Source organism: Oncorhynchus gorbuscha, linkage group LG02 (assembly GCF_021184085.1).
Source record: "Oncorhynchus gorbuscha isolate QuinsamMale2020 ecotype Even-year linkage group LG02, OgorEven_v1.0, whole genome shotgun sequence".
NCBI lineage: Eukaryota > Metazoa > Chordata > Actinopteri > Salmoniformes > Salmonidae > Oncorhynchus > Oncorhynchus gorbuscha.
Window position 1 is genome coordinate 63,260,258 of NC_060174.1, and position 61,615 is coordinate 63,321,872.

The window sequence follows — 61,615 nt, forward strand, 5'->3', positions numbered from 1 at the left end:
ATACACCTGCTGGAGCGCGTGCTACGGGTGGGTGTTGCCATCGTGACCAGTGAACTGAGATAACGCGGAGCTTTACCTGGCATGGACTTGTAGATGACCTGGAGCCAGTGGGTCTGGCGACGAATATGTAGTGAGGGCCAGCCGACTAGAGCATACAGGTCGCAGTGATGGGTGGTATAAGGTGCTTTGGTAACAAAACGGATGGCACTGTGATAAACTGCATCCAGTTTCCTGAGTAGAGTATTGGAAGCTATTTTGTAGATGACATCGACGAAGTCGAGGATCGGTAGGATAGTCAGTTTTACTAGGGTAAGTTTGGTGGGCTGAGTGAAGGACGCTTTGTTGCGGAATGGAAAGCCGACTCTAGATTGGATTTTAGATTGGAGATTTTTGATATGAGTCTGGAAGGAGAGTTTACAGTCTAGCCAGACACCTAGGTACTTATACAGTGCCTTGCGAAAGTATTCGGCCCCCTTGAACTTTGCGACCTTTTGCCACATTTCAGGCTTCAAACATAAAGATATAAAACTGTATTTTTTTGTGAAGAATCAACAACAAGTGGGACACAATCATGAAGTGGAACGACATTTATTGGATATTTCAAACTTTTTAAACAAATCAAAAACTGAAAAATTGGGCATGCAAAATTATTCAGCCCCCTTAAGTTAATACTTTGTAGCGCCACCTTTTGCTGCGATTACAGCTGTAAGTCGCTTGGGGTATGTCTCTATCAGTTTTGCACATCGAGAGACTGAAATTATTTCCCATTCCTCCTTGCAAAACAGCTCGAGCTCAGTGAGGTTGGATGGAGAGCATTTGTGAACAGCAGTTTTCAGTTCTTTCCACAGATTCTCGATTTGATTCAGGTCTGGACTTTGACTTGGCCATTCTAACACCTGGATATGTTTATTTTTTAACCATTCCATTGTAGATTTTGCTTTATGTTTTGGATCATTGTCTTGTTGGAAGACAAATCTCCGTCCCAGTCTCAGGTCTTTTGCAGACTCCATCAGGTTTTCTTCCAGAATGGTCCTGTATTTGGCTCCATCCATCTTCCCATCAATTTTAACCATCTTCCCTGTCCCTGCTGAAGCAGGTTCAAACCATGATGCTACCACCACCATGTTTGACAGTGGGGATGGGATATTCAGGGTGATGAGCTGTGTTGCTTTTACGCCAAACATAACGTTTTGCATTGTTGCCAAAAAGTTCCATTTTGGTTTCATCTGACCAGAGCACCTTCTTCCACATGTTTGGTGTGTCTCCCAGGTGGCTTGTGACAAACTTTAAACGACACTTTTTATGGATATCTTTAAGAAATGGCTTTCTTCTTGCCACTCTTCCATAAAGGCCAGATTTGTGCAATATACGACTGATTGTTGTCCTATGGACAGCGTCTCCCACCTCAGCTGTAGATCTCTGCAGTTCATCCAGAGTGATCATGGGCCTCTTTGCTGCATCTCTGATCAGTCTTCTCCTTGTATGAGCTGAAAGTTTAGAGGGACGACCAGGTCTTGGTAGATTTGCAGTGGTCTGATACTCATTCCATTTCAATATTATCTCTTGCACAGTGCTCCTTGGGATGTTTAAAGCTTGGGAAATCTTTTTGTATCCAAATCCGGCTTTAAACTTCTTCACAACAGTATCTCGGACCTGCCTGGTGTGTTCCTTGTTCTTCATGATGCTCTCTGCGCTTTTAACAGACCTCTGAGACTATCACAGTGCAGGTGCATTTATACGGAGACTTGATTACACACAGGTGGATTGTATTTATCATCATTAGTCATTTAGGTCAACATTGGATCATTCAGAGATCCTCACTAAACTTCTGGAGAGAGTTTGCTGCACTGAAAGTAAAGGGGCTGAATAATTTTGCACCCCCAATTTTTCAGTTTTGAATTTGTTAAAAAAGTTTGAAATATCCAATAAATGTCGTTCCACTTCATGATTGTGTCCCACTTGTTGTTGATTCTTCACAAAAAAATACAGTTTTATATCTTTATGTTTGAAGCCTGAAATGTGGCAAAAGGTCGCAAAGTTCAAGGGGGCCGAATACTTTCGCAAGGCACTGTAGATGTCCACATATTCTAGGTCGGAACCATCCAGGGTGGTGATGCTAGTCGGACGTGCGGTTGCAGGCAGCGAACGGTTGAAAAGCACACTCTTCTCAAATCAAAGTTTATTTGTCACATGCGCTGAATACAACAGTGAAATGCTTACTTACAGGCTCTAACCAATAGTGCAAAAAATGCATTAGGTGAACAATAGGTAGGTAAAGACATAAAACAACAATAAAAAGGCAGGTTATATACAGTAGCGAGGTTATAAAAGTAGCGAGGCTACATACAGACACCAGTTAGTCAGGCTGATTGAGGTAGTATGTACATGTAGATATGGTTAAAGTGACTAAGCATATATAATGAACAGAGAGTAGTAGTAGTGTAAAAGAGGGGTTGGCGGGTGGTGGGGGACACACAATGCAGATAGCCCGGGTTAGCCACTGTGCAGGAGCACTGGTTGGTCGGCCCAATTGAGGTAGTATGTACATGAATGTATAGTTAAAGTGACTGCAAATAAAATAAACAGAGAGTAGCAGCAGCGTAAAAAGAGGGGTTGGGGGGGCATACAATGCAAATAGTCCGGGTAGCCATTTGATTACCTGTTCAGGAGTCTTATGGCTTGGGGGTAAAAGCTGTTGAAAATACTTTTTGTCCTAGACTTGGCACTCCGGTACTGCTTGCCATGCGGTAGTAAGGAGAACAGTCTATGACTGGGGTGGCTGGGGTCTTTGACAATTCTTAGGGCCTTCCTCTGACACCGCCTGGTGTAGAGGTCCTGGATGGCAGGCAGCTTGGCCCCAGTGATGTACTGGGCTGTACGCACTACCCTCTGTAGTGCCTTGCGGTCAGGATGCTCTCGATGTTGCAGATGTAGAACCTTTTGAGGATCTCAGGACCCATCCCAAATCTTTTTCGTTTCCTGAGGGGGAATAGGCTTTGTCGTGCCCTCTTCACGACTGTCTTAGTGTGTTTGGACCATTCTAGTTTGTTGTTGATGTGAACACCAAGGAACTTGAAGCTCTCAACCTGCTCCCCTACAGTCCCGTTGATGAGAATTGGGGTGTGCTCGCCCCTTTTTCTGTAGTCCACAATAATCTCCTTAGTCTTGGTTACATTGAGGGAGAGGTTGTTGGTCTGGCACCACCTGGGGTGAAAGACATGTCCCTTTAGATCCCCTGAGGTAAAAATCAACTCTCAATTTGCCCTCTATCCCTCTTAGTAGTCAATCAACCCATTGCAAGTTGTTATTTTAATGACATTCAAAATCTTGCCCCGACAACGTCAGAGACATCTGATCTTCACGTGTTGCACCCCAACGATAATCTGGCAACCCTAAAGGTTTGAGGGGACTTCTTAGACTAAATAAGGATACATAACCCTACCTAGATGGAATTGTGAAGGATTCCCAAAAAAGTGCTAAAAACGCTCAGAAACACCTGGTTTCAACATATGTTCCTATTTTCATCTGTGCAGACAAGTATGTGAAGGAAAAAGTGGGAAATGTCCTGCCCACTCAATGGGTGTTAAGCTTATTCAATAAGGATGTCTAGATCTCAATAATATTTTGGATAAATTCCCTAATAACTCTACCCCTAGATGTGATTTGGATTTGATTTCATAGATCTTGATCACATTTGGATGAATTTCCTTTATAACGCTAGCCCCAGATCAGATGTGCATGTCATATTTTGATGTCCTAAATCAGATGTGGATGTCATATTTGGATGTCTTAAATCAGATTTGGATGTCATATTTGGATGTCTTAAATCAGATTTGGATGTCGTATTTTGATGTCCTAAATCAGATTTGGATGTCATATTTTGATGTCCTAAATCAGATTTGGATGTCATATTTGGATGTCATAGATCATATTGGGACCGATTTCCTTATAACCCTAAAACTAGATCAGATGTGGATTCAGGGAATCGTGCCTTTTCCAATCTCTTGCTTCCTAAGTTCCCAACACTCAAGTATGATGTTTGCTCTGCCATGCTGAGCCACCTATTCAATTAGCAGTTTCCTGAAATGAAATGTGTTTTTATGTGAAAACTGAAGTGGTCTATTCATTCCTGTTCAGTAGACGCTCTTATCCAGAGCAACTTACAGTAGTGAGTTCATACCCCCCCCCGCTCTACCAACTGAGCCACATCACATAATCACAAACCACTTGATGTCTCAATGTACTCAGTTACTGTATTGGTCATTGTTTTTCTTCCTGGTGATAGAAAGTCTGCAGGTACAAACCTAGATGCCCAGCCAATGTACAATACAGTAATGTACATTGACAGTATACCACTGTCAGATAGGGTTGAAATCTAACTCACCATTCATCTGAAACACCCCTTTACCTTTCCTGTCTCTCCAAGAACAATTCCACGATAACAGAACGAGGCTGAGAGAGACTCAGATCTTTCAATTTAATATGTCAAACAAGAACCAATGATTGCAAAGTTAAACAAACCATAAAACTCTATGCACAAGGACTACTTTAACAATTTCCACTGAACTCTTTACAAAAACACATTTACTTGAAGAACAGTGCAGATGCAAAATTTGGTAACAGAATGACGGTCTGTTACCTACTCATTTAAGGGAATTCATTCCAGGTGACCACCTCATGAAGCTAGTGTAATAATAGTGAAGACATCAAAACTATGAAATAGCACATATGGAATCATGTCGTAACCAAAAAAAGTGTTTAACAAATCTAAATATATTTTATATTTGAGATTTTTCAAAGTAGCCACCCTTTGCCTTGATGACAGCTTTGTGCACACTCTTCCCATTCTCTCAAACAGCTTCATGAGGTAGTCACCTGGAATGCATTTCAATTAACAGGTGTGCCTTATTTAAAGTGAATTTGTGTAATTTCTTTCCTTAATGCATTTGAGCCAATCGGTTGTGTTGTGACAAGGTAGGGAAGTTACAAAAGATAGCCCTATTTGGTAAAGGCCAAGTCCATATTATGGCAAAAACAGCTCAAATAAGGAAAGAGAAACAACAGTCCATCATTACTTTAAGACATGAAGGTCAGGCAATGAGGAAAATTTCAAGAACTTTGAACGTTTCTTAAAGTCCAGTTGAAAAAACCATCAAGCGCTATGATGAATTTTGCGCTCATGAGGACCACCACAGGAAAGGAAGATTTACCAGCCTCTGAAATTGCCATCAGAGTTCAAGTAACAGACACATCTCAACATCAACTGTAAAGAGGAGACTGCGTGAGTCAGGCCTTCATGGTCAAATTGCTGCAAAGAAACCACTGCTAAAGGACACCAATAATAAGAAGAGACATGTTTGGGCCAAAAAAAAGAGCAATGGACACCGGTGGAAATATGTCCTTTGGTCTGATGAGTACAAATTTGAGATTTTTGTTTCCAACCGCTGTCTTTGTGAGACGCAGAGTAGGTGAACGGATAATCTCCGCTTGTGTAGTTCACACCGTGAAGCATGGAGGAGGAGGTGTGGGGGTGGTGCTTTGCTGCTGACACTTTCAGTGATTTATTTAGAATTCAAGGCACACTTAACCAGCATGGACACCACAGTGTTCTGCAGCATCCCATCTAGTTTGTACTTAGTTGGATTATGATTTGTTATTTGCTATTTCAAATCAAATCCAAATCCAATTTTATTGGTCAGATACACACAGTTAGCAGATGTTATTGTGAGTGTAGTGAAATGCTTGTGCTTCTCAATCCGACAGTGCAGCAGCATTTAACAGGTAATATCTAACAATTCCACAACAAAACCTAATATCTAACACATTTCACAACAAAACCTAATACACACAATCTAGTAAAGGAATGGGATAAGAATATATAAATAAAAAATATATGGATGAGCAGTGACAGAGCGGCTAAGATGCAATAGATAGTGTAGGATACAATATACAGTGTATACACAACCGTTCAAAAGTTTGGGGTCACATAGAAATGTCCTTATTTTTGAAAGAAAAGCCATTTTTTTGTCCATTAAATGACATAAAATTGATTAGAAATACAGTGTAGACATGTAAATGACATGTAAATGACTATTGTAGCTAGAAACGGCAGATTTGTTATGGAATATCTATATAGGCGTACAGAGGCCCATTATCAGCAACCATCACTCGTGTGTTCCAATGACACGTTGTGTTAACTAATCCAAGTTTATGACTTTAAAAGACTAATTGATCATTAGAAAACCATTTTGCAATTATGTTAGCACAGCTGAAAACTGTTGTTCTGATTAAAGAAGCAATAAAACTGGCCTTCTGTAGACTAGTTGAGTATATGGAGCATCAGCATTTGTGGGTTCGATTACAGGCTCAAATTTGCCAGAAACAAAGTGCTTTCTTCTGAAACTCGTCAGTCTATGAGAAAATGGAGGCTATTCCATGCAAAAAAAATCCAATAAACTGAAAATCTCATACAACGCTGTGTACTACTCCCTTCACAGAACAGTGCAAACTGTCTCTAACCAGAATAGAAAGAGGAGTGGGGAGGCCCTGGTGCACGACCGAGCAAGAGGACAAGGACATTAGAGTGTCTAGTTTGAGAAACAGACGCCTCACAAGTCCTCAACTGGCAGCTTCATTAAATAGTACCCCCAAAACACCATTCTCTATGTCAACAATGAAGAGGCGACTCCGGGATGCTGGCCTTCTAGGCAGAGTTGCAAAGAAAAAGCCATATCTCAGACAGGCCAATAAAAATAAAATATTAAGATTGGCAAAAGAACACAGACACTGGACAGAGGAACTCTGCCTAGAAGGCCAGCATCCCAGGGTCGACGAAATCAGGGCAGGAGTTACTTGCCAAAGCGATATCTGGGATTGTAATATACTCTGCTTCACGGAAACATGGCCAGCTTGGGACATGCTGTTGGAGTCAGTACAACCAACGGGATTTTCAGTGCATCGCGCCAACAGGAATAAACTTCTCTCCGGTTACAAGAAGGGCGGGGGTGTATGTTTCATGATTAACGACTCATGGTGTAATTGTAACAACATTCAGGTACTCAAGTCCTTTTGTTCACCTGACCTAGAATTCCTCAAAATCAAATTCCGACCGTATTATCTCCCAAGAGAACTCTCCTCGGTTATTGTCACACCCGTGTATATCCCCCCGCAAGCGGATACCAAGACGGCCATCAAGGACCTTCACTGGACTTTTTGCAAACTGGAAACCATATGTCCTGAGGCTGCATTTATTGTAGCTGCGGATTTTAACAAAGTTAATCAGAAAACAAGGCGAGCTAAATTCTAATCAGCATATCGATTGCAGTACACGAGCGATATAACATTCTATTGGATGCAAGACTTTTGTATAATTGAAATATAAAAATTATATGTTTTTAATCCTGCGTCGTTTAGCGTATCAGTTCATAAATCTTGTGCCATGGAATCGGTACATCGAAAATCTCTTCCCAACTATTTTGCAATTTATATGGTACAGCTGTCAATGTTTTAGTTCTTAAATTAAATTGGTATGTTTTTTTTTATTTATCACAATTTTCTTTAACAAATGTTGGTCTTTAATGCAGGGCCGACAGACAGCTTCCTTACTTTTTCAACATGCAATGTTTTTCCAATTCTTCAGTGTTTTCGTTACTTAGCCCACAAGAGACTGCAACCACAGTTTGTTTTTTGCTGAAAGGAGTGGAAGTCTGTAAGGTCATCGGCTGCCATATCCCATTTGTGTCAAGTACGATGAGTTGTGCATTATTTTATGGGTCTTTGGGCGCAAATGTTGTACTGAACTGTCAGATGACTAACTGTAGCCCGTCTGTTGCTCTGCACAATTCGTGTAAGCCTTTGTCCTCTTTTACCAATGATCCATTTTTGACCACTGGCCTTCCGTTGGCTAGATGTCCTTTGGGCGGTGGACCATTCTTGAGACACACAGGCAACTGTTTAGCGTGAAAACCCCAGCAGTGTTGCAGTTCTTGACAAACATAAACCTATGTGTCTGGCACCTACTACTATACCCCGTTGAAAGGCACCTAAATCTATTGTCTTAGCCTTTCACCATTTGAATGGCACACATACACAATCCATGTCTAAATTGACTTGCTTAATAATTATTTAACTGGAACATCTAGCATGCTAAATGTTCCTGTAGACTTCCAGTCATTGTGCTTGTGCTAGTTAGCATTGGCTCATTAAACTACCTCTATCTTCCTTCATACTGGACACAGAGACATATAAATGGTATTCACAATGGTATTCTCTTGTAGCTAGCGATATTCATATATTGTTGTGTCATATTAGAAAATCCCCCAAAATATTCCACACTCCCCCAAAAATACGCGACCCCTTGCAGTACCTCCAGCACCTCCAGGGAACGCTGAAAACCCCATGAGCCAGACGCAGATAGAACAAGGCATTAGTATCACAGCAGCAGCATTAGCAACCCACCAGCAATATTAAGACTTCCGGTTTTCCGATTTTTCCTTCAAAATAAAAGTTTTTTCCCCCCAGCTTTGGATAGGGCAAATGTTAAAATTATGTTACAAGGGGGGACAAAATGGCGCCGTAGCGAGCTCTCGTGGCATTCGTAAATGTATATTCTTACATTAATCTCCTAGCTTGAAAAAGTGGTAGAATTGGCTAAATAAGTTACCATATAATGAGTCTTGACGACTATTTCGCAAAAATCTCCGACAATATACCCAATAGAACTACAAAGAAGTCGACCAAAACCACCACCCCTGTGGATGTGAATGAGGAGCTAGCTAACGTTAGCGAAGCTAACACCATTGCGGACCCAGGCACAATGGACCTGATGATTCAAAAGATGACTGATAACATTACTAAAGTGATCGATGCTAAGATAAGAACGGTCTTGGAAGCAATAGCAGGCCATTCAGCTGAAATACAGAGGGTTGTGAAACGTGTTGGTGAGGCGGAAGGAAGAATTGCTGCAGTGGAAACTTCAACTACATCTATGGACGCTAAGATAAAAGCACTTGAGAAACAGGTGCGCGTAATGGCGGAGCACATTGACGACTTGGATAATCGAGGACGCAGATGCAATATTCGTGTTGTGGGACTCCCGGAAAATTCTGAAGGGACACGTTCAGTAAAATTATTTGAGGAATGGATCCCTGGCTACCTACAAATGGACACTAAGGCTGGTCGTGTGAAGCTGGACAGAGCCCATCGCTCTCAAGCACCGATACCCGGTCCCAATCAGCGCCCACAGCTGGTGGTTATAAAGTTCCGCAACTTCACCGACAAGCAGCGCGTCATGGATGCGGCTAGAAACATTGGCTCTGATGGTAATCAACATAAAGGTCCAAAATGTCTCATTCTTCAATGATTATTCCACAGCGGTTGTACGAAGACGCAAAGCGGTTCATGAGGGGAAGGCTCGACTCAGGAGAATGAAGATGGACTACGCACTGTTGTACCCGGAGGCTGCTGTGTTTATTGACTCTCTAGGGCAGGGGTGTCAAACATACGGCCCGCGGGCCGGAACCGGCCCCCAAGGAGGTTCGATCAGGCCCGCAGGATAATTTGAAAGTGGAAAAAATGCATAAAAGACATGGAATTAATATTTTTAATTCGCTGCAATTCATGTATTATCCGCTAAGGGGCGCACTCTTTCCATCAGAGTAGAAGACAAGCCGCATCACTGAGACAGACTGAAAACAGCAGACGGTATCAATGCGCCATCTGCTGCTTGTTACGACGTTGTTAATACCTTGGTCTCTACCTCTCCGCTACACCTTCATTAGCCAAAATGTCGTTATCCAAACGGAGAAAAGTAGATAAGGAGTGTAGAATTTTCAAAGAAAAATGGACCACGTCCTATTTATTTACAGAGATGCACGGAAAACCTTTGTGCTTGGTGTGTTTGCAACAAGTTTCGGTATTGAAGGAATATAATATTCGACTCCAATACGAGACTCATCACAGCGAAAAATATGACGGCTTGCAAGGACAACTGAGAAGAGATAAGATTAACGAATTGCTGGCGGGTCTGAGGAAACAGCAGTCAACTTTCATCCAGAGCCGAGAAGTCAGTGAAGCAGCGGTAAAAGCCAGCTACCTAATTGCTAGCGAAATAGCATTAGCATCGAAGCCGTATTCCGACGGTGACTTTGTTAAACGATGCATGATGAAGGCGGCTGAACTTGTATGTCCCGAGAAGCGACAAGCTTTTGCCAATATTAGCCTGACGAGGAATACATGGTCGGAAAGAAAGCAGGTGTCGCGACAAAGTTCAAAGACAAAGTACAAGCCCTTAATGGAGGAGATCGTTTCTGGACATTTCACTGTATTTTGCACCAGGAGGCATTGTGTTGCAAGTGTAAATTTCATCCGGTCCAGAGGTCTGAACCATCGTCAGTTTGACAAACTTCTCAGCGACAGCAACATTACCCACAGCCTGCCATACCACACTGAAGTGAGATGGTTAAGCCGAGGCGCTGTGCTGAGGCATTTCTTTGATCTACGAGAGGAAATCGGACAGTTCATGGAGAAAAAAGGAAAACCGGTGTTGGAATTACAATCTCAGGAATGGCTACGGGACCTTGCATTCTTGGTTGATATTACTGAACACTTGAACAATCTGAACAAAATGTTGCAAGGCTGCAAAAAAGTTGTCACACAGTTTTCTGACAACATACATGCATTTAAGTTGAAGCTGACTTTGTGGGAGATGCAACTGGCAAATGGCAACCCTGCTCATTTCCCCTGTCTGAGAGATGTGTGTGTGACCAGACCTGATGCGGACATGAAACGGTACAAAGACAAAATTGCAGGACTACTGCGGGAGTTTGAGAAACGTTTTCAGGTATTTGGTGAATTTGAGACAGAATTTTCAGTTTTTCGCTCACCTTTCACAGTTAAAGCTTCTGATCTGCCGGTCGAAATTCAGCTAGAGATAATTGATTTGCAGTGTGATGCAGATTTGAAGGGCAAATTTGCCTCTGTAGGTCTGGACAGATTTTATCAGTATCTACTACCAGGGTACCCCAAATTAACAGCCCTGGCTGCTAAAATTTTGTGCATGTTTGGGACAACCTACCTTTGTGACCAAATTTTCTCAGTGATGAATATCAATAAAACAAAAATGCGTTCAAGGCTCACAAACAAGCACTTAAATGACATTCTGAAAGTGACAGCTAGTCAGGACATGACACCTGGTGTTGATGCACTTGTACAGGCCAAAAGATGCCAAGTTTCAGGTACAAATACAAGTCCAGACTAGACTAACACCTTTAAAATGCTGCCTTAGATACTGTTTGCATTGAAAGAATACAGCTCTGTGAAGATGAATCCTTACTGTGGTGATTTAAAAAATGTGCACTTTAATGTTAGTCAGCAGCTTCAAAACAAAAGTTGTGTGATGGAATTCTACTGTTCATACAACTCCATAAATTTTCAGTATGTATTGTATGTGTATGTATGTTTCATGTATGAAGTTTACAGATTTACAGGACAGGCAACACTTTCTTCATTACACATTTAAAATCACTCTCCTTAGTTTGTAAGGTGTACGCAGGGATTACATTTAGATTTTATATGCGTATGTGTAAGTGGTTTAAAAATTCCTTTCTTTAAAAGTCTAATTTAATCTTAAAGTGCATTACTATATTTTTCAGTACCAATTAAAGTTTTGTGCCTTTGTACAATCAGTGGGATCAGTTGCAATGCATATTTGTGAATGATAAAAGTAAATTGCACATTTGTCTAAGGAAATATGAGGTGTTTCATGAAATGTTTTGTAAAAGGATAGTTCATTAAATTTCAATATTTTCCTAATGTTCTTGTGCTTCTTTACACCAAAACAAAGGAAAGACATGATATTTTGGTTATTTATAGCAGAGTATGGTATAATTTTAATGGTCCGGCCCACTTGACATCTCCCTAGGCCGTATGTGGCCCACGATGCGAAATGAGTTTGACACCCCTGCTCTAGGGTAAATAACTTTAAGCTGCACCTCCACAGCATTGGCTGCACCTGCATTGCATGCTGTTTGGGGTTTTAGACTGGGTTTCTGTACAGCACTTTGAGATATCAGCTGATGTACGAAGGGCTATATAAATTTGATTTGATTTGATTGGATAACTTTGTTTATTTTTGGTTGAATCTGATCATGAAACAGTGGTGTGAGTCCTCACGTACTCCAGCTCAGTAATATTCATATCTTTATTATTTTTTTTGCTAAAGTAATAGCCACTATAGCTCAGGCTGGGTTGGTGCCCAGGCTTGGTTTTAGGTGGAAGAGCCTCAATCTTCTTCTATTGATTTTCTTTTCCATACATATAAAGGATGAGGATATTGAGCGGCAATGCGGACTTAAGAGTCTACATTGGAGAGTTGAAATCCCCTGCATGTTAGCTAGTGGAAAAAACCCCTTTTGGATCTTTACATGTTTAATTTTGGGGTTTAGTATAGTTCGAGTTCAGGGTTCATATCGTTTGTTTATGCTCAGTGAGATAGAGGAGAGTTCAACACATGGAAAAAGGTACCACCCCACTTTTACAGTAGGATCCAGTCTGGATATTGAATGGTCAAGATACAATGGCAGGTAACAGACTGCGTGTATGTACATGGAACATTAGAGGAAGCCATAACCCCATTAAAAAATATATATATATTGATATTGCCCTGTTGCAAGAAACTCATTTGGATGATAAGGAGCATCTGAAACTACAACAGGGGGGTTTGGTCAAGTGTTTTTCTCATCATTTACATCCAGAAGTAGAGGTGTAGCAATTCTGGTGAAAAAGAACTTACCACTTAAGGTCTTGAATTGTGTGAAAGATACATTTGGTCGCTTTGTTATAATTAATGGTACTTTACAAGGGAAGAACGTTTCCATAATGAATATTTACTTCCCCCCTGCTCACCCCGCTGATTTCCTCACTAAGGTATTTCTAGACTTTTCAGAATTAAACTCGGACACTGCAGTGGTTGGAGGAAATTTTAACTGCTTGTTGAACCCCCTTTATTGATAAGTTCCCCAGCGGTATAGCTTCACTCTCTCCTCAAGCTAAGTCACTTAAAGCTATTTGTGATGATCTGAGGTATGCAGATGTCTGGAGAGCTTTTCATCCCTCCAACAGAGAGTTCACTTTTTTCTCTGCACCTCATGGATGTCAGACTAGAATAGATTATTTTTTTATGCCCAGGACGTCTTTGCAGTCTGTTTTATCCGCTAGGATAGGAAGCATAGTCATATCTGACCATGCTGAGGTGATCCTGGACATAAAACTCAACGGGGCATTCAATCGGTCAAGACATTGGAGGTTGAACACAACCATTCTTAAAGACCATACATTCACATCATATTTTATTACGGAGTTTAAAGCATTTTTCTCTATTAACTCTCAATCAACAGATAACCCCTCGCTCCTTTGGGAGACCTGTAAAGCGTATGCCAGGGGTCTGATTATGTCATACACAGCTACTAAGAGACGGAAAAAGCGTGAAAAGCAAAAAATGTTAGAGGGTGAATTAGGAACTAAATAGAATGACTACATTAAAACGCCCACTCCTGCCCTATTAAAGGAAATATCAGTCATTAGATCAACGTTAGACTCTCTCCTAACACAGGACGCTGAAAAGAAAATGAGATTTGTCAGGGAAAAGCTATATGAACATGGCGATAAGCCAGGAAAGTACTTGGCATACCTAGTTAAAAAGAAGGCTGACTCTCAGTCAATTGCTACTATTACTGATTCTGATGGTAATCATTTATATGAAAATACATTGATAAGTGACTAATTTAAGAAATTTCATACAAACCTTTATGCCTCAGAACTGCCAAAGGATACACCCAAATTAATGGAGAACTTATTTTGTAAGATTGAGCTCCCTACTATCTCCGAAGAGCAGAGGTCCCTCCTTAATGCCCCTATTACCAAGGAAGAGATAATGTTCGCAATTAAGAATCTGCAAAATGGTAAGGCCCCAGGACCAGACGGGTTTTGTAGTGAGTTTTATAAAGAGTTCCATGGCCTGATCCTTGAGCCATTGCGTGATATGTTTAACCACTCATTTTCAAATGACCAACTCTCTCAAATGCTGAGAAGCCAACATTTCACTTATTCTCAAAAAGGGAAAATGTCCAGAGTCTTGTTCCTCGTACAGACCAATTTCCCTTCTGAATGTGGATAGAAAATTGCTTTCTAAAATTCTAGCCGCAAGATTAGAGGACTCACTGCCACTAATTGTGAAAGGAGACCAAACTGGCTTCATTTGGGGCCGTAAGTCATGCAACAATGTCAGGCGGCTTCTTAATGTAATTCAAGTCTACCAACAAAGTGCTGTGGATGGTCTTTTGCTCTCCCTAGATGCTGAGAAAGCATTTGATCGTGTGGAGTGGTCTTACCTATTATTTGCTCTAAATACATTTGGTCTGGGGGACAACTTGATAGTGGAAAATATAGTTTAGATGATCAATTATGTATTCGTTAATGATTAGAAACCATTTATTCTAATACTATTATGTTATGATATGAAAAGTAAAGGTTATTGGTTAAGCTGTTACTGAAAATGTAAGCAGAACTAATTTGATTGTCTGTGCCTCTTGGGAAGGTCAAGGGGGAGAAAAAGCTTTTCAGACAAGATAAGAATGTTTGGGTTTTATTCCATTGTTGAGAGAAATCTGTATCTTTTAGACAGGTTGTAGTGTGTGGTTTATGAGGGGAGTAGCATCTCCGGACCTAAACAAAAAAACAACGGGGCTATCGTGGGAAACTGATGATGTCATTTTGAGTTTATAACCTGTGGAAATCTGTGTATGGGTTAGTACTCTCTGGAATTAAAACGCTCTTTAACCTGGCTTTTAAGACTGGTCTCAATCTACTTCATGCATAATTAATGAACTTACAACTCATTAAATGAATTAGAAATGAGTGCTAATTGGTATTGGCAATTAAAACTGTCATGTTTTGTCTTATATTGTCTTGTCATTATGCTTTCCCTTCTGTTCGTTTCCCCCTGCTGGTCTTATTAGGTTCGTTCCCTTTTTCTCTCTCCCTCCCTCTCTCTCCTCTCTCTATCGTTCCGTTCCTGCTCCCAGCTGTTCCTCATTCTCCTACTCAATCATTTGGTCTTTTCACACCTGTTCCCTATCTTGTCCTCTGATTAGAGTCCCTATTTCTCCCCTTGTTTTCCGTTTCTGTCCTGTCGGATCCTTGTATGATGTTCGCTGTGCTGTGTCTTTGTCTCGCCCTGTCGTGTCTTGTCTCCTTCAGATGCTGCGTGTGAGCAGGTGTCTGAGTCTGCTACGGTCGGTGCCCTCCCGAGGCAACCAGCAGTTAATGGTCGAGTCTCCAGTCTGTCCTCGTCACTACGAGTGGATTTAAGTTTTTTCATGTTTTGTTTTCTGCTCTGATTGTCCAGGAGTATTGCTTTTATCCTTTACTGGAATAAAGACTGTTTTCGCCAAGTTGCTTTTGGGTCCTCATTCACCGGCATAACAGAAGGATCCGACCAAGAATGGACCCAGCGACTATGGATTCTCTCTACTCTACTCTCGAGTTCCAGGGAGCGATGCTCGGCAGACACGAGCAGGAATTGTCTGCTGCTCGGCATGCCGTTGAGACCCTGGCCGCTCAGGTCTCCGACCTCTCAGGACAGTATCAGAGTCTTCGTCTCGTGCCACCAGCTACTTCCGGGTCTTCCGAGCCTCCGGAACCTAGGGTTAATAACCCACCATGTTATTCTGGGCAGCCCACTGAGTGCCGCTCCTTTCTCACCCAGTGTGATATAGTGTTCTCTCTCCAACCCAACACATACTCAAGAGAGAGAGCTCGGATTGCCTACGTCATATCACTCCTTACTGGTCGGGCTCGGCAGTGGGGCACAGCTATCTGGGAGGCAAGCGCTGAGTGTACTAACGATTATCTGAACTTTAAAGAGGAGATGATAAGGGTTTTTGATCGTTCAGTTTTTGGGAAAGAAGCTTCCTGGTCCCTGTCTTCCCTATGTCAAGGTAATCGATCCATAACGGATTACTCTATAGAGTTTCGCACTCTTGCTGCCTCCAGTAACTGGAACGAGCAGGCGTTGCTCGCTCGTTTTCTGGAGGGACTCCACGCTAAGGTTAAGGATGAGATTCTCTCTCGGGAGGTTCCATCCAGCGTGGATTCTTTGATTGAACTCGCTATTCGCATTGAACGACGGGTAGATCTTCGTCACCGAGCTCATAGAAGAGAGCTCGCGTTAACTGTGTCTCCCCTCTCTCCGACACTACCATCTTTCCCCACTGACTCTGGTGTTGAGCCCATGCAGCTGGGGGGTATTCGCATTTCGACTAAGGAGAGGGAACGGAGAATCACCAACCGCCTCTGTCTCTATTGCGGTTCCGCTGGTCATTTTGTCATTTCATGTCCAGTTAAAGGCCAGAGCTCATCAGTAAGCGGAGGGCGACTGATAAGCGCTACTAGACGGTCCTCTCCGTCAAGTACCTGTACTACCTTACCGGTCCATCTACGCTGGACCGGATCGGCAGCTTCCTGCAGTGCATTGAGGCTGTTTTATGGACGAAGCCTGGGCTCGGGAACATGACATTCCTCTCAGACAGTTAGGGGAGCCCACGGTCATGTTCGCCTTGGATGGTAGTCCTCTCCCCAGTATATTATGTGAAACACTACCTTTATCCCTCACTGTATCTGGTAACCATAGTGAGACCATTTCTTTTTTGATTTTTTGTTCACCTTTTACACCTGTTGTTTTGGGTCATCCCTGGCTAGTGTGTCATAATCCTTCTTTTGATTGGTCTAGTAATTCTATCCTTTCCTGGAACGTTTCTTGTCATGTGAAGTGTTTAATGTCTGATATTCCTCCTGTTTCTTCTGCTCTCTCTTCACAGGAGGAACCTGGTGATTTGACAGGAGTGCCGGAGGAATATCATGGTCTGCGCACGGTCTTCAGTCGGTCCAGAACCAACTCCCTTCCTCCTCACCGGTCGTATGATTGTTGTTCTGATCTTCTCAAGAAGCGTTTTGCATCCGCTCCTATCCTTGTTGCACCTGACGTCACTAAACAGTTTATTGTTGAGGTTGACGCGTCGGGGGTGGGCGTGGGAGCCATTCTGTCCCAGCGCTCCGATACTGACGATGGGGTCCACCCTTGCGCGTATTTTTCTCATCGCCTGTCACCGTCGGAACGTAACTATGATGTGGCTAACCGCGAACTGCTCGCCATCCGTTTAGCCCTAGGCAAATGGCGACAGTGGTTGGAGGGGGCGACCGTTCCTTTTGTCGTTTGGACTGACCAAAGGAACCTTGAGTACATCCGTTCTGCCAAACGACTGAATGCGCGTCATGCTCGTTGGGCGTTGTTTTTCGCTCGTTTCGAGTTCGTTATTTCTTATTGCCCGGGTACTAAGAACACCAAGCCTCATGCTTTATCCCGTCTCTTTAGTTCTTCTGTGGCTTCTACCGATCCCGAGGGGGATCCTTCCTGTTGGGCGTGTTGTCGGGTTGACTGTCTGGGGAATTGAGAGACAGGTTAAGCAAGCACTCACTCACACTCCATCGCCGCACGCTTGTCCTAGTAACCTTCTTTTCGTTCCTGTTTCTACTCGTCTGGCTGTTCTTCAGTAGGCGCACTCTGCCAAGTTAGCTGGCCACCCCGGCGTTCGGGGTACGCTTGCTTCTATTTGCCAGCGGTTTTGGTGGCCTACTCTGGAGCGTGACACGCGCCGTTTCGTGGCTGCTTGTTCGGACTGCGCGCAGAATAAGTCTGGTAATTTTTTTTTCTGCTTCTGCTCCTGGTCTTGCTGGGTCTCAGTCTGTTCCCTGCCACCGCATCTCTCCTGTTCTTGTTCCTGCCCTTGCTGTGTCTCAGTCTGTCCCTAGTTGTTACTCTCCTGGCCTGTTTGGTCCTGTTTGCTCTAAAGCTTTCAGTTCTCTACCCGTGTCTCATTTTTTTTTTTTAGAGTAGTACCCTAGTTTCCCTTTTTATCGTTTTCCGTTACGGTCCTGAGGAGAGGAGTTGGGTTCTTTCTCGGGACGTGCTGGACCGTTTGTGATCTATGATTTCCTCCGTTGCCGCCAGTGTTCCTCCTCGAGTGCGCCAGGAGGCGCTCGGTGAGTGGGGGGGTACTGTCATGTTTTGTCTTATATTGTCTCGTCATTATGCTTTCCCTTCTGTTCGTTTCCCCCTGCTGGTCTTATTAGGTTCGTTCCCTTTTTCTCTCTCCCTCCCTCTCTCTCCTCTCTCTATCGTTCCGTTCCTGCTCCCAGCTGTTCCTCATTCTCCTACTCAATCATTTAGTCTTTTCACACCTGTTCCCTATCTTGTCCTCTGATTAGAGTCCCTATTTCTCCCCTTGTTTTCCGTTTCTGTCCTGTCGGATCCTTGTATGATGTTCGCTGTGCTGTGTCTTTGTCTCGCCCTGTCGTGTCTTGTCTCCTTCAGATGCTGCGTGTGAGCAGGTGTCTGAGTCTGCTACGGTCGGTGCCCTCCCGAGGCAACCAGCAGTTAATGGTCGAGTCTCCAGTCTGTCCTCGTCACTACGAGTGGATTTAAGTTTTTTCATGTTTTGTTTTCTGCTCTGATTGTCCAGGAGTATTGCTTTTATCCTTTACTGGAAGAAAGACTCTGTTTTCGCCAAGTCGCTTTTGGGTCCTCATTCACCGGCATAACAAAAACATTAAAGGAATTTAAAATTCCTCTATCACAACTTTATAAAATGGGTGAAAGTTTTATATGATGATCCTCAGGCTGCTGTCCTTACTAATGGGCTAAGGTCAAATAGCTGCTCTATACACAGAGGTACCAGACAGGGCTGTCCTTTATCCCCCCTCCTCTTTGCACTCGTTATGGAACCACTGGCCGAGGCCATCAGGGTAACGCCTGTTATACAGGGGCTGCTCATTGGTGATGTTCACCATAAAATAAGCTTGTATGCTGATGATGTCCTGATATTCATCTCTAGTCCCGAGACTTCAATTACATCTCTTATTAATATTATTGAATTATTCAGCGAATTCTCAGGCTACAAGATTAACTTGCCACTTGGTAGCCTACACTCTGTACCTAATACTTCTCCCCCCTTCCCTTTTAAATGGTCTCCCTCAGGTTTCATGTATCTGGGTATATTTGTAACTCCTACATTCCAGCTAATGTACAAAGCCAATTTTGTTCCCTTGTTTAATACAATGAGACAGGATCTGGAGCACTGGAACTCTCTCCCCATTTCTTGGTTGGGTAGAATATCCCTCTTGAAAATGAACATTTTACCTAGACTACTTTACCCAATCCAAATGATCCCAGTATTACTCTCCAATAAGGTAATAAAGGATGTAAATGGATGGCTAAGTTCCTTTATATGGAGTAAACACAAGCCAAGACTTAAAATGGCAATATTGCAGCTGCCAAGTTCTATGGGCGGCTTGGACCTGCCCAATATCAGATTCTATCAAAGGTGTGCCCACCTTTGTTATATTTCTGACTGGATCACAAATGATGACTCCTCTATTTGGTTAGACATTGAGACTTCTCTTTCAAAATACCCCTTACAGGATCTTTTATTTTTCAGAAGTTTCAAGTCTGTAGAAGATCACTGCAATAATCCCGTTACACTTAACACACTCAAAGTATGGAGGTCAGTTCAACGCTTCCTGGGAAGGTCCAAACTAACCTCTGCTCTTACCCCAATTCTTAACAACCCAGATTTCAGTCCAGGCTTGCTGGATGCTGGCTTTAACTTATGGCTTAATAAGGGCATACGCAGGCTAAATGACTTATTTGCTGATAAGATTTTGTTGTCATTTGAGCAGATGGTCGAGAAATATCGACTCCCAAAGCAGGACTTTTTCCACTTCCTACAAGTAAGACATTATATTCTGAAGAGCACCACCTTAATTGGTAACCCTGATGTGGCTGTCATTGAAAGAATGCTTTTTTTCCCACAAAGGAAAATGTCTGTAAGTCTGTTTTATGATACTTTAAGGTCCTTTTCTGCTGTCAACACACAGAGGGTGAAACAAGTGTGGGAGAAATAATTGTCTGTTACTATTGACGAAGAGATGTGGGAGGACATTTGGAGATATGCAAAAACAATATCTATATGTAACCGTACTAGAGCAATCCAATTAAGAATAATACACAGATTGCATATATCCCCAAATCGCAGACATGCTTTTAGCCCCACTTCCTCTTCCCCTCAGTGTCTTAAATGCAAAACTGATACAGGCACCCCAACACATTGTTTATGGTCGTGTATCAAAATATAAAGATACTGGTCTGGTGTTCTGCAAGAAATTGAAAAGATCATAGGGGTTGATCTAGAATTGGACCCAGTTTCTTTACTGTTAGGTCTCCCTAGTAGGCATGTTACTTCTGTGGGTACAAGGAGGCTTTACAACATCCTTACCTTCGCAGCGAGGAAAAACATAATTTTACAGTGGATTAGTGATAAGGTTCCTTCTATTAAAGATTGGCATAAGATACTATTTGAATGGGTGCCTCTGGAATATCTGACATGTACATTGCATTCTAAAACAGACCAGTTCTACAAAGTATGGGAACCTTATCTAAATTACCTAGAACCTGAGGTATCAGCTATTATGCTGCAAGGATTCTCTTAGAATGGCAGGGATCTATGTATTTCAGAACTACACTGTACGTTCCATGTGTGGAACCTAACCTCTTGGTTTAAACTGAGCTTTTTTGTTTAATTTCTGTTTGTAAGTTTGTTTAAAATGTATGTATTGAGAGACGCAATGATGGTGATGGGGTGAGGGAAGCACCGAGCGGGAAGAGGAAAATGGTGTACGTATGTATGGGTGTGTATGTATGTGTGTGTGTGCGTGCGCGTATGTATGCGTATGTGTGTGTATATTCATGGGTATATTTATGTGTGTGTGTGTGTGTATGTATGTGTATGTATGTACAGTATGTGTATATATATATATGCGCGTAGATATGTGTAAGTGGGTGCTGTTTTTCTTGTTTTTGTTCTGGGTGCTTTGTCTCTGTTGCTGTATCTCTTAATATGGGTGAAAATTGTGAAATTCCAATAAAAATACTGTTACAAAAAAAATGATGTTACAAAATTATAGCTACAGCACGGAAAAATCTAAACTAAAGAGAATGACTACTTTATATAAGAAAAATAATATTATAAGTTGGAGCACATTGCGAAATGTCTGTTTTTAATGTTGTCATTGTATGTTATGACAGGTGCTATGCTAAAAAGTGTTTCTTGGTTCTTACAGATTCTATCACGTTTTAATTTATTTCAAGTTTGGTTGAGATGTATTCCTAGATGATTATATGGACTAGTGCCTTATACACTGAGTATACAAAACATTTAGGACACCTTCCTAATATGGAGTTGCAACCCCTCTTTTGTCCTCAGAACAGCCTCAATTCTTCCTTGCATGGACTCTACAAGGTGTTGAAAGCGTTCCAAAGGGATGCTGGCCTAAGTTGACTCCAATGCTTCCCACGGTTGTGGACCATTCTTGATACACATGGGAAACTGTTGAGTGTGAAAACCCCAGCACGTTGCAGTTCTTGACACAAACTGGTGGTCCTGGCACCTACTACCATACCCGTACTACTACCCTTTCAAATGCACTTAGTTTTGTCTCTTCATGCTTTAAATGGCACACATACACAATCCATATCTCAATTGTCTCAAGGCTTAAAATCTGTATTTAACCTGTCCCCTCCCCTTTATCTCCAGGAATTGCAGTGGATTTAACAAGTGACATCAATAAGGGATTGTAGCTTTCACCTGGTCAGTCTATGTCATGGAAGACCAAGTGTTCCTAATGTTTTGTACATTCAGTGTACGTCTTGTCCTAGTAGCACCCTCTAGTGGCTGAAAGCCTCATGCGTCTTGTTCTAGTTCTGTGAAACCATAATGCTATGTGCTGTGCCCAGCAGTTGTCTCACTATCATTCAGTGGTGGAAAAAGTACCAAATTGTCAGTAAAGTAAAGATACCTTAATAAATAATTACTAAAGTAAAAGTGAAAGTATGAATAATTTCAAATTCCTTTATATTAAGCAAACCAGACGGCACCATTTTATTGTATTTTTTTTAAATGTATGGATAGCCACTCCAACACACAGAGATAATTTACAAATTAAGCAACCTAGTCAGTTGTACAACTGAATGCCTTCAACTGAAATGTGTCTTCCGCATTTAATCCAACCCCTCTGAATCAGAGCGGTGCAGGGGGCTGCCTTAATCAACATCCACGTCTTCAGTGCCCGGGGAACAGTGGGTTAACTGCCTTGCTCAGGGGCCGAATGACAGATTTTTAACTTGTCAGCTCGGGGATTCGATCCAGCAAGATCATTCAGAATTTGTGACTATTTACCCACGCAACAGAATATTGCAATTGCCAATGCAATTCACTGTATATGGAATAAATATTGAACTGTCAATGAACATTTTTAGGCTACTACCTAGGGTGTCTACTAACCAAACATGTTTAGTTTTGGAGGGGGACTGTGTTGTAAGGATTGTCGCTGGCTTTTTACTCCTTCCCCTCCACAGTCCCATATGCAATACACTCTATTGGACTGTCTGCTATCTGTCTCAGCTAAAGTGCGGTGGAAAAGCTAAGTCATAGGAAGTGATACTAATTGAGTTTATGTAAACTTCTGACCCACTGGGAATGTGATGAAAGAAATCAAATCTGAAATACACCCTTCTCTCTACAATTATTCTGACATTTCACATTCTTAAAATAAAGTGGTGATCCTAACTGACCTAAAACATGATTGTTTTACTCTGATTAAATGTCAGGAATTGTTTAAAACTGAGTTTAAATGTATTTGGCTGTGTTTGTATGTAAACTTCTGACTTCAACTCTATGTGCAGTTTACACGGAGAGTGCATGGAACCAGGAAGCACTGTTCGACATGTTCCTGCACAGTGTCTCTGAGGAGGTTAAGGACGAGCTTCCTGCTCGGAAGTTACCCACGGATCTTGACTCCCTCCTCGCCTTGACCATCTGCATCAATGGCCGATTGCGGAAACGACGGATGGAGAGGAAATTCGATTTCGCTCGCACATCCAGGGATTCAACCTCACCTCCGAGTCACCCCGGAGGTCCCCAACAGTCCTGTTGCCGAGAGCACCCAATACTTCCCGACCTTCCGCGAGAGTCACCAAAGACGGCCGAGGCACTGTTTCCCGAGCCTATGCAACTAGGCAGAGCTGGGCTGTCGCCAGCAGAACGGCAACACAGGATCAAGACAAGGAGCTGTCTGTATTGCAGGACTTTTGGTCATTTTGTGTCCTCTTGCCCGATAAAAGACCAGGCTCACCGATAGGAGCAAGTACTCTGGTGGGCCATATGGAGAACTTTTCTGCTTCCCTTACTCAGACCCCTTTTTTGTCATTCTGCTGTGGGGAAACCAGTCCAAATGTCTCTGGGTCCTCATTGACTCTGGGTCCGATGAATGCTTTTGGGACGCCACACTGGCTTCCGAGCTGAACATCCCCACTCAGCCCCTCTCCATTCCCATAGATGTTAGAGCACTGGATGGGTGCTCTATAGGTCGGGTCACCCATAACACCACTCCCATCAACCTACGTACAGTATGTCAGGGAATCACAGTGAGACCATTCAATTCCTGCTCATCAAGTCCCCCCAGATTCCCATGGTTTTGGGATTCTCCTGGCTCCAGCGACACAATCCCCTCATCAACTAGTCTATCATGGGCTGGAGTCCATTTTGGCACGGCCATTGTCTGAAGTCGGTGCAACCTGCCCCGGGACATCTTCCTGGGGGGCTCGGAAGTTGCTCCAGACCTCTCCTCCATTCCCGCGGAGTACCAGGACCCTCTAGGAGGTGTTCAGCAAGTCCCGGGCCACTTACCTTCTGCCGCACCGCCCGATTGCGGAAGCGACGGGATATGACTGCGGGATTGACCTTTTCCCTAGCATCTGTACTCTCTATTGGAACCAGAGACCAAGGCTATGGAGACCTACATTGGGGACTCCCTAGCTACAGGGTTTATCTGTCTCTCTTCCTCTCCCGCTGGGAGAGGACAAGACCCTGCGCCTGTGCATTGACTACTGGGGACTCAATGACATTACTGTTACCGTTATCCGCTACCAGTCATTTCCTCGGCCTTCGAGCCTCTCCAGGGGGCCACTGTTTTCTCCAAGCTGGATCTACGAAACGCCTACTATCTGGTGCAGATACGAGAGGGGGACGAGTGGAAGACCGTCTTCAACATGGCCAGTGGCCACTACGAATATGGTCATGCCCTTTGGCCTAACCAACACCCCAGCCATTTTCCAGGCTCTGGTGAATGATGCTCTCCGTGTGATGCTTAACCGGTTCGTCTTCGTCTACATTGATGACATCCTTGTCTTCTTCCGCTCCTCCCAAGAACACGTGCTCCATGTCCAACAGGTTCTCCAGCGCCTTCTGGAGAACCAGTTGTTTGTTAAAGTGGAAAAGTGTGAGTTCCATCACTCCACCATTCCCTTTCAGGCTACACCATCTCTGCTAAGAGTGTCCAGATGGATCCCGAGAAGGTGAGAGCAGTGGAGGATTGGCCTCAGCCTACGTCCAGGGTGCAGCTGCAACGCTTCCTGGGGTTCGCCAACTTTTATTGCTGCATATCTTGGGTTACACCACCCTGGCCTCCCCCCTGTCTGCAATTACCTCTACCAAGGTTCCGTTCACGTGGTCCTCTGCTGCTGACCGGGCGCTCTGGGACCTTAAACACCACTTCACCACTGCTCCTATCCTGGTTCACCCGGACCCTTCCCGTCAGCTCGTGGTGGAGGCCGATGCTTCGGATGTCGGAATGGGGGCTGTTCTGTCCCAACTTTCTGCTCTGGACCTTAAGCTGCATCCCTGCGCCTTCCCACCGCCTCAATGCCACGGAGAGGAACTACGATGTGGGGTGTTGGAGGTGTTGGAGGAATGGATGCCCTGGCTAGAAGGGGCGGAACATCCGTTCATTGTGTGGACCGACCACAAAAACCTGGAGTATCTCTCCACCACCAGGCATCTAAATTCCAGGTAAGCGAGATGGGCTCTGCTGTTTACCCGGTTCAACTTTTCCCTCTCCTACCAACCGGGGTCCAAGAACGTCAAGACGGATGCCCTGTCTCGCAGCTATAACCCCACGGTTACCACCTTGGGGCCTGAGACTATCCTTTCCACCTCGTGCCTGGTGACGGCACTCAGCTGGGGTATAGGGAAACATGTCCGGGAGGCGCAGCGGTCCCAGCCAAACTCCGTTCCTGGAGTGGGCCCATTCCTCTAGGCTTGCCTGTCACCCAGGCTCTCGTCGCACCCTGGCCTTCGTGTGACAATGCTTTTGGTGGCCGACAATGGTTCCGGATGTTGCCGTGTTTCTCGCCGCCAGGACGGTCTGCGCACAGAACAAGACTCCTCCTCATGCTCCGGCTGGTCTTCTCCAACCACTGATAACCGGATGTTTGTGCCTGACGCTGTCCGCACCGCGTTCCTGGAGTGGGCCCATTCCTCTAGGCTTCCCTGTCACCCGGGCTCTCGTCGCACCCTGGCCTTCGTGTGACAATGCTTTTGGTGGCCGACAATGGTTCCGGATGTTGCCGTGTTTCTCGACGCCAGCACGGTCTGTACACAGAACAAAACTCCTCGGCAAGCTCCGGCTGGTCTTCTCCAACCACTGCCTGTCCCTCACCATCCCTGGTCCCATATCTCCCTGTATTTCGTCACGGGTCTCCTCCCGTCTGAGGGCAACAATGCCATCCTGACTGTGGTCGACCAGTTTTCCAAAGCCGCCCATGTCATTGCTCTCCCCAAACTATCCTCAGCCAAGGAGACAGCCCAGCTTATGGTGCAGCACATCTTCCGGATCCACAGACTCCCAGTGGACATGGTCTCCAACCCTACCACCTGAAGTCAGCAACTTGTATGGGTTGAGTACGCTCGCAAAATCACTTCCTTGCCCTGCCACGGGTTTCTCGCCCTTTGAGTGTTCCTTGGGAAATCAGCCTCTGCTCTTTCCCTTTGTATTCTGTTTCCAGGCCCACCCCTCCTCTCTGTGTCATCGATGGCCATCTGGCGTACACGGTGAGACGCCTCCTGAGTGTTCGACCACGGGGCAGGGGTTTCCAGTACCTGGTTGACTGGGAGGGTTATGGCCCGGAGGAGATGTGCTGGGTCCCCGCTAGAGACATCCTAGACCCAGCCCTCATCGCCGACTTCCACTGGCACCCCGGTTAACCAGGTATGCGCTCAGATAGGAGGCCAGGTGGTGACCCTAAAGGGGAGGATACTGTCACACCCTGATCTGTTTAACCTGTTTTTGTGATTGTCTCCACCCCCCTCCAGGTGTCGCCCATCTTCCCCATTATCCCCTGTGTGCTTATACCTGTGTTCTCTGTTTGTCTGTTGCCAGTTTGTCTTGTTTGTCAAGTCAACCAGCGTTTTTGTATCTCAGCTCCTGCTTTTCCCAGGGTCTCTTCTCACCCTCCTGGTTTTGACCCTTGCCTGTCCTGACTCCGAGCCCGTCTGCCTGATCACTCTGCTTGCCCCTGACACTCTGACCCTAAGCCTGCCTGCCGACTTTGCCCCAACTCTGGATTATTGATCTCTGCCTACCCTGAGCCTGCCTGCCGTCCGGTATGTTTGCCCCACCTCTGGTTTACTGACCCCTGCCTGCCTTGACCTGTCTATTGCCTTCCCCTGTTGGATTATTAAACCATTGTTAATTCGACGTTGTCTGCATCTGGGTCTTACCGTCACACCTGATAGTGTGTGCATGTGTGTGTACATGTATGCGTGTGTGTGCAGGACTGTCAGTGTAGGTGTGTGTGAGTTTCTGTAGAGACCTGTGAGTGGCATTTAGTCAGTGCAGATAATCAGTGCAGATACACTGTGGGTGAGGATGGCCAGCCATCGCCTAGCTGTTGAAATGTCTCCGTGCTTGGGGAAAGAAGCTGTTTAGGAGCCTGTTGCTCCACAGCTCCTGTCCACAGCTGGGGACGACACAATGCGGAGTGCCTGGATACAGCCCTTAGCCGTGGTATATTGGCAATATACCACAAACCACCTAGGTGCCTTATTGCTATCATAAACTGGTTACCAAAGTAATTACAGCAGTAAAAATGTATGTTATGTCATTTATTTTTACTGCTTTCAGCCAATCAGCATTCAGGGCTCAAACCACCCAGTTTAGAATACCAGGTATGGCATGTGTTGAATAGTTGTTTCTGTTTGGCTTGAAGGGCATTTTAGAACGCATGGTATATCAGCATGGTAGAATTCAATGGCTATAGTTCATGTTCTATGTTTGAGACGATTTTGAAGGCAAAAGTCCAATTGAAAACATTATTGGCATTGTTCAATTAGATTTTCATAATAGCAAGACAGGACTGACGGTTTGCTAAACTAGGATGTCTGTTTGATTTTTTTAAAAAAACAACATTTTAGTCATTTAGCAGGCACTCTTATCCAGAGCGATTTACAGGATGAATTAGGCTTAAGTGCCTTGCGTTTACATCACAAATGTTTCTCTATAAGCCTAAATGTATTTTATAGGCCCACAGTTTATTGCTTTCAGGGCTATGGAGTGGGTGAAGTAGAGTGTTGCTATGTATTTAGACGAGTCCTCCGTGAAATTACACCATATGTAAATTCTACTGACGCCACCGAGTATTCCCAACCCCACTTTTACATTGACACATAGTATATATTTTTCTCTATAAGCCAGTGTATTGCAATGGGGGCATTTTATTTAACTTTGGAAATTAAAAAGAAGAAAAAATCAATTTAATGCAAATTTCACTTAAATATGAATCATAGTTCAAGGTTAGACAATTATTTTTCAAATATCATGAATAAATACATTAATGTAATTACGTGGGGGACTTTTATTATGAACATTTTGTAAATTCCGCGATGGGAAGTACTTTTTTTATGTCACTGACGAGACGCTAGTAGAAGGATTAGTTACACATATCTTTGTCCAGCCTGTAACGTTAGCCACCTAATTTTACGAAATACCCGAAAGGGTATTTAAAAGGTATGTTTTGCAGCATTCCCCATTTGTATTTCATGTGGTAGTTGAACTGGATGCATACATTTTCGCCCCGAAACTATCTTGCTAGAAAGCTATGGTTAGCTTCTTCTTGCTAGCTAGTTTCCTGGCTGTGGGCGGCTGGGCAGCATTCTCCAGCGTTGCGTGCTGCTAGCTAACAATAATGCACTTACTTTATAGCTACATGGGGCATACTTGATAGCTAATCTTTATTCATCAAGGGTGAGGAGATATCGGGCTTCGTTATTTAAAAAAAAGATGCGTAGGTAGCTAGTTAATAACAACTGGCTGTTATTGTGCCGAGGCCTTCGGCCCATTCGATGTAACTAGCTACAGTAGCTAACGTTAGCTTGCATCTACGTTGTTCTGGGCTGGTAGACATTATTCTTTCTGTGAGGGACATCAATTGACATCTAGTTAACTATTGAATGATTAAAGATGGTAGAATTTCAGATACAAATGCGAAGGATACTTTCTTCCCAAGCCCCTTCATTAGGGCCTACACTTTATGCCGAATACCACCGTGAAATGCTTACTTACAAGCCCTTAACCAACAATGCCGTTAAAGAAGTAGTTAAGAAAATATTTACTAAATAAACTAAAGTAAAAAATGTATAACATAATAAAATGACGACAATAGAGGTTGTATACCGGGGCTACCGGTACCGAGTCAATTTGCGGGGTTACAGGTTGGTCAAGGTATTTTGTACATGTAGGTTGGGGTAAAGTGACTATGCATAGATAATAAAAAGCGAGTAGCAACAGTGTAAAAACAAATGGTGGCGGGGTCAATGTAAATAGTCCTGGTGGCCGTTTGATAAATTGTTCAGTAGTCCTATAGCTTCGGGGTAGAAGCTGATAAGGAGCCTTTTGGACCTAGACTTGGCGCTCCTGTACCTTCTTGCCTTGCGGTAGCAGAGAGAACAGTTTATGACTTGGGTGACTGGAGTCTTTGACACTTTTTTTGGGCCCTTCCTCTGACACTGCCTAGTATATAGGTTGCCTTAGACATGTTCATAGGTTACATAATCAGTTGAAATTACTGAACACCATTTTACCCCAATTTCAGAATAAACTTCTCTGTGCCCGGACGGTTTGAGGATGGAGGACAGTGAGAGTCACAGCTCTGCACACCAAGGATCAGGTGATGGCGCGATGAGCACTATGAACTTATATGCCACTCTGGGGCTCTCTCCAGAAGATGTGGATGCTCTGGCCCAGATTCCAGAGAATGAGATCAGTGTAGAGACGTTGCCTTATCTGATAATGAAACTGAAGGCCAGTCGAGCCAAGCAAGAGGAGCAGGGACAGGCCTCCCCAAAGGGAGACAGCTGTCAGGAGGATACAGATGATGGAGACCTTAGCAAACGGGACAGTCCCCCTGCAGTCCCTCGTCGGTCAAACAGCCATATTGACACTGACTATAGGAGAGACACTGATTACAGTCGACCGGGGCGACGACCACAGCGGACTGAAGCAAGGAGAGGTTCCCGCCACAATAGGCCCCCAATTGAAAAACCATCCGACAGCCAGCAAAAGATTCCTTTCTCCTATCAAGTGGATGATTTTCATGGAGTTGTGCCCAAGGTTTACCCACACACATGCTCTCTATGCTTATGCATGTTGAATTCTAATAAGGTAAGCTTTGTTATATTTCAAAACTCTTGCTGTTGGACTGTTTATATATCATTTTAATCAAAACACTCAACCTTCCATGATGGCATTAATTTAGCTTAATATGAGTTTGCTTTTTTTCACAGACATGGAAGGAACATCTCAATGGATTACGCCATGCGGATGGCTGTCTAGAACTCTCGCATCTGTAAGTGTTTTCATGCAAAGTAAAACATTTAGAAACTGGACTGATACAGTTCACAAAATCAATTGAGATATTTTCTATAACAAGGTTTAATTCAAATTTGTTTTTTTATTTTCTGTTTTCTACAGATATCCAGATTGGAATAAACATGATACCCGGAAGGAAATGTGAGGGGCATGAAATTAAGCTTTACGTTGAAAACAGGCATGTCATGATGTAAAATCATTAACTGTTCCTCTTCTTACTTAGCACTGTTTACATTATCTTCCAGGTCCAACTCCATCCCAAGTAGAGATGCTATTTCACCACCCAGGAGAACTCCACGTCCTGCTATGCCGTACAAGAGACAACATAGCTCAGACCGCGTAGGAGGTGATAACACCAGTCCCGTTCCAAAGTCAAGTTTGATCCAGACCAAATAAGGCCCAATTGCAAACCACTTGAAAATAAATATTATCTCCTTTCATGTTTTCATCTTTAGGTGAAGTATGGTCTGCACCAGAAAGACACCATTTGAAGCCCAAGGTAACGATGCCCCTTTTGTGGCATTGTTTTCTTATAAATAGAGCTAGATAGATTTAATTCACTTGTTATGATGTTGTTTATTTGCTTAAAGCTACATGCTTGAATGTGTGATATATTTTGCTTCAGGCTGGCACAAAGGTGGTGGTCACAAAATTTCCCCTTGGCTCTGTTGGTGTAGAAGACTTGATGACTTTGGCCAAGCCATTCGGCACGGTTGTAAAACATCTGGTGTTCCCCTGCAAGGTAAGTTACACAAATTGGTAACAAACACTCAAAACTCTTAAACATGCACTATGCAGAAATCGCTCTGCCATTTCCTGGTTGCTAAAAATTTTAATAGTTCACCTAATTTCAGTGTATGCGACTGAACAAGTATGTATAGTGTAGAGAATCATTGTGCCATCTAAACCTCTGTGAAACATATTTTCAACAACCAAAAATAGTATTCTTAGTTGTTTGAAGCTGGAGAACAAAAGTAGAAGACAGGAAGCATAGAAGCATAGAAATAGCACACACAGAACAGATCTATCGCTTCTTAGACTTGCTTTCAATTAGAATGACAGAGCTATATCTCATTTCTATGTGAATTTGTTTGGGTCGCCCAAAAGGTTACATGTTGCAGCTTTAACATTCTTTCTCTAAAAAAGTTACATCTGTAGTTGAATGTCTATCGGATGATTCGGTGTTGTATTTTTGTTACAGGGCTTCCTGGAGTTTGATTCTCACAAAGAGGCTGCCAATATGGTGAATCACTTCAGTGTAAACCAAGCTTTCGTGAAGGAAATTAAGTTGAATCTGTACTTGTCACCTATGGTGTGCAGTATTCATGTAAGTGCATCTGCCTCTTAAAAATGTGAGATTCTGTGTTCTTAATCACAGAGATCCCAGCATGAGCTTGTTTTTTCCTTTAGCCGCCAAGGTTGGATGAACCACCAGAAAAACGGCAGACCAAACAAGTTACCAATACAGTGGTTTGTTTTTCCCACCTACCTCCTGGGAAGGAAAGAGAATCAGAGATTCTTGATCTCGCCAAGATGTTTGGGGATGTGCGGCATTCAACATTTTCAAGTGACCAGGTAAGGTTTGAGCAATATGGAATTGATGTGTGATCAATCAAATTCTGCAAATCTCTGGTGATTTCAAATAGACAACAATTATTAAAACAATTTAACGATGCAGTATCTATTTATTTTGTATGGCTAGGTAAATTCATCACCAAAACCTCCATTATGCAGCACCTTCTCTAGCTTTGTCTAATGCATTCTCCCTTATTCATCTGCAGGCCCTGATTGAGATGGTAGATTGGAAGGATGCTGACATTATGGTGAAGTACTACCACTCCAACCCCCTAAAGATCAGTGGAAAGAGTGTCAAAGTAATCTTGTCATCGTCAATGAAGCGCCTGAGGTAAGTAAGAGTTCTTCACCTGGGGCCATGGCAGCCATACCCAATTTTCCTGTAGGACTCATCAGGACGTTTGTGTCGGAAGTTTACCTCAATGTTTTTTGCCTTGTAGAGAAAGTCCTGACTCCACCACATCCAGAAGAGCAGATTCTAGTAAAGGCCGCAGCAGCAGACACAAGAGCGAGGAGACTAGCAAGACCTCAAACTCCACAAACACAGAGAAACCCAGTACAGGCAAACAACCTGCTGAGAAAGTGTTGGAACAAGGAGAAGGTCAACAAAGCACCTCAGAAGAGGTCAAGGAAGTGGTCAAGCAGGACAACGAGGAGGTGGTCAAGGAGAAGGACGTTGATTTGGAAAACAAAGATCTGGACGAAGAGACTATCCAGGTGGAAGCTAAACAAAGCTTGTTAGATGACGAGGTTGGTGCTGGTGTTGATACTAAAGACCCTGCTCCTTCCAAAAGTGCCTCTATGGTGGCTGATTCTAAAGATAAGGGGGAACCCGAAATCTCAGAACCTTTGGCAGACGATACCTTGGAGGATTCTGACGTAAAGGCTGCCGATGATCCAGCTCTGTGTGATGCTGACGTCTCAATGGAGAACAAGATGGAACAGGAGAGCTTTCAAGAAGATGTAAGAAATGATTGTCATTCATATTTGTGACTGGAACCAACAAAGAAAGGCTTATTGTTAGGGATGCACCGATATGACATTTTTGGCCGATACCAATATCGGATATTTTCCTTGCCAAAGAAAACTAGACCGGTTTTAAAAAGAAAAATTGCGGCCTTTTATGCATTCTAGTACAGTTAAGTAGTTTAAACACACACACACTGACCAAAAAGTTTTTGGGGGGCATTTACGTATGTCCCCATTACCAGCAAAACATAATCAAAATCTATTTTTTCACTTTGCTGTTTCGTTGTTCATTTGTTCAGTCTCAACCAGGATCTCATCATACATGTCAAGCAGTGAAGTTTCAGCTCTGTCTGTCCGTGGCCTCTCTTCCTCGGTGTGCACTGTCCCTGTGTCCGTTTCCATCTTGTCCAGCTGTGTCTTAAGATTTAATGTAAACCCTGTTTCTTGTCTGCATCGAAGTAGCGGTCCTTGTACTTAGCATCGAGCATGGTGGCGACACAGTAGAGGCTCATAGAGAATGCCACCGAGTCGCTTGTTCACAGCCTCTAGTTGAGTACTTTTCCAAGTTAACCGACAGTCTGTGTTGGCATTTTTGTTGAGCAGGCGTTCAATGCCGTGACAAGGTTTCACGTCTGCTGTAGATGCAGTTGAGCTTATTTCTCGAGTCAGATGTTCGAATGGAGCTGTGACACCTGTAGCAAGTAGCTCATGACTGAGTTTCGAGAATACTGTGTAACTCCGGTAGGACAACATCTGGAAAATAGCGCCTACTTGGAAGTGCGTACTGGTGCTCGACCAGTCGGCGAAAGCCAACATCCAGGACAGCGAACAGTTGATTGTCAAGGGCAATGAATTCCATGATCTTGGTATTAATAGATTTCGCCTTTGAGTTGTCTCGCTGAAATGTTCTTACTCTTTCAAATGACTGCTGGACTTGTTGACTGCTTGATCCACACAGCAGACATTGTAGACTAGATTAGGAATGCTGTGTTGCACATGTAGCGCAATATTTGTTGTGGTGTCATTACCTCATCTACCTATGTTATATAGGTATGCACGTCAGCTTTGACATCAGTTTTGCACATCGGCGTTTAACTAGGCCAACGTTTGTTTTTAGCTAATATTGGCCAATTCCGATATGCTTACCGATATATCGTACATCCCTAATTATTCTTCCCAAAATTGAAAATAAATTAATGTTAAGTAACCAAGATGTGGATTCCTAGTAGAGGTCGACCGATTATGATTTTTCAACGCCGATACCGATTATTGAAGGTCCGGGGGGGGGGGGGGGGGGGCGCAGATGCCGATTAATCTGCCGATTTTTAAACTAAAATGCTATTTGTAATAATGACAATTACAACAATACTGAATGAACACGTATTTTAACTTAATATAATACATCAATAAAAATCAATTTAGCCTCAAATAAAATGAAACATGTTCAATTTGGTTTAAATAATGCAAAAACAAAGTGTTGGAGAAGAAAGTAAAAGTGCAATATGTGCCATGTAAAAAAGCTAACGTATAAGTTCCTTGCTCAGAACATGAGAACATATGATAGCTTGTGGTTCCTTTTAACAGGAGTCTTCAATATTCCCAGGTAAAAAGTTTTAGGTTGTAGTTATAGGACAATTTCTCTATGATTTGTATTTCATATACCTTTTGACTATTGGATGTTTTTACAGGCACTTTAGTATTGCCAGTGTAACAGTATAGCTTCCGTCCCTCTCCGCGCCCCTACCTGGGCTCGAACCAGGAACACATCGACAACAGCAAACCTCGAAGCAGCGTTACCCATCGCTCCACAAAACCCGCGGCAATTGTAGAGCAAGGGGAACAACCACTCCCAAGTCTCAGAGCGAGTGCCGTTTGAAACGCTATGAACGCGCAGCCCGCTAACTAGTTAGCCATTTCACATCGGTTACACCAGCCTAGTCTTGGGAGATGATAGGCTTGAAGTCATAAACAGCTCAATGCTTGAAGCACAGCGACGAGCTGCTGGCAAAACGCACGAAAGTGCTGTTTAAATGAATGCTTACGAGCCTGTTGGTGCCTACCATCGCTCAGTCAGACTGCTCTATCAAATCATAGAAATAATTATAACATCATAACACACAGAAATACGAGCCTTAGGTCATTTAGTTTCTGGATTTTACCATATTATCATCCCGAAAACAAGACGTTTATTCTTTCAGTGAAATACGGAACCGTTTCGTATTTTATCTAACGGGTGGCATCCATAAGTCTAAATATTCCTGTTACATTGCACAACCTTCAATGTTATGTCATAATTATGTAAATTCTGGCAAATTGGGCAGCTCAAACTGTTTCATATACCCTGACTCTGCGTGCAATGAACGCAAGAGAAGTGACACAATTTCACCTGGTTAATATTGCCTGCTAACCTGGATTTCTTTTAGCAAAATATGCAGGTTTAAAAATATATACTTCTGTGTATTGATTTTATGAAAGGCATTGATGTTTATGGTTAAGTACAGTTGTGCAACGATTGTGCTTTTTTCGCAAATGTGCTTTTGTTAAATCATCCCCCGTTTGGCGAAGTTGTCTGTCTTTGTTAGGGAAGAAATAGTCTTCAGAGTTCGCAACGAGCCAGGTTAGCAGGCAATATTAACAAAATATGCAGGTTTAAAAATATATACTTGTGTGTTGCTTTTTAAAAAGGCATTGATGTTTATGGTTAGGTACACATTGGAGCAAGACAGTCCTTTTTTTGCGAATACGCACTGCATCGATTATATGCAACACAGGACACGCTAGATAACTTCACATGGTTGATGATATTACTAGTTTAACTAGTGATTATGATTGATTGTTTTTTATAAGATAGGTTTAATGCTAGCTAGCAACTTACCGTGGCTTCTTACTGCATTCGCGTAACAGGCAGGCTCCTCGTGGAGTGCAATGTAAAGCAGGTGGTTAGAGCGTTGGACTAGTTAACTGTAAGGTTGCAAGATTGAATCCCCGAGCTGACAAGGTAAAGAAATCTGTCGTTCAGGGGCAGAACAAGGCAGTTAACCCACCATTCCTAGGCCGTCATTGAAAATATGAATGTGTTCTTAACTGACTTGCCTAGTTGGGGTCCTTCTGTAGCTCAGTTGGTAGAGCATGGCGCTTGTAACGCCAGGGTAGTGGGTTCGATCCCCGGGACCACCAATACGTAGAATGTATGCACACATGACTGTAAGTCGCTTTGGATAAAAGCGTCTGCTAAATGGCATATATTATTATTATATTAGTTAAATAAAGGTGTAAAAAATCTATCTATCTATCGGTGTCCAAAAATACCGATTTACAATTGTTATAAACTTGAAATCGGCCCTAATTAATCGGCCATTCCGACCTCTAGTTCCTAGCAATGGGATCTTAAAGCATGTGTGCTTCAACTCTTCAATTTGGTTGAAGTTCTGAGAGCATTCCTGAGAATGTAGTTTGGTTGAGTCATGGATTGTTGGAATATTGAGTTGTCCTTGTACCATAGCACGCTATGTACAGGTCCTTCTAAAAAATATTCACACCCCTTGACTTATTCCACATTTTGTTTTTAGAGCCTGAATAAAAAATTAATTGCATTGATTTCCTCACCCATCTACACACTATGCATTATGTCAAAGTGAAAACATGTTTTTAGAAATGTTTGCAAATGTATTGAAAAATGTAATACAGATATCTAATTTATGTAAGTATTCACACCCCTGAGGTCAATACATGTTAGAATCACATTTGGCAGTGATTACAGCAGTGAGTCTTTCTGGGTAAGTCTTAAGAGATTTTCACAACTGGATTGTACAATATTTGCGCACAATTCTTTAAACTCTGTCAAGTCGGTTGTTGTCAAGTCGGCCTTGTGTTATAGGCTATTGTCCTGCTGAAAGGTGAATTTCTCCCAGTGTCTTGTAAAGCAGACTGAACCAGTTTTTCCTCTAGGATTTTGCCTGTGCTTAGCTCTAATCAGTCTCCCTTCATCCTTAATCTCCCTAGAACTTACCGATGACAAGCATACCCATAACATGAAGCATCCAGTACCTTGCTTGAAGTGGGGCTCAGTGATGTGTTGTTGACCCAAACATGTCGCTTTGTATTCAGGATATAAAGTTAATTTCTTTGCCTTATTGCAAACAGGATGCATGTTTTGGAATATTTTTACTCTGGCTTCCTCCTTTTCACTCGTCGTTTAGGTTAGTATTGTGGAGTAACTACAATGTTGATCCATCCTCAGTTTTCTCCTATCACAGCCATTAAACTCTTAACTGTTTTATAGTCACCATTGGCCGCATGGTGAAATCCCTGAGCAATTTCCTTGCTCTCTGAGTTAGGAAGGACGGCAGTATATTTGTAGTGACTAGGTGTATTGATACGCCATCCAAAGTGTATTTAATAACTTCACAATGCTCAAAGGGATATTCAATGTGTTATTTCAACAACAAAACAGCATTGGATAACCTTCCTGGCCTTTGTTTGAAATTCACTGCTCGACTGAGAACCTTACAATTAATTATCTGTATGTTCAGCACTATTATTGCACCGAGTAAAGTCCATGCAACTTATGTGACTTGTTAAGCACATTGTTACTCCTGAACTTATTTAGGCTTGCCAAAACAAAAAGGTTGAATCCTTATTGGACACGGCATTTCCGTTTTTAATTAGTAAAATAAATTCTAAAACCATAATATCACTTTGACATGGGGTATTGTGTGTAGGCCAGTGACACACAATCTAAATGGAATCCATTTTAAATTCAGGCTAACACAACAATGGATAAAGTCTAGGGGTGTGAATACTTTCTGAAGGCACTGTATGTAGGCTATGTGATTTGCTCAGGGGCTATTAATTCCATCAGTTTTATGAGTGCCCTACAAATCAGATGGAGATCAGCTTTGAAGGATCTCCTTACGTTCCATGGTTTAATATCAAAGGTTATAGAGCCATCTCTGTACAAGCTCCAATTGTTTCCAGAAAACCTAGACTGTAGTAATCCAGAACAGGCACTTAATCGCTCAAGTCAGCCAAGCATTGTAGATGTATGGATCAGTAGACATGCCTATTTGTTCAGCCTTAGCATGGTTAAAACCTGGCCTGACCAAGAGGTTTGAATAACTGTGGATATTTAAGCTGTCAATGTCATTTGTAAAAGTGCAGCCACAGAGTTCACTTCCTAGCTTTGTGACATGGATCTTTATCATACTTCAGTACTATTGAATACAGTTTTGCATACTTTTATGTTCAGTGTTTGAAATGCTTTTGACAGTTTCCCATTGCAACCTCACATATTTGTGAGATTCGTAATGGTTTTGGTGCAGCACTGTGGACCTTGAAACTCAAATTCTATAACTTATTGATGTTGTGGACTTATTTCCAACAGGACAATATGGATGACATGGATTTCCCTGAGAATATGGATGACTTCGTTACATTGGATGAACTTGACGACAGTACTGGAGGGGACACGCCGCTGGGTAAGCAATGAATGATGCAAAACATTCTTACTTGGCAGCAATGGACAAAAACAATTATTACAGTTGTCTAGCCTGTGTGGATAATTTCCAGATAATTTATAGTAATAATTACTTTTTGTTTTTATTTGCAGAGTCAAAGGATGCTTCATGGGTTGGTATTCCTCCATATCGAGTAGTTGGAATGTGTCAAACGTGTAGAAAAGTTGTTTTTATTGACAGTCGGTTACAATTGTTTTCTACAGGATGGAAAAGTTGTCCATATTAGCCCAATTAGAAAGGGTTATGGAAACATGGCGGTGGCCCTGTTGAAACTGGCAGAGCGAGCAAACGTGAATGTTGTCAACCATGCCATATCCTTCCTCACACAGGAGGTAAGTTAATAATTATGTTACTTGCAGATATGTTATTTGGGGATCAAGTGTATTTTATTTTGTATGGCGACAGTGGTGAATAATTTGACATTCATGTAGTTCGGCATACAGGAAGGAGTTTATTTACTCAACCCCTGATTTGTGCAAGCATTTGCTGTCGTAGTTTGTATGACATTGAGAATTTCCTATATTTTCAGGCATGGTTAGAGCTTGAAACTACCGAGGAAGTACGTGAAATGGTGAAATTCTACAAAGGAAAAGGACAGTTGTTGAGGAAACATGTTAATGTTAGCATGTGCTTTTCACAGAAAAAGTTGGAGGTGGGTTTGGTGTCTTAAATGGTGTAGTATCGATGCTTTAAATTGTTTGTTTTCCCTCATCAATCTACACACAATACCCCATAATGACAAAGAAAAAAACGTTTTTATTTTATTAATAGTTTTGCTAATTCATTAAAAATAACACTGAAATGTCACATTTTACGTAAGTATTCAGACCCTTTACTCAGTACTTTGTTGAAGCACTTTTGGCTGCTATTTCAGCTACGAGTTTTTGGGGAGTTTCTCCCATTCCTCTCTGCAGATCCTCTCAAGCTTTGCCATGTTGGATGGGGACCGTCACTGCACAGCTATTTCAAGTCTCCGGAGATGTTAGTCCATGCTGAAGTCCATATTTTGGCTGGGCCACTCAAAAATATTCAGAGACTTGTCCCGAAGCCACTCCTGCATTGTCTTGGCTGTGTGCTTAGGGTCGTTGTCCTGTTGGAAGTTGAACCTTCACCCCAGTCTGAGGTCCTGAGCTCTTTGGAGCAGGTTTTCATCAAGGATCTCTGTACTTTGCTCTGTTCATCTTTGCCTTGACCCTGACTAGTCACCCAGTGCCTGCCGCTGAAGGACATCCCCACAGCATGATGCTGCCACCACCATGCTTCACCGTAGGGATTATGCCAGGTTTGCTTCAGAGGTGAGGCTTGGCATTCAGGCAAAATAGTTCCATCTTGGTTTCATCAGACCAGAGAATCTTGTTTCTCATGGTCTGAGAATCATTTAGGTGCTTTTTGCAAACCAAGTGGGCTGTCAAGCGCCTTTTGCTGAGAAATGGCTTCTGTCTGGCCACTCTACCATAAAGGCCTGATTGGTCGAGTGCTGCATAGATGGTTGTCCTTCTGGGAGGTTCTCCCATCTCCGCAGAGGAACTCTTGAGCTTTGTCTGGCCATTGGGTTCTTGCAAGGCCTTTCTCCCCCATTGCTCAGTTTGGCTATGCGGCCAGCTCTAGGAAGAGTTTTGGTGGTTCCAAACGTATTCCATTTAAGAATGATGGAGGCCACTGTGTCCTTGGGGACATTAAATGCTTTAGAAATGTTTTGGTACACTTGTCCAGATCTGTGCGTCGACACAATCCTTTCTGAGCTCTACAGACAATTCCTTCGACCTCGTTGCTTGGTTTTTGCTCTGACATGCACTGTCAACTCTGGGACCTTACATAGACAGGTGTACATAGATAGGTGTGCCTTTCCAAATCATGTCCAATCATGTTTCTACATCTCAAGGATGATGAATGGAAACAGGATGCACCTGAGTGTTTTTTATATTTAGTAAAATTGAAAACATTTCTAAAAACCTGTTTTTGCTTTGTCATTATGGGGTATTGTGTGTAGATTGAGGAAAAATAATTTAATCCATTTTAGAATAAGGCTGTAACGTAACAATGTGGAAAAGGTCAAGGGATCTGAATACTTTCCGAATGCACTGTATTATAAACATAACTACACACCTCACATAATACACATCTTATTGTGACAAATATTGACTGTGTAATTTGACTTCTGTTAATGCAGAGTCCTAGTGGGAGATCCATCTACATTTGTATGCTTCCACTCCAGAAGTACTCTGACGTCTCTCTTTTACGACTTGCCCAGCCTTTTGGGAAAATCACTGGCTATAATTTGAACTGGCCTCATGGAAAAGTAAAGTATCACCGGCCCGTTTTTTAAAAGGTGAATGTCGTTTGTTTTTCTGTTGATATAGGACTCACCCATGCATGTTTTTCTTTCTCCTTTCAGTGTTATATCCAGTTGGAGAGCGTGGAAGCCGCTCAGAAAATGGTGAAGTACTTCCAACGTCCACACAAGTTCTACGGGACCCTGTTACGGGTCAGTTTGTGCAAAAAGGGAGACTCCCTAATATACTGGTAAATACTTTTCAATGACCCCTAAGAATATGCAGTAGATGCTAATGATAGTTAGACTAAATGGAATTTGAAGAATGCTAGTATCCAGTCTGTCAACGCCAGTTTAATTGATTGGAATCTATTGGAAGAATATACAGCTAATGAAATAATCTGATAAAGAATGGTGTGATCTATGGTTCAACTGGACTGTATGAGGGCTGTGTCTAAGTAAACTTTCATGATATAGTACTCCATGACATATTCTGCCCTCCTGATTACAGGAAGCCTCCAGTCAAATATGAGCTGTGGTTGTCCAGTCAGAAAGACAGAAGATCAAGAGATCATCATGGAGATGAAAAGACTAATGGCCAGTCAACCAAAAGCCATTATCCAGAGGTGAAAGATGGTTATTGTTATGTTTTTGTTTCCTTAATTTAAACAAGGTGAAATATTGCCTTGTTAGTTAAATGCTTGCTGAATATTTATGTATTTAATTTTTGCATGTCCGTGAACAATCCTTTTTACAGTTACTGGTTATTCAAGAAGTAATCAGTTAATACACTTCACACAGAGAAGAGGGATATTTCTTGGTGTTGGTCTCTCAGGCTAAGTAGAACGAATGAGTGAAAGACGTGATTGTTTTTGTATGGCCAGGATGTCCAGAGCCCTGTGTCTGACAGTGAGAGGGTCTGTGGGGAACCTAAAGGTGAAGAAGTCAGTGGTGTGGAATCTATCCCAGGGGGAGAGGAGAAAAAGCAGGAGGAACCTCTGGGTCCTTATCAACCTGACAACCCTGTTGGTAAGAGGCTAGAGAAAAAGAACTTGACTTTTTTATTTTATTAGTGGGTGACTGGGATCTGGAAAATAACTTAGTGCCATATCAGTGAGACCAAACATGTTTTTTTCTCTCTCCTTTTACTTGCAGGGTTAGACTATCTGGTGCCAAGGACTGGATTCTTCTGCAAGCTGTGCAACGTCTTCTACACCAATGAGAAAACAGCCAAATCAGTCCACTGTAGCAGTGAGGAACATTATCTGAACCTTAAGGTAATTCTCAACTATGACAAGAGTCAGTCTTATTAATCATTCTTTGGTGTATTTGTAAGAATGTTTTTGACCTTGGAGACCAGAATACATTCAACTGTTAATTGTAAATAACTAATCACTGTATCACCTATGCCTTTGGAATCTCAACCAAATAGAACGATATGGGACTTTTTAGGGGATCCGTTTTCAGCTGGAGTTACGGTTTAACATATATAATGGATTGACAATGTACACTGATTTTCTTGATTTTATTTCAGAGAAAGATGGATAAAGAAACAGACCTCGGCTGATTGAGAGGATTGTCGTCCACCTGTGTTCTTCCCAGAGGAAGGCCGTTTTAGTATAAATGTTTCTGTCCAGTTTAACATTCCAGGCTTTTCTGTTACTGTTGACAACAGTTACCCATTTAAAATAAATTAATACAGCCTATTTACGAAATGTAGTCCCCTTCTGTGGTTATGAATAGTACCTGGATTTAGTTTCCTCTTATTGAATAAACAAACGTTTGACTTATTCTTTGACTTCTGGAAATACTTTTGACACCTTATGGCAAACATTTACTCCTTCAGACCTTTAACATATTTGACAGAGGCATATGGTTGTTATAATGGTCAACAGTCATTTATCAATGACAAGGACATGTGGACAGGATCAGCTGGAACTACATCCCAGAATTTGCCATAACCCAGAGAACCATTTAATGCTTGACAGACAGCAGAGCTGGCTAAGAAGATTCACCCAGTCTGTGGCAAGGAGCAGCACATCACTTGAGGAAAGGACAAATGGGGGAGATTGTTTGGTTTAAAACCTGAATGACTTAAGTCATATAGGCCTTGATGCTTTTGAATGATAAACCAATAGGGGGAGAGTTCAGCAAATGTTTTCTGTAACATTTTACATTTCGCATAGTAAATGCAAGGCTATAAAAGTTGCACACTTTATATACAAGCTCCCAGTAATTTATTGGTGTGGTGGTTAATTTCTGTATCAAATGAGTAGAGACAACTTATCACATATGTCAGAGTTATACTTAAATATTCACTTATAAGGAGAGTGGGTCACACAAACAATTGAATGTGAGAACTCTGCAATACTGATTGCTGGTCGACAAACCCCCCTTAGATGATTTGTTGATGCCCCAACACAAAGGATGCAAAGATACACCCACTAAGTCTACATTACAAACATGTGTGGAATGGGTCACAAGGTGAGACTTGATAAATGAGAAAGGAGTACCTACCCACCAGATAGCATTTGCTATGAAGACTTATTCTTATTGTACAGTGTTTGGCCCCTAAAATGAGGCTCTGAACTCATGCCTGGTACTTCATAATACGGAAAGACCAAATCCATGTCCTTGACCACACGCCTAGACGAGCTCACTGAGGGGAGTGAGCCTCTGGGTCATGCACTGTCCCAGGATAGGTGTAATGGTTCCAGACACTACCCCACACATCCAGGATAGACGTACACCCAGGATAGACGTACAATGGTTCCAGACACTACCCCACACATCCAGTCTCCGACCTCTCCCAAGGCTGAAGGAGGGAGTGGCTGGGCACAGAAATTGTGGAGACAAGTAATTGGTTCCTCATTAATCACACCATTCCTTCACACGGTTTGTAATAGAAAAAGACACATATCCACATATGAAGACAACGTTCCCTCCTGTCCTCTTCTCATTCTCATATTCTACAGGTGATAGACAAGCCTGACTTCTCCCCTCTCTGAGCCCCAGGTGACAGAGGCCCATATGAGGGAGGAAGTTCATCTGCCATCAGCAGGGTCCGACGGGATACATTCTCATAAGAGTTCAACAGTTTCAAGCAGATAAGACAATTTAATTATCTATGTTACCGAGTTATTCTGATTATTCCGTCACATTGGGTAAATCAACGTTTCCGCACCACTGTGCCTTATTCAGGGTAATGTCATGAATGCTTGAACCAGGTTATGTAGACAGTGGAATTAGTGTAAACAATAACAATAGTGAGGGGTGTGTCATCTTTATTAGGGATTTAAAAAATTAAAAATAAAATAATAAAATTAAGACAGTTTACAGCATGTTGAATACATTAGGCTATCATATTGCAACAACTAGATATTGTACATAGTATTAACATCAACATAAATTATTTAATCTTTGTCACATGTAATATTTTGGTTCAGTCCTATAAGACTAACACAAATTTATTTAAAGAATATTATAGTAATACTCTTGTCATGCAGGTGAAAGAGGACCCAAAAGCGACTTTCTCTCACGTCACCCCCGCTCCTCCGCTCTCTCCACTGGCTTCCAGTTGAAGCTCGCATCCGCTACAAGACCATGGTGCTTGCCTACGGAGCTGTGAGGGGAACGGCACCTCAGTACCTCCAGGCTCTGATCAGGCCCTACACCCAAATAAGGGCACTGCGTTCATCCACCTCTGGCCTGCTCGCCTCCCTACCACTGAGGAAGTACAGTTCCCGCTCAGCTCAGTCAAAACTGTTCGCTGCTCTGGCTCCCCAATGGTGGAACAAACTCCCTCACGACGCCAGGACAGCGGAGTCAATCACCACCTTCCGGAGACACCTGAAACCCCACCTCTTTAAGGAATACCTAGGATAGGATAAAGTAATCCTTCTCACCCCCCTTAAAATATTTAGATGCACTATTGTAAAGTGGTTGTTCCACTGGATGTCATAAGGTGAATGCACCAATTTGTAAGTCGCTCTGGATAAGAGCGTCTGCTAAATGACTTAAATGTAAATGTAAATGTAATGCGACTTGGCGAAAACAGAGTCTTTAATCCAGTAAAGTAAATACAAACAAAAAACACAACTTTCACTCGAAATGACGAGGACAAACTGGAGACTCGATCTTGAACAGCAGGTGAACAGCAGGTTGCCTCGGGAAGGCACTTGAACCAGACAGACTCAGACACCTGCTCACCACGCAGCCTCTGAGGAAAACACGACACGACAGGGCGATACACAAACACAGCACGGTGAATTCTAGACAAGGAACCGACAGGACAGGAACGGAACACAAAGGAAGAAATAGGGACTCTAATCAGGGGAAAGGATCGGGAACAGGTGTGGGAAGACTAAATGATTGATTAGGGGAATAGGAACAGCTGGGAGCAGGAACGGAACGATAGAGAGAAGAGAGAGCGAGAGAGTGAGAGAGGGAGGGGGAGAGAGAGGGATAGAAAGAGGGAAAGAACCTAATAAGACCAGCAGAGGGAAACGAATAGAATGGGAAGCACAGGGACAAGACAAGATAATAAATGACAAAACATGACAGTACCCCCACTCACCGAGCGCCTCCTGGCGCACTCGAGGAGGAATCCTGGCGGCAACGGAGGAAATCATCAATGAGTGAACGGTCCAGCACGTCCCGAGACGGAACCCAACTCCTCTCCTCAGGACCGTAACCCTCCCAATCCACTAAGTATTGGTGACCCCGTCCCCGAGAACGCATGTCCATGATCTTATGTACCTTGTAAATAGGTGCGCTCTCGACAAGGACGGGAGGGGGGAGGGAAGACGAACGGGGGTGCGAAGAAAGGGCTTGACACAGGAGACATGGAAGACAGGATGGACGCGACGAAGATGTCGCGGAAGAAGCAGTCGCACAGCGACAGGATTGACGACCTGGGAGACACGGAACGGACCAATGAACCGCGGAGTCAACTTACGAGAAGCTGTCGTAAGAGGAAGGTTGCGAGTGGAAAGCCACACTCTCTGGCCGCAACAATACCTTGGACTCTTAATCCTGCGTTTATTGGCGGCTCTCACAGTCTGTGCCCTGTAACGGCAAAGTGCAGACCTCACCCTCCTCCAGGTGCGCTCACAACGTTGGACAAACGCTTGAGCGGAGGGAACGCTGGACTCGGCAAGCTGGGATGAGAACAGAGGAGGCTGGTAACCCAGACTACTCTGAAACGGAGATAACCCGGTAGCAGACGAAGGAAGCGAATTGTGAGCGTATTCTGCCCAGGGGAGCTGTTCTGCCCAAGACGCAGGGTTTCTGAAAGAAAGGCTGCGTAGTATGCGACCAATCGTCTGATTGGCCCTCTCTGCTTGACCGTTAGACTGGGGATGAAACCCGGAAGAGAGACTGACGGACGCACCAATCAAACGACAGAACTCCCTCCAAAACTGTGACGTGAATTGCGGGCCTCTGTCTGAAACGGCGTCTAACGGGAGGCCATGAATTCTGAATACATTCTCAATAATGATTTGTGCCGTCTCCTTAGCGGAAGGAAGTTTAGCGAGGGGAATGAAATGTGCCGCCTTAGAGAACCTATCGACAACCGTAAGAATCACAGTCTTCCCCGCAGACAAAGGCAGACCGGTAATGAAGTCTAAGGCGATGTGAGACCATGGTCGAGAAGGAATGGGGAGCGGTCTGAGACGACCGGCAGGAGGAGAGTTACCCGACTTAGTCTGCGCGCAGTCCGAACAAGCAGCCACGAAACGGCGCGTGTCACGCTCCTGAGTCGGCCACCAAAAGCGCTGGCGAATAGACGCAAGAGTGCCTCGAACACCGGGATGACCAGCTAACTTGGCAGAGTGAGCCCACTGAAGAACAGCCAGACGAGTGGAAACAGGAACGAAAAGGAGGTTACTAGGACAAGCGCGCGGCGACGCAGTGTGCGTGAGTGCTTGCTTAACCTGTCTTTCAATTCCCCAGACTGTTAACCCGACAACACGCCCATAAGGAAGAATCCCTCGGGATCAGTAGAAGCCACAGAAGAACTAAACAGACGGGATAAGGCATCAGGCTTGGTGTTCTTGCTACCCGGACGGTAAGAAATCACAAACTCGAAACGAGCGAAAAACAACGCCCAACGAGCTTGACGGGCATTAAGTCGTTTGGCAGAACGGATGTACTCAAGGTTCTTATGGTCTGTCCAAACGACAAAAGGAACGGTCGCCCCCTCCAACCACTGTCGCCATTCGCCTAGGGCTAAGCGGATGGCGAGCAGTTCACGGTTACCCACATCATAGTTGCGCTCAGATGGCGACAGGCGATGAGAAAAATAAGCGCAAGGATGAACCTTATCGTCAGACTGGAAGCGCTGGGATAGAATGGCTCCCACGCCTACCTCTGAAGCGTCAACCTCGACAATGAATTGTCTAGTGACGTCAGGAGTAACGAGGATAGGAGCGGACGTAAAACGTTCTTTTAGAAGATCAAAAGCTCCTGGGCGGAACCGGACCACTTAAAACACGTCTTGACAGAAGTAAGAGCTGTGAGAGGGCAGCAACTTGACCGAAATTACGAATGAAACGCCGATAGAAATTAGCGAAACCTAAAAAGCGCTGCAACTCGACACGTGACCTTGGAACGGGCCAATCACTGACAGCTTGGACCTTAGCGGAATCCATCTGAATGCCTTCAGCGGAAATAACGGAACCGAGAAAAGTAACGGAGGAGACATGAAAAGAGCACTTCTCAGACTTTACGTAGAGACAATTCTCTAAAAGGCGCTGTAGAACACGTCGAACGTGCTGAACATGAATCTCGAGTGACGGAGAAAAAATCAGGATATCGTCAAGATAGACAAAAACAAAGATGTTCAGCATGTCTCTCAGAACATCATTAACTAATGCCTGAAAAACAGCTGGCGCATTGGCGAGACCAAACGGCAGAACCCGGTACTCAAAATGCCCTAACGGAGTGTTAAACGCCGTTTTCCACTCGTCCCCCTCTCTGATGCGCACGAGATGGTAAGCGTTACGAAGGTCCAACTTAGTAAAGCACCTGGCTCCTGCAGAATCTCGAAGGCTGATGACATAAGGGGAAGCGGATAACGATTCTTAACCGTTATGTCATTCAGCCCTCGATAATCCACGCAGGGGCGCAGAGTACCGTCCTTCTTCTTAACAAAAAGAACCCCGCCCCGGCCGGAGAGGAAGAAGGCACTATGGTACCGGCGTCAAGAGACACAGACAAATAATCCTCGAGAGCCTTACGTTCGGGAGCCGACAGAGAGTATAGTCTACCCCGAGGAGGAGTGGTCCCCGGAAGGAGATCAATACTACAATCATACGACCGGTGAGGAGGAAGGGAGTTGGCTCGGGACCGACTGAAGACCGTGCGCAGATCATGATATTCCTCCGGCACTCCTGTCAAATCGCCAGGTTCCTCCTGAGAAGTAGGGACAGAAGAAACGGGAGGGATGGCAGACATTAAACACTTCACATGACAAGAAACGTTCCAGGATAGGATAGAATTACTAGACCAATTAATAGAAGGATTATGACATACTAGCCAGGATGACCCAAAACAACAGGTGTAAACGGTGAACGAAAAATCAAAAAAGAAATAGTCTCACTGTGGTTACCAGATACTGTGAGGGTTAAAGGTAGTGTCTCAAATCTGATACTGGGAAGATGACTACCATCTAAGGCGAACATGGGCGTAGGCTTCTCTAACTCTCTGAAAGGAATGTCATGTTTCCGAACCCATGCTTCGTCCATGAAACAACCCTCAGCCCCAGAGTCTATCAAGGCACTACATGTAGCACCCGAACCGGTCCAGCGTAGATGGACCGACAAAGTAGTACAGGATTTTGATGGAGAGACTTGAGTAGTTGCGCTCACCTGTAGCCCTCCGCTTACAGATGAGCTCTGGCTTTTACTGGACATGAATTAACAAAATGTCCAGCAACTCCGCAATAGAGGCACAGGCGGTTGGTGATCCTCCGTTCCCTCTCCTTAGTCGAGATGCGAATCCCTCCCAGCTGCATGGGCTCAGACTCTGAGCCAGAGGAGGGAGATGGTTGCGATGCGGAGCAGGGAAACACCGTTGATGCGAGCTCTCTTCCACGAGCCCGGTGACGAAGATCTACCCGTCGTTCTATGCGGATGGCGAGAGCAATCAAAGAGTCCACATCTGAAGGAACCTCCCGGGAGAGAATCTCATCCTTAACCACTGCGTGGAGTCCCTCCAGAAAACGAGCGAGCAGCGCCGGCTCGTTCCACTCACTAGAGGCAGCAAGAGTGCGAAACTCAATAGAATAATCCGTTATGGACCGTTCACCTTGGCATAAGGAAGCCAGGGCCCTAGAAGCCTCCCTACCAAAACTGAACGGTCAAAAACCCGAATCATCTCCTCTTTAAAGTTCTGGAACTTGTTAGAGCAATCAGCCCTTGCCTCCCAGATAGCTGTGCCCCATTCTCGAGCCCGGCCAGTAAGGAGTGAAATGACGTAAGCAACCCGAGCTCTCTCTAGAGTATGTGTTGGGTTGGAGAGAGAACACAATCTCACACTGCGTGAGAAAGGAGCGGCACTCAGTGGGCTGCCCGGAGTAGCAAGGTGGGTTATTAACCCTAGGTTCTGGAGGCTCGGCAGGCCAGGAAGTAACAGGTGGCACGAGACGTAGACTCTGGAACTGTCCAGAGAGGTCGGAAACCTGAGCGGCCAGGTTCTCCACGGCATGGCGAGCAGCAGACAATTCCTGCTCGTGTCTGCCGAGCATGGCTCCTTGGATCTCGACGGCAGTGTAACGAGCGTCTGAAGTCGCTGGGTCCATTCCTTGGTCGGTTCCTTCTGTCATGCAGGTGAAAGAGGACCCAAAAGCGACTTGGCGAAAACAGAGTCTTTAATCCAGTAAAGTAAATACAAACAAAAAACACAACTTTCACTCGAAATGACGAGGACAAACTGGAGACTCGATCTTGAACAGCAGGTGAACAGCAGGTTGCCTCGGGAAGGCACTTGAACCAGACAGACTCAGACACCTGCTCACCACGCAGCATCTGAGGAAAACACGACACGACAGGGCGATACACAAACACAGCACGGTGAATTCTAGACAAGGAACCGACAGGACAGGAACGGAACACAAAGGAAGAAATAGGGACTCTAATCAGGGGAAAGGATCGGGAACAGGTGTGGGAAGACTAAATGATTGATTAGGGGAATAGGAACAGCTGGGAGCAGGAACGGAACGATAGAGAGAAGAGAGAGCGAGAGAGTGAGAGAGGGAGGGGGAGAGAGAGGGATAGAAAGAGGGAAAGAACCTAATAAGACCAGCAGAGGGAAACGAATAGAATGGGAAGCACAGGGACAAGACAAGATAATAAATGACAAAACATGACAACTCTAGTAATTACTATAGAAATCTGGGATTGTTATGTCCAGCCAGTAATACATCCTGTCCCCCGTGGACCGGCTCGTACGTAAAGCATCTTCCATTCAGTCTGCAAAGGCATAATTTCCCTCCTTTAATGGCGGGCAGTCAGAAAAAAAAACGGGGGGAAAATATAACACCATTAACCCAACCCCATTTTTGGACAAGGGAGTTAAGTCAAGGATGTGAAACATTCTAAATTGTCAGAAAAAAACGGAAATGGTGGTGGAAATGGTGTTTTATTAATTATTAAAACGTACACATTTTGTCAGACAGCCTGCCATTAAATCCTGATATCGGAGTTGTTGGCTCGAGCACACGTTCAAAGACCAGAGTGGGCACATTCGCTATTAAAATGCTATTTATTTTGGTGACAAAACAATCAGTAGCCTAGAGTTAAAAATGTGATTCCAACCCATTTACTTATATTTTTTTATTTGGTACATGGAAATTTAACCACAAAAGTTATATGAACCCGGAGTGGCCCGTTCCTGTAGGTTCATGCTCTACAACATCCGCAGAGTACGACCCTGCCTCACACAGGAAGCGGCGCAGGTCCTAATCCAGGCACTTGTCATCTCCCGTCTGGATTACTGCAACTCGCTGTTGGCTGGGCTCCCTGCCTGTGCCATTAAACCCCTTCAACTCATCCAGAACGCCGCAGCCCGTCTGGTGTTCAACCTTCCCAAGTTCTCTCACGTCACCCCGCTCCTCCGTTCTCTCCACTGGCTTCCAGTTGAAGCTCGCATCCGCTACAAGACCATGGTGCTTGCCTACGGAGCTGTGAGGGGAACGGCACCTCAGTACCTCCAGGCTCTGATCAGGCCCTACACCCAAACAAGGGCACTGCGTTCATCCACCTCTGGCCTGCTCGCCTCCCTACCACTGAGGAAGTACAGCTCCCGCTCAGCCCAGTCAAAACTGTTCGCTGCTCTGGCCCCCCAATGGTGGAACAAACTCCCTCACGACGCCAGGACAGCGGAGTCAATCACCACCTTCCGGAGACACCTGAAACCCCACCTCTTTAAGGAATACCTAGGATAGGATAAGTAATCCCTCTCACCCCCCCCCTTTAAGATTTAGATGCACTATTGTAAAGTGACTGTTCCACTGGATGTCTTAAGGTGAATGCACCAATTTGTAAGTCGCTCTGGATAAGAGCGTCTGCTAAATGACTTAAATGTAAATGTAAATGGGTAAGGCGATGAAATAGGCTGTATTGGAGAACCGATCAACGACCAGCAGGATAGTGGTAAGCCCTTGGGATGGAGGTAACCGTGTGATAAAGTCTACAGACAGGTGGGACCAGGGCCGGTTGGGGATGGGCAGAGGTTGGAGCAACCCAGCAGGTTGCTGTCTTGAGGAATTGCTTTGGGCACACATCCTAATCATGTTGGGCCACTAGAATTTCCGCCTCAGGAACTCCAGTGTCCGATTAACCCCTGGATGCCCAGTTCATTTAGATGAGTGTCGCCATTGTAGTACTCAATAACGGGCTGATCGCGGAACATAAAGTCTGTTAGTGGGACCCAGCCTGGGTCAGGTTCTCGGGTCTGTGCTTGTCGTACTGTGGTCTCAATACTCCAGACCACGGGAGCCACAATGCGGGAGCTGGGGATGATGGGCTCAGAGTTCCTCATCTCATTAGAGATCTCGTGTTGGCTTCTCCTTTCTGATTCTTGGATCCCGGGCGATAGGCTAGAGTGAAGTTGAACCTTTTAAAAAAACCATTCAACCTCTTGGCTTCTTGAAAGGAAACCAAGTTCTTATGGTCCGTCCAGATCACGAAAGGGTGAGGTACCCCCTCCAACCAGTGTCTCCAACCCTCAAGGGCCCACTTGACTGCCAAGAGCTCCCGGTTGCCTACATCGTAGTTGCGTTCCGCTGGAGAGAACAGCTTGGAAAGAAACAGTCTCTTGTCCCCCTCGTTCCGCTGTGAAAGGACCGCCCCTGCTTCATTGTCCGAGGCGTCCACCTCTACGACAAAGAGACGAGTAGGATCAGAATGAACAGGGATGGGTCGGGAGGTGAAACATCCCTTGAGCTCCACGAATGCCCTGTCAGTCTCAGGGGGTCCAGCCAAAACGGGTCTGGGACTTGCGGGTTAGGGCCATGAGAGGCGCTTCCACCACACCGCAGTTGCTAATAAAATGCATGGAAAAATGGGCAAATCCGAGGAACCGCTGGACTTGTTTGAGTGAGGCGGGACGGGGCCGGTCGGTGACCGCCTTAACCTTAACAGGGTCCATTTGGATTCTGGCGGTAGAGATAATGTGGCCCAGGAAAGAGACTTGGGATACATGGAACTCACTTCTCTATCTTGACGTATAGTTGACTCTGCAGGAGGCATTTCAGGACTTGGTGGACGTGCAGGATTTGTTTCAGAAGGGTCTTGGAGAATAGCAGGATGCCGTTGAAGTAAACAAAGACAAACCGATTCAACATATCCCTATGAGTGTCATTGACCAATGCTTGGAAGACTGCTGGTGAGTTTGATAATCTGAATGGCATGACTAAATACTCATAGTGGCCACTACGGGTGTTAAAGGCAGTTTTCCATTCATCTCTCTCCCTGATTCTCACCAGGTTGTAAGCGTTGCGGAGGTCCAGTTTGGTGAAGAATTGGACACCTTGGGCCAGATCCAAGGCGGCAGACATTAGGGGGTAACAATTCTTGATCATAATCCTGTTCAGCCCTCTGTAATTGATGGAGGGATGCAGACCTCCATCCTTCTTTCCCACAAAGAAGAAGCCTGCACCAGCTGGGGATGTTGAGGAGCGAGTGAAACCTGCCTCCAGCAACTCCCGGATGTAATTGTCCATGACTGCTGCTTCAGGGGTTGAGAGGGAGTACAGGCTGCCCCGGGGAGGGGTGGAGCTGGGTAGGAGTTCTATGGTGCAGTCGTATGGACGATGAGGAAGGAGGGTGGCGGCTTGCCTCTTACTGAAGGCCTCCCGGAGGTCGAAGTATTCAGGAATGGAGAGCGGAGAAGTCTTGGTCTTCAATGGATGCAGGAGGACACGGCAAGGCACGGTGAGGCTTTTGGTGGGGGTCTTAGACATTAAGTCTGGCAGTTCTTACCCATCTAGTAGGTGTCCCGTAGACCAGGAGAATAGTGGGTTATGTAGAGCTAGCCAGGGGTACTCTGGGATAAGGGGGTTCTCAGGAGCAGTGATCAAAAGACAACTTGGAGTCTCTAAGTGGTTCACCCCAACCTGCAGTAGAATGGGCTTGGTCTTATATTCCACCTGGCCAGAGCCAATGGGGCATCCATCGAGTGCTTGAATCTGCAGAGGCATGGGACATTTCACGCAGGGGATTTGTAAATCCTCTGGCGAAGTCTTGATCAATTAAATTATCTGCGACCCCGGAGTCCACAAAGGCTTGAATCTGGTGCTGATGATTGTCCCAGTGGACGGTTGCGGGTAGTGACAGATGGCGACTGGGTAGCCGGGGTGTAACTGCACAGCTCGTCAGGGTCTCCCCTTGTCCTGGCGAGCCCTGGCATTTCCCGTCAGCTCTGGGCATGTAGCACAGAGATGGCCGAGACCTCCGCAGTAGAGGCAGCAGCCTTCGTGCATGTGTCTGTCACGCTCCTGTGGGCAGACGTGGGCATCTCAGCTGCATGGGCTCCTCAATGCTGGGCATGGGTGCTCAGGAAACCGGGATACTGGGGTGGTGTCAAAAAGGTGCTGTCTCACATGTTCTCGGAGGCGGTTGTCAACCCTGATTGCCAGTGTTATCAGGGACACGAGGTCCTCTCCCAGTTCCCAAGAGGCCAGTTTATTCTTTGAGTTAGACAGACCCTGGTGGAAAGTGGTAACCAGTGCCTCTGTATTCCACTCACTCTCTGCGGCGAGGGTGCAGAACTCAATGGCGAAGTCAGCCACTGGTCTGGCCCCTTGGCGGATGTTGAACAGTCGGCTAGCCACTTCTCGTCCGCCGACTGGGTGGTCGAAGACTCGTCTCAGTGAAGGCAGTGAAGGCTAATATGGAGCTGCAGAATGGTGGCTGCTGTTCCTGAACTTCTGTTGCCCACGCCAGGGCCTTGCCCGAGAGTAGAGATATGATGTAGGCCATCATGGCCCGATCGGTGTGGAACGAGGAGGACTGTAGCTTGTCATACCACTCGGGGGCTGGGATTTTGGGTTCCCGGTGCAGGTTCCCTGGAGGAACTACGGCAACGCCTGTAGCACTGGGCGATGAGACTTGGGCATTGACTCCTCCTGGGTTGAGGTTGGACTGTGGTTGGAGGGAATCGGTAAGTGTCTGGAGGGTCTCTGATATTTGGGAGAGTTGTTCTTGCTGCCGCCCCAGCGGTGCTCCTTGGTGGGTTATAACATTCTTGATTTGGGTGATCTCTGCTGGGTCCATGTTGGAGGCAGAAGCTTGCTGTGATGGGGTGAGGTTGGACCCAGGTGCAGAGAAGATACCAGACGAGGAATCAATGGTTAAGGATAAACGTAAATACTTTACTGAGAAACAGTAACAGAAGGATCACAGTAACACTGGGAAAACAACAAACACAATTGTCTCAAACTCACACGGGAGACAAACACACACGGCAACCAAATCAAGCTTTCTGCAAAGGCAAACAGAAAACACACCTCTCTTAACAGGGAAATCATAATTAGTACTAGGACACACCAGAGTGTCATCAATGTCTCTAGGACGGTCTCTGCTGCGCTCTGGTGACAGGTGGAAACATGACAATTCGCTTGGAATTCTCTCGCCAATTGGATGTAAAGTTATAAACATTACTGAGCCAGCGCTACTCACCGGAGTGGAAATCAATGGATGGTCCCATCCGATAATCATCGGATGGAAGTGGAAGTGTGTGAGTGCTATGGTCCCATGATTTCTCTCGAGTCACCCGATTCCAAGATGAAATTTGACTCTCCAAACATATCCAAGTCGTTATACACGATCCCCGACTCTGCTTCTGCCAAGCAAGCTGTTTTAATTTGTCCCCCCGCATCCAGTGCAAGCGGAAGGGATAGTTAATTGCCCTACCGAACCCTTATTGGAATGTATAGACCACCTTCCACCAAAAGTGTGTTTTTTGATCCGTTTAATAAAATGCTTAGGGAATGTGATTTTGGGAAAGAGGTCATCTTAATGGAAGATTTAAACATTAATTATGAAGACAACTCTTGTAGGAAAACCCTCAAACGGATCTCTAATACCTTTGACCATACACAGCTAGTTAAAGGGCCAACCAGGGTGACTTATTGTTCTAAAACACAGATTGATCTGGTGTTCAGTAATAAACCAGAGAGAGTGACTAAATAATTCAATATGGTTACTGGGCTATCTGATCGTAATCTGACACTTATAGCCAGAAAGCTTTCCAAGAACAGGTTTAACCTCTACGTTAGAAAGCCTGATCAGCTCAGAATACCTACGAGTGAAGTAAATGATTTCGAAAACACAATTAAGGGAATTAACTGGAATGATCTATTGTCCTATACTGATATGGAAGCTGATAGTCAGGTTTTTCTATCCACAATCCAGACTATAATAAATGGATTCCTAAAAAAAATGAAATCCAAACTTGGCTAAAACAGTACTCTTCCTTGGCTAAATGGAGAAATCTGGAAACCGATGAAAGAACGAGATCATGCTCTAAAAACAGCCCTAAAGTCCAAATTAGAGCATGACAGATGTAGGTTTGAATTACCTAGCTAGGGTAATTCAAAACATTATAGTAATAAAACAAATGATAAAAGGTAGCTAGCTAGGTAATTAGAAAATGCTAAACAAGAATACACACGAGAAATACACAATGTCAATCATTTACACGAGAAACTAAAAAGGCTATAATATCTACTCGCTAGGTTACTTACTACTTGTCGATGACAGTTTGCATGGAGAAATGTTTTGTTTTGTCCAACCCTGGGACTTGAGTGATTACGTCAAAGCTTGCGAAAGGATGTGTAGTTCTGTATGATAGCCACATTAGTGTCTAATTAGCATTTACAGGTGAATATATTGATAAAAGTTACCTTGTCCAATAGAGATTTGTGCAGTTATCAAAACATCACGCCAACACAAAACACAGACCTAATGTAGTAGTTCTAAAATTCCCTATGGAAGAATGAATGGTGGAAAAACGATTGGAACCATTTCTGGGTTTTACCGCTAGGTTTTATAGGTATTATGACTCATACTGTGGTACTCAATAAATGCATCAAATTAATACCAACAAACCTATTTTGACCTTGGTGGATCTATTTATTTAATGCATTATATTGACACTGTACCATGTTAATGCACAATTAATAGAAATTGTACCATATTTTATTTTGGAGTACCATTTGTCGTAATTGTGCGTTACCATGGTAGAATGTATAGTGCAGACTAAAACCATGTTATTTCCACGATCCACATCCTTACCATGGTATAAATTATGGAATATCAGGGTACTATTTAGGTGCATGGCAGTACCATCATACTTCAAAGCTAAAACCATGGTACATTTCCATGATTCAGATCAACACCATGGAATAAATGATGCAATACCATGGTAATATTTGAGTTGTGCAAATTGCATAGCGCCTATCTATCCGAGACTTGTAAATAAATGTAATACATGTTGAAAATGAGAATAATTGGTGCTATCTGGTGCTATTCATAAAATATACCTCCAAGTATATGTTTGTGTACATTTCTATTCATGACTATCGTCTGACATGTTGACTGTGATGTAGCCTACTTGAATAGTTACTCAAAGGCTTCTATTGGTGTAATCTACATTGAATCTGTCTACACCATTAGCTCCCTACCATTAGCCATGCTCCTTATCTGAGTAAATATTTCATTTGTGTAACTTAAATTCGACATAAGTCATATAAAAAGTGTGGAGTACCTCTTCAATCCATTCAATTGGAGTTGAGACGTTAGACAGACACAGTTTTGAGATATTGATTATTTTTTGCAATTTATTTAATTTGGGAAATATTTCAATAACATACAGAGCATCTGTTTTTCACTTTAAAAAAATTACATTAATGATAGGTAAGCACGACAGCTGAAGCAGTTGGAAGAACTACTAAAAACTATAGAATACTATCAAAACTCATTATAGGAATACTATAGAGATTTTGATTAATGATAATACTATACAAGTATTGAGTATTATAACAGGAGCCTATAGGAAATCCTAAGTGTTACGGATCCCTTCGGATCTTTCATTATGCACACCTGTCCCCTATTCCCACTGATTAGTACTTGTATAAGTGTGCCCTTTGGTTTCCATTGGGCGGTCGATTATTGTTCCAATGTCCGTTGGTAAGTGGGAGTACCTGTGCTGTGTGTTTTGGCTTTTGTGCCATTGTGGATTGCGCAGATGATTACGGGTCTCGTCCCATGTGTTAATCATTGTGCTCTTGTGTTATTTATTCGAGGTACTCTTCGCTATTTTGTTTTGGGGTCCTGCCCTGTGTTTTGTATAGTGTTTGTTTGGTCTTCGTCCCTGTGCCTTTACACGGCACGCTGTAATTTAAGAAATATAAAAAAATATTACACATTCCTGTGCCTGTCTCCCGATCCTTCATACCAACGTGACAGAATAATCAACCATTAAGGGAGACAGCGGGAATGGCACGTCCGACAACACTGCGACTGGTCCGCCCGTCGCCGCCGCAACTTCGGCAACTGCAACTGGGCCGTCCGACGCCGCCACAACCGGTCCGTCCAACGTCACTGCAACTGAGGACAAGGACGCAACTTCAGCAGCTGCATCGGGTCCTGATCGATTCGCACTGCGTTTTTGTGATCTCCCTTGAGGCCGTTGTTGTTGTGATCTTGGATGCTAGACAGTTTTGAGTCACTCAATACTTCAGTCTGTATAAGTGACAGCCCTTGTTAAAATAATACCTTCAAGTCATGTGGCCAAGGGATGTCTTTATGGTTGTGGTGTAGACTGAAATATGGTTGTTTACTGACATCTAGTTGTGATGATACGCAACTGTAGGTAATTTGGTCCAATATTATGCAGGATTAAGTTTTTCCGTGGTATTAATTTAATTAGTTAACCAAAATGTCAGTTACTAACATTTTGTTGACTTATGATATTACAAATGGTATTATATTCTAGGATATATTATCATATGCGTCATGTAGACTCTACAGGGCCTGGACCCTCTTCAAGTGATACAGTTTTGTCAGGGAGGAGTGTGAAAGTGGAGGAAGAGGTGAAAGACAGTGTCGGCAGTACCAATGCAGATTATGAGGATGAAGCAAATGAGAGAAGGTGCACAGAAAGAGACAGACAGTGACTGATCAGTGACTTTACTAGACAGACTGCTCGGCACTGGGCTCTTGGTGATTAAGGCTGAGCAAGGGCAAGTGATAACGGTTAAATGGCATGGCTATTGATTGGATCACTATACATATGTCTATAGGCTGAGAACAAGACTGAGAACAGACTAAGAACAAGATTTATCAAAGTAATGGCTGGATTGCCATAAAATTTGTTATGTGCAATCAAGACCCCAAGTGGAAGAAACCTATTGATTTGGTGACCACTTGACCTTTACTCTAGCGTCACCATCAGGCCTTTTTATTTCCATTTTGTTTTCCATTTTCCACTTTTACAGCTGCTTATTTGCTGTACCAGACCATGGTGCTTGCCTACGGAGCTGTGAGGGGAACGGCACCTCAGTACCTCCAGGCTCTGATCAGGCCCTACACTAAACAAGGGCACTGCGTTCATCCACCTCTGGCCTGCTCGCCTCCCTACCACTGAGGAAGTACAGCTCCCGCTCAGCCCAGTCAAAACTGTTCGCTGCTCTGGCCCCCCAATGGTGGAACAAACTCCCTCACGACGCCAGGACAGCGGAGTCAATCACCACCTTCCGGAGACACCTGAAACCCCACCTCTTTAAGGAATACCTAGGACAGGATAAGTAATCCCTCTCACCCCCCTTTAAGATTTAGATGCACTATTGTAAAGTGACTGTTCCACTGGATGTCATAAGGTGAATGCACCAATTTGTAAGTCGCTCTGGATAAGAGCGTCTGCTAAATGACTTAAATGTAATGTAATGTAGTTGGTATGCGTACTTAGTTTTAAAAAATCCGCTGCTGATTTAGTTTGTCATATCGTTCTATAGATGTTACTTTATTTTAATTGAAGAGGTTAATGTATATGTAAGTTATATTTATTTTAAGTTATTCATTAACGTTAGTTTTCCATTCAACAATTTTACAATTAAAATTACATTTAGACTTAAAATATGGCCTTTATCACGTTTCTTATAGAGGCTATCATCCTTGCATCAAATAGTGAATTCCACTGTATGCAGAATGTTGCATGCTTGTCTGCACAGTGTTATATTTTCACAGGTCACTGTCAATAACTATTGTCCAGTAAATATTGGACTACATGAGTTGCAAGCCTACAAAGGTAGTTATTTAAAGCTTTGAATGGGTCGATTGAGTTCTGGAGGTGTGTGGTTACAGCAATTGTGCAGGGTTGGTGTGGCCGGAGGTGGTGGGGCCCAATGTGATATCTTTTCATGGGGACCAAAATCCCTGGCGGCGCCCCCGAGCCTATTTTACATTCAGCAAGCAAGAGCAAGTGTGCATCTCTCCTCCAATAGGCTATTGCTCCCGAGTAGCGCAGCGGTCTGCATCTCCGTGCAAGAGGCAGTCCCTGGTTCAAATCCATGCTGCATCACATGCAGATGTGATTGGGAGTCCCATAGGGCAGTGCACAATTGGCCCAGCTTTGTCCGGGTTCGGCCGTCATTGTAAATAAGAATTTGTTCTTAACTGACTTTCCTAATTAAATAAAAATATTGTAGGCTTGAGATGTATTTCCTCAATCACACTGACGGCATCCTTGCCAAAATGGTACACAGCATCATCTGGTATTGTGTTCAACATTCAACTTCGGCTACTGTTTCTGTCAAGTCGTGTCCGCGTACAGTTTGCATATGTTGCCAATGTATGCACTGCAACTGCCTCTGCAATGTAAGGCTGTAAGGCAAACGCAGCATTCCATTGGAAGTGAATGTACTTCTAGTGTACCAAAATGAAAAAACGCTATCGGTGTGATTGAGGCGTAAGTGTAAGCTTAGCATATTAGTCCATAAACTCAATGTTCGGCTTAATACTACAGTTGATATATCCAGTCAATTTACACAGCAAAAGAAAATAAGTTTATCAGAAAACAAAATCATAGGTAGCCTATGTGCTCCCTCCCAGTCCCCGGGTATGCAGCTAGAAAAGCTACCATATTGTTTCAGTTTTTTAGGGACAAGAAATGTACCCCACCTAGGCTAATTTTATTATTTTAAAGTGAATACAAAACTGTAGTCTAGGCTGTACACTGCAGGCTGTACACTATGCCATTTGAAGAACCGCTCAAAAGCCTGGTGTTTTAAATTCATATTCAATTTGAAATAAGTGCGAAGTTTCCTGATTGGGCAAGTATTTGGATACTTAAAAAAACACTTCAACTTCAACCAGTAAAATGGCTCTTTGGCTTGCTTTTGCTAAAGCCTATATATGGGAGTTAGCATTCTAGCATTCTAGCTAACTGCTGTTTCCAAAATAGTTATTTTGCAAAGATCGCAACAAAATAATCTTAGCGATTGTTCAAGCAAGAATCAAAACATCATTGTAAGCGTATGAGAACTCAAAGTGATTTTGTTTAGAATACCTAAATCTAGGCTATGTTGAATGTGCGCAGATGGCAATGGCTTTCTTACTGCCACCAGGAGTGGTGTGTTTGGCTTACATGTTTTAAAAGTGTTAGAAAATTAGGTGGATACCATGGCATCGTTGAATACTCGTTTCTAACTGGTATAAAGGGCATTCTGGAGCGTGCATGATTTCCTTATAAAGCACAGTATATCCGCACGGTAAAATTCACTGGCTATAGTTCATTCTTACATGTTCTATGTGTGTTGCTTTTGAAAGCAAAATCGAATTGAAAACATACTTGCATTTTTGAATTCCATTTTCATAATAGCAAGCCAGGACTGATGGTTTGGTTAGCTAAACTAGTGTCAGAAATTTGTTATTATTCAATAGCACAAACTCCTAAGCAAATCAGGGTGAGAAAAATAAGTTTATTCAGAGAGGACAAATCAAGATGTTATGCTGGGAGACGTTCAGTCTCCCCTGTCCTCAGGTTTTCTCCCCTGAACAAAGGAACAGTATGCCATTTATAACCCCCCCACCCTAGCCTGGGGTTGACCAATTAGAAGTCCTTGCAGTACAACTTGGCCAATGGCCAAATGACAAGTATCCTGCTCCCGACTCAATGTACAGACCAATGAAAACATGGCACACATAGCTCTGAGTTCAGGAGTGACATTTCACAGATTCTAAACAGATGTTAAACTGAAAACCACCTCTTATTGGTCGTTAACTAGTTCTCTCGTCCTCTGCATTGCATTTATTGTCAAAATATTCTTATACTAGCAAATCTGTTTGTTTAGTTTTCAAGGCAACTACTGTAGCTATCGAGTAGTAAACTTGCTACCTACTTTAGTGGATGTTGAACACATTTCTACCTGTAAATGAACAGGTTTTCTTTGCTGGAAATGTGTTAAAAAAAGGATAGTCACCTCGGGACTGTTCTCTGGAAAATAATGCAACTACGTGGAAAGTAAGCCTGAGTCGGATAAAAACTGTGGGGGAAAAATGGAGATGGTAAGTTAAAGAATGGTAGAAAGTGTAAGTAGAGGGAGCTGAAGACAGGAGGAGAAATGGAAGTAAGGGCAAAGTATCAGAGGTGATAGGTGTGGTGAAGTTATCAGAGACCGAGGTAGGCACTGAGGATCAGGAAAAAGATGAGTCTGACAGTAGGAGTGAAGTTTTTGGAGTAAGTGGACTCTTGCCTTTTGGTTGATTCATTTGTGGTTTCACGGTGGTTATCAACTGTACTGCAGGGATGGAATGGAATTCACAGAAAATTGAGGTTGTGGTGGCAGCTGCAGAGAGATATTGGGTGGGGAGACTTGACAGCAGAAGAGTTACAGGGTGTGTTAAGT

General features: G+C 43.8%; 1 protein-coding gene across 3 annotated transcripts; it reads left to right on the plus strand.

The window, feature by feature from the left end:
• Nucleotides 1-26,587: 26,587 nt before the first annotated feature.
• Nucleotides 26,588-41,993, plus strand: LOC124006487 (matrin-3-like). 3 transcript variants are annotated; one of them, XM_046316558.1, is made up of 21 exons: nt 26,588-26,609; nt 29,096-29,664; nt 29,787-29,848; nt 29,974-30,012; nt 30,117-30,217; nt 30,327-30,370; nt 30,497-30,613; nt 31,073-31,198; nt 31,282-31,446; nt 31,653-31,777; nt 31,887-32,409; nt 37,799-37,892; nt 38,024-38,043; nt 38,135-38,263; nt 38,461-38,583; nt 40,102-40,230; nt 40,327-40,454; nt 40,715-40,829; nt 41,088-41,232; nt 41,359-41,480; nt 41,738-41,993. In XM_046316558.1, the coding sequence occupies exons 2-21, from the start codon at nt 29,128-29,130 to the stop codon at nt 41,768-41,770; spliced, it is 2,877 nt and encodes a 958-aa protein (XP_046172514.1). In that variant the 5' UTR covers nt 26,588-26,609; nt 29,096-29,127; the 3' UTR covers nt 41,771-41,993. The 3 variants fall into 3 exon arrangements, with proteins under 3 accessions (XP_046172514.1, XP_046172497.1, XP_046172505.1); XM_046316541.1 differs by lacking the exon at nt 26,588-26,609 and adding an exon at nt 27,876-28,011; XM_046316549.1 differs by lacking the exon at nt 26,588-26,609 and adding an exon at nt 28,153-28,248.
• The last annotated feature ends 19,622 nt before the right edge of the window (nt 41,994-61,615 follow it).

Coding starts and splice junctions, on each gene's coding strand:
- LOC124006487 (XM_046316558.1), top strand. CDS start 29,128: ATGGAGGACAGTGAGAGTCACAGCTCTGCACACCAAGGATCAGGTGAT. Junction 31,447..31,652: donor CAACATTTTCAAGTGACCAG/GTAAGGTTTGAG, acceptor ATTCATCTGCAG/GCCCTGATTGAGATGGTAGA. Junction 41,481..41,737: donor AACATTATCTGAACCTTAAG/GTAATTCTCAAC, acceptor ATTTTATTTCAG/AGAAAGATGGATAAAGAAAC.